Here is a 63,252-nt window from a genome sequence, read left to right as displayed (position 1 = left end):
TAGCGTAAGTTATGAGAGGAAAAACGCGCAACATTGATGAAGATGTCAGATATATAACTGAAAGAAATTGGTTTTGTAATTGAAATTAAGTAACCAACTTTGTTGAAGAACTTAGTTTTGGTTCGAAGGGCGTCTAATAAATGGAGAATGTGTGTGGACTTTATTGATTTGAATCTGGCGTGCCCTAAAGACCCCTACCCTTTGCCAAACATTGTTAGGTTGATTGATGGGTTGTCGATTACAAGACGTTGACCTTCATGGACGTCTACTCTGGCTACAACCAAATTAAAATGAATCTCGTTGATGCGCCCAAAACTGCATTCATGTCCAACAAATGCAACAATTTTATGAGGTTATGCATTTCAGCCTCAAAAACGCGGGCTCCGCGCACCAGAGGGTGATGGATTTCGTTTTCTTAAGGAAAATAAGATGCAACTTTGAAGTCTATCTAAACGATATGGTTGTGAAGACCTCAGAGGAAGGAAATTATTGTAATGACCTAGAAGACATTTTGAAATCAGTCAAAAAGTATAGCATGCGGCTGAATCCCTCTAAATTCTCCTTCAGACTTTAGGCGAGAAAGTTTCTATGTTTCGTATTAACTAGGAGAGGGATAGAGGTCAACCTCAATAAATGTCAGACTATCATTAGCACGAGAAGTTCTAACACAATAAAGGAGGTTAAATAGTTAATATGATGTTCGGTTGCCCTCTCTAAATTTATTTCATGTGAATGAGGACAAGGTTTTTCATTTCTTTGTCACCCTATAAAAAAATGAGAATTTGAGTGAACGGACTAGTGCGAAAAAGAATTCATGAGGTTGAAGACCGACTAAGATGACACCATTATTCCTTTATTTTCATGTAATAGAGAAATAAATGGGTTTTTTTTCTCGTCCAAGAAAAAGGATAACAATGAGCAACTAGATATTTTGTCAAGGTGAAAAGGTACAAGAAAAAGTACTAGAAAATAGAGTAATATCTTAATCCACCCCTTGATATTCTTAGGCACATGACGCAATTACATTAATGCCCCTACTTCCGGAGATACATATTAGAAAGCACTTTTTTGTTCATAATTTGATTTTTCTGGAGCTACATCTAAGGAAGTAGTTTAAAATGGTAAACATTGTGAAAAATTCAACTTAATTCAGTTCAGGAAAACTTCCATAGATGTAGCTCTGGAACGCCTTAACGTCGGATTGTTCCGTAGACTTACCTACGAAATATTCTGCTATATTTTAAACCAACTATATTTCACTCCAAAACTCTAATTTTTGTGCATCAGAATAATACATAAAAAATATAGTACATCAAAATAGTGATATGTTTACTCAATATTATATAGTACATCAAAATAATACATCATATACATCATCCAAATAGTCATATGTCATATACATAATCAAAAAATATTACATCAATGTAATCAAAACACAAACATCAAAATAATCAACACGGTCACTATTGTGTGTATCAGACAACATCTGCATACCTCTGCGTCCACCACCTCCTATATCAACTCATTTACCTCTACCGCCTATTATCCCATTCGTCCTGGCGCGATGTCTGTGGTACATCAGTGTCCCCTATTCCACCTCCATAATGTCATATGGTATACACCTGGCACCAGACCCCTCAGGGAAGAAACATCCCTCAATGCTTGTCCGCCCTATCTCAGTTATCTGACGATAGCGAGGCAACACATCCTAAATATGGTTCAACTGAGACTGTTGCTCCTGTAATATCTTCTTATCAGCTGGTATGGGTGGTGATCCCTCTGTATTGGGGACTATATAGGGGTGTGAGACAATGAAGAACCACATGATATACCAATCATCGCAGCTACAGCCTCTCTCTGCTCTGGTCGTCTGAGCCTTATCCGGAACCAGGTGGTTCTAATAGCCAGCAAATATATCATCTATCTGTCTATGGGTCAAGCCAAGAGGAGCAGAGACAGAAGGGTGGCGGGGTATCGTCTGACCGTAGTTGAACTGCCGCATGACGCACTCCGCAAGATATGGAATAGTGATGGTTGAACAACATGCCAACCATCTAGAGAATAGTACAATATTGTCAAATGGGCGCGTCTCGTAGTGAGCGGTGTAGATGTCGTAGCGGATGTCCTCAACAACCATGTGATCCAAATAGACTCTATAGAGGCCCACCTCCTGGTTCTCTCTCATGGAGACGAAGACACGAGCACGTGGTCAGGCCTCGATGTACTCCTGCACAGATCCCCATCTAATTATCATCAAGAAGTGTTGTAATATCCATCCCTGAAATGAAAATAAAAAACACCAGGATCAAGCATTATCACGAATATATAATGAAAAGTAGTGAAAAAAAGTAGAAGGATATAAGATTGTTACCACTAATAGTGAATAGTTGCCTATGACGTCCTGATCTTCCACAAACATCCCTCTCCTAGTCTCAAATAGGTGTACCCCAGCGTTGTCGCCCCTAGTTGTACTCATGGATCCGTGCGGGATCCAAAAAGTATCTGATGTAATCGACATTCGTATATGTAGAACTCGTGTCCATAAACAGCCGAGTGTCGATCAAAAATAGAAAGAAACACCTCATCACACGCTCTCTATGTATCTCCACCTCAGATGGATCACCATCAGCCTGCCGTGCCTCAGCTAGCGCATTAGTAAATTTCTGCATCAGGAAGGAAAACCTCACGTGAGTGCTGTGGGTCTTATCCACCTCCTAAAGCGCATCTAGTAGATCATCCCCAAGCTCCTCAACCAGAAGCTCTCTCGCTTCCTCCTTCGTCATTCTACCGTGACGGAGAAGGGCACCCTTTATAAGTATATGCAATAGACATGAAACATCGTCCAATGTAATAGTGATATCATCATGAGGTAGATGGAAGCAGGACGTTTCAAGGTGTCATCTTTCTACAAATGCCATGAGCATCCCGTTGTGGATCACGATGTATCCGATCTCACAAAGGTCCTTCAGACAGAGGCTGTGAGGACATCCTGGAACCACGCCTCATATAACTGTTGTAGAGATAATATCTTCCTCCCATGGTAATAGAACCTCTGGGTCGGCCTCTCCTGAAAATTTCAAATGAAAACAATGTCAATAACAATCAATGTTACAAATAATACATTTCCAATGAAAAAAAGAATTAATCTAAGCAATGTTACCTCTTCATTCCAGACATGTCTGGCGGTATGATTGGCGTACCCTGTCAGCAGGGACAAATCAAAGGGACTCGCAGGTAACCCTCAGGCGCATCAGCATCCTCACGTAGTGGTTCAACACCCTCTAGAGGTGGCACAAGAGAACCATCATCGGCTGGAGGTAGCACAAGAGAAGCATCATAGGATGGTGGTGGCACAGACATATCCCAACGAGGTATGCGGGAGGATGACGCCTGTAATGTATCCTCACCATCATCTTCACGCCTCCGGGATGAAGAAGTGGAAGTGGACAGGGCATGTGCACTAGGTTGTGGGGTAGGCTGTGGTATAGCCTCAATTGTGGCCTTTGCTGGAACAGAGGCGTCAGCTTCCTCTAGCATTATCCGGCTCTGTGCACGTTGAACGAATGCATGTTGTGCAACCCTCTCATGTATGAGTCGGTCCTTGCCATCAGCTATATTGTTTGCAAGGTATAACAAATAAATTTGAATTAGATACAATTAAGTTATAAAAACAAAAGAAAAAAAACAATTTTTAACTCCGGATATGTACATGTGGGAAGATTTCATAGATACATCTACGGAGGCACCTAGCATTCATAACAACTGGGTTTTTTCCAGAGTTACATCTATGGAACTACCCTAACGTTAACTTGTTCCGTAGATGCATCTACGGAACGTTCTGCAACTCTTCAAACGCAACAATGGCAACTATAACTCTTCAAACACTTGAAAAACATATTTTTGAGGCCCTGATCGTCCATTTTACACAACAAACAATACCTACATCATCTTTAAATTATGTTTCAAAAACTATCTAATGATTTATACACATAAAAGTATATTCTAACTCTTTTACGGGAAATACTCAAAAATACCTCGAAAACTTACCAATTATATTGAGCTTTGAACGAGTTGGAGTGTATTGATCATTGATGTTGATGTTTCCTGTCGATTTCGAGAGAGAGAAAATAAGTTTGGTGGAAAAATGATTTTTGAAGTTGAGAGAGTTTGGAAGATGAAAAGTGAAGAATGAGAGAGAAGAAGAGACTCTGACGTGAATTTATCAAAGATAGTTCCGGAGATACATAACAGGAGTTCGGAGATACACCTCCAAAATCAGGAGATATTTTTTAAAAACACACATGGTGTCTAATAACATCAAGGGATGAGGTAAAAAAATTCCCGAAAATAAAAAGGTTAATGATGGCACTAGTTATAACACAGAGAAAAATGAGGTACTATTTTTAGGGAGGGCATGGTGGTGGTAAAAAAGAAGTATCTCATTTGCCAAATATTAAAGAAACATGACTTTGCGGGTAGGATGGTGTCGTGGTTTGTCGAATTAACATAATACAACATCCACTTCCTAAAAAAAACATGAGCCAGAGGCAATATAAGATCTAAGGTACTACCAAACTTTTTAGTGGAATTCAACTCCCCGATTTGCAAAAAGTTCCCCGGATATAGACATTATCGTTTAATGGCACAATGAATTTGAAAGGAAGTTGTGGTTGGAATGGTGCTAGAGGGTCCAGCCAACATTGTCATAAAACAATACTTGAGGTTTGAGTTGAAAGTAACATAACCAAACTGAATACAAAGGCCATATTTATGTAATGAACTTTGCCAAAATTCAGGTGCATCAAACCTCAAATTTCACAATTATGATTAATAAGGGAAAGTGTTTACGAAAGAAATTAAGGAATAATATTTTCATCTGGATTTAAAAGAGTTTTTTTTTAGTAAAACAAACAAATTTTTATTCACAAATTTATAACACAAAATGTGTATAAAATAGATCGAAAAGACAAGCGACAATTATAATAAGACCAATTTATAACACAGTACCAAAACCAAGTTGAGAAGAAAAAAGTGGCAAAACTTACACTTGGCTTTATAAAAATTTAAGAGAACTAATTTGCCATAAGTTGTTACACTTTATTCACTTCACTGTCAATGTAGAAAGTTGCTTCTGCTTGTAATATCAATAAGAAACCCAAAAGCAACAACAAACACTATTGCCAAGTAATAACAAGTGCACTTTGGCATCAATTAATACAACTTATTAGCATTACCACCAACATTCTCTCCAACATAAAAGATGGCCAAATTATTTTGCTAAATATAAAAAAATTGATTCTTCTATGGAATGTGTTTAAGAAAACAGGTGCTTCTGTGCAATTGGACAGAAGCTACACTTTGAAGAGTTTGTTAACCCTGCAGAAGTAAACATGCTCCAAGGTTTTACCAAAGAATGGCATGCAAATATATTTCTTATTAACAACAGCTTTGTACATTTTCATCCTTCTTCACGGAAAGATTAAAAATCTGAGAATCCACACTAGTCAGCTTGTTTAGAAGTGATAAGTAAGGTCCAGAAGAAGTTCCAAATGTCCGGCTTAATGCAACGGATAAAGCGACAATACCTGCATTAAGATTGAGAAAAAAAATATGATCAGTGCAATGTACTAAATGAGAATTACATTCCAAGTTGTAAAGAATGTAAGATAACATACCATGGTTTGGAGCTCAAGTTATCAAATTGCTCCAAGATAAAGAGTATGCATGAATATTTTAACGTTGTAGCATTATAAGTGTCTGACATCACATACATTAGAGAAACATTTTCCACAGAAATATCCTGCAAGAATAATTTAATATTAAACCATTAGAAGTTCAACAAAAATAAATGAAATAAAAGCAACTGTGAAAAAACTCAAGTCAAGGCCTACCTTAGAAATAACAGATTCACAAATACGCTTAAGACCGTCGAGCAGATATTGATCTGCAGCTTTAAGGAGGTCCGGGGCAACTTCCAAATCAACTTCTACTGTTCCAGTGTATATAAATCTAAATATCCAACAGAAAATTAGTTCATATAGAGAGCCTATTATAAAAACATCAATATTTAAGAAAAGGGGCAGTACTAACATACCTCATCATCAACTCAAAGACATTCCATTTAATATTTGGAATCTCTATATCCTTGGCTTCCTTTTCCTGCATTGAACATTGTAAGACATTATGAAGGATATTTATACTTCAACTCCACATATCTATTAATCCTAATTCAACTGCAAAGTGCAAATGTGGCTTTCAAAATGCTTGTGGATCTAGATAACTAGCACCCTTTACCTATTAAAGATGCCAAGCAATGAACAGCCACCTTGATCAAGTTTCTATGTGAATACTTGCAAAAGAATAATAGTTGCTACTTACAGGTAATGAACTAAAAGAAGACTTGAAAATAAGTTGAATGATTAGTTAATACTTACCCTGTAACCCCCATCAAACATTGCACGAAATATAATAGATGAAACTAAACAAACTTTATGAGCATAAAAGATTTTGCCTGAAGAAAGGAGAATGGAGTAAATTAGTACATATATCATAATCAATATGCATTCATGTGGAAAATTAATAGAAAACAACAAAAATCGACAGCAGTTTTTTTACCTTCAACTAAGAATGTGACATCAGAAAGTAGTGGATTGTTTACATATTGCTCACCCAAGTAAACCTACATACAACACAAACAAAAATCTCATTTTCCATTCTCATGTTCATCGTCATAATATATACAGTAGAATATGAACAAAATATCTCAATTTCAAAGGCAATAAGTTCAAACTGCAGTTGAATTATACAACTATGATAATACAGAACATATGTTTCAACACGTGCAGAGCAAAAAAACCAAAATAAATGTGATGAGCCCAATGAGACAAAATGCAAAATACCTGGGAAGTTGGTGATGTAGGCGCAAGATCAACAATAGAGGCACCTATTCCTTTGGTAGCCATTGCGTGAAGCGCTGCAGAGGCTTCACGCTTCTGCTTTTTGTTTGAAGATTCAAGATGTTCCAACAGCAATTCTAATCCTGAAGATTTAGCAGCATATTGATTGAGAATACTTTCAAAGTACATCCAGAGAAAGGGGACAAAAGTATATATTAAAGTTTGTTACCATTATTGTCAATGAAAATAGTTTTACGATCATCGGCAGAACATAAATGTGCTAGAGCAAGAGCTACACGTTTTTGAACAACCTTTTCCCCAGATCGCATAAGATGCAACATTTGCTTCAGTACCTGCAAAAGAGAAATTTATAAAACAATAAAAATCAATAATGTAAACAACAGTAACAGGAATGTTTGAATTGATTGGATTATCATCTTATGACTAAACAAATAAATCATTGGTCATAGTAACCGATAACTTGGAAGAAAACTTACTCGCCCTTCCATCTTCTCTTCCAATCTTTTTAACATCTTTGCTACACACTCTCGAGTAGGCTGCAGGTCAAACAATAACCATAAAGAAACTAAATTTGTAATAAACTAGTAAGAGGTTCCAATGGTTATCTTGATAAACAAGATTAAAATATCATTCGCAAAGAGTAAACAAACATACTAGAACACTGAAATGTCCATCCTGCAGTTTTTGTAAACCATCGGCTTTAATAATAAGAGGAACATTGTCCTGTCAAACAAAGAAGTTATCAGAGGCAGCATATAACAAGCATCAATGATTAATAAAGGGCCACGGGCAATGCAGGCCAAGTAAACAACAAGGAAATTATCTTCACCTCATTATCAGCAAGAGCATAAAGAGCAAAAGCTGCATTGTGTTGGACAGAAGCGTTCTTAGTAGCAAGAAGATTAAGGAGGGGCTCTATACCTCCATTGTAAGCAATGCCAGCTTGATTGTGTGAGTCCTAACATGATTATATAAACAGTTAGAGTTGATCTCAATAAGCTAATTCCCACATACTGCTAAATTTCAGTTGCTAGTGATAATCACCTGTGCCAACCTCCCAAGTGCAAAAGTTGACATTTCCCTAAGTTGTAAATCTGGAGACTTAAGCATTTTGATTAAAGGGTTTATAGCACCTCTTTGGGCAATGTGAATCTGCATGAACCAATTACAGGGATTAGTAGGAGAATTTAACATGTGACCAAGCTATCACATTGTAGGTTAGCAAAACACAAAACTTAACCAACCTTGCAATCTGAATCTGTTGTGGCAAATTGACCGATTAAAAGAGCTGCTTCTCTTTGGGTCTCCAAACAGGGGGAACTATTAATAAAAACATATATTAGTTAAAATTGAAGTAATAGCTTACTACCACAGAACACTGCAATGTTTGGCAATTACATCACATTCTCCTTAGCTTTATGAAAATAAAAGACAAGATGTGTTACCTTAGCAGGCAAATAACTGGTTGTAAAGCCTCGGCTAGAAGAACTTCTTTCTTAATTTCAGGCGAAGAATGGACAAGATTTCCAATCACACCAACCTACAAAATTTAGTTTCATTTAGCTTGTTCTAGCAGCAAAGAGTAAAAGATTATGCCAATTCATTTGTGTCTTACCGCCTCATAATGTATTGCAGGATCCTCTGATCCAAGCATTAGTACAAGAGTGGGCAATGCATCGCATTCAACAATCTGCAATTTTATATTCTTGTAAGCAACTATTACAAAAGAATCCACCATAGTAAGTTGTTGTGCCAAATCAACTACCTGGTCTTTATTCTCAGCATTTTGAAATGCAAGAGTTCTTAAAGCCCCTGCAGCAGCTCTCTGTACCTTTTTATCATTGGATTCAAGCAAATCAACAAGAGGAGGGATGCCACCTTCCAACCTGAACATAGTATCTATTAGTGAGCATGGACTATAATATATTTAAGGCAATGTTGTCAATTGCAGATAACAGATTGTTGACATTCCAATATGTATTAATGACATAGAATCTACTGGACAACATTTTGTATTAAATAGTGTAGCACAGACAAAAATAGTCTTTGAGGGCGTGCAAGGCAAACTACTGCACAAGACCCACAATTTGTCAAAGCTAAATTATATCTAAATAGGGTATAATAACAACACAATGGTTCAAATTCTGCTATGCTATAGTTGTACAATGCTAACGCAGACTACTTGACATTCTAAGGTATTGAAATTTGGACAATGAAAAAAACCTGACAAGGGTCTTGATGTTGATATTTTCATGGGCAAGATTGGTTATTGCATCAGCTACTCTCCCAAGAAGACGAGAAAAAAGTGCTTGAGAAACACCAGGGGCTTTAGGTCTCATCAACAATTCCACAAGACAAGGCAAAGCTCCAGCATCAACAATGAGTTGCTGATTCTCCGGCTGTTTGAACATGAAGATCAGCATAAGTAAAACAATAGTTATTATACTATAATTTTTTAAAGATAGAGACTCGGTATAAACTAAAATGTATTGACTTGTTGAATTAAGCTAAGACCTATCACAAGTGTAGTTTCACTGACACTAATATAGACACACTTTTTTCAGAAGTATCGGTGCTACAGTGAAATTACCTTGACAGCAAGATGACCAAGGATAGAGACACAATCTTTTTCCACATCGTAAGTATTAGCATCTAATTCACCTCTATTAGACACCATATCCAAAACCTTCACCATAGTGGGAACAACACCACAAACTACCATAAGATCCACAATGTCCTCTGCAAAAGAGAAATTGAACACAACAGATCGATTAAAAAACGCTCAAAATCAATCAAAACAAAGAAATTGAAACGAAATGAAGAAATGGAATTGCAGGCAAACATACCATCTTTAGCGTATCCGGAAAGAAAACAGAGATCATTTTGAGCAGCACCGATATCTTGATCGGACGACAAAGAAACCGAGTTTATCCGATCTACGCGTTTAGTAATATCGTCGGCGAGGCTAGAGGTTTCATGAAGAACGTCGACGGTTGATTCATCGTCTTCAGTGAAATCAAATTTCCTCTTCAAAGTTAACTTGCGATCCATTATAGATTAGAAGTGATGGTTTTTCTGAGAATGAAAATCGGTGTTGAACTTCAATTTTGAATGGGTAAGAGATTGAAATACGATTTTGAAAGTAAAATTACTCTTCTGCTTTTCAAGATTTTGAGCCAGGAAATTTTGGTATAAAAATTTATTTTCATCCATTTGGCGGAAAAAAATTTTGAAGCAATTGAAATAGCGCTAACTTTTGGCGCCGAATATTTTGGAGTAAAAACATTTTTGATATATGTGTTTAGCGCCCTTTTTATTCCTCGTATCATTAAAAAAATATATTGATAGATGTTGAATGCAACATTCTATAAATAAAAAATGGATTGAAAGAATGGACTATATATTATGGTAATGTATGATGAAAAATTTTGCTTTTCATTTATAAAAATATGGTTTCAAACCAAAATAATGTGTTTTTTTTTTCTTCTTCTTTATTCGAATGTAGTAAATTTTGTATAATAATATAATAATAGATAAATACAATAAAATATAGTTTAATGGCGTTAACAAATAATTTTATTATTATTATTATTAGGCTAAATAACACTTTTGGTCCTCGTGTTTTCATCAACTCACGAATTTGGTCCTTCAATTTTAAAACAGAACAAAGAATGTTGTTGATTGCAATGTTGGTCTTATTCTCCATTTCCCCTCTAAAAATATTGATGTGTCCAGATTTTAGGTGATGTGGCAAATGAATCCCTCAACGAGTACATGACATATCATTAAAATTAAAATATGATATTAAATAAACATAAAGATCAAAATTCAAAATAATAAAATAAATAAAAGAAATGAGAGAAAAAATAGGAACTCTACGTCCCAACCTCCCTCTAAATTTTCTTATAAATTGATTTTTTTTTTATTTGATTCATAACAACCAACTAGCATATGCCAAATATTGAGTTTTATTTAAAATAAATAAAAAATGAGAACAAAAACACAAGAAACGTGATATTTCACAGAAGAACAAATTTCTCTCCCTCTGTATTGTCTCCTTCTTCATACGAGAAAAATGGCCATGGAAACCAGAAAAAAATCAAACACCATACAATAACATAAAAAACCTCACCAAATATTGATTTCAAAAATGAATCTATTACCAATTTCAAAAGAAAAAAATCCAGAATCGCAAATCCAACAACAACAAAACATAACATCAACCAACATAGAGTGAGATTCACATAGAAGAAATTTCAATCCCTAAGCAATCAGAGTCAAGGAGAAGTTGAAAGAATTAAACAAGAGAATAGAATCACTAATACATCAACAATTCGACGGCAATCAAGTATAAACAGAAATTGAATAATACCGATTGAAAAAAGCTCTAACAGAAATCACGTGTGTTTGATTTTTGATTGTGTGGTCTCACTAACATCTAAATCTGAAGATTAGAGTTTTGTTTTAATTGTTTGTTTCGAGAATTTAAAGGTTGAATTAGCAATAAGAGGGGTCAGATCTATGTGTTGGTGGAGGTTTGGAACAGTGTTTTAAAAACCGGACCGGTCATCGAACCGGTAAGGGTACTGGGTCACTAGTTTATCGGTCGAACCACTGGGTCACTGGTCGAACCGCACGACCAAACCGGATTAAACTGGATAACTCGGTTGAATAGACCTGTCATTATATAGGTATAAAACCGGTCGAACCGGATGATTCAGTCTCTAAAAAAATATAACTAGCTTTTAAATTTTTTAAAAATATCATATCATAAATTCACAATTTCATAACTTAAATTCAAATTTTAAATAAAGGTATCACACATAACAAAATAGTAAAAAATTACAAAGTCTAATTGCAAACAAAGTCTAATTACAACATAATCTAATTGAATAGTTTATAACAAAATAACTCCAATGTGTACCAAATTTAATTCAAAATAGGATCCTCCTAAAAAGAAAATCAAATAAAATTCAATATGTTTATGCTATTTAAGAAAATTTATTAGCAAAAATAACAAATAGACAATAAAGTTTTTAATTTGTCACTAACGAAAAAAACTATGTGAGAATGCTATTTAAGTAATACACTACTAAATATAATAAAAAAAAAGTTTAAAAGAAATTTTTTAAAAAAAAAATTTACAAAAGTTTAAAAAAAAAACAAAAAAAAGCAATTAAACCGCCGGTTTTTCGGTTTTCCCGGTTTTCACCGGTTCCCACCGGTTTGATGGCATACCCGATCTGACTATTGAACCAGACCGGTTACCTGGCCGATTCCCGATCCGACCGGCCGGTCCGGTCCGGTTTTTAAAACACTGGTTTGGAAGTGTTTAGGTTAGGTTTAGGGTGATTTTGAATTTCCAAAGGTTATAGGTGGTTGGAGGAGATGAAGATTCATCTTCTAGTTAAATATCAATTATATTTTTAACTTTATTTGTTTTAATTTCTTAATTTTAATTTTTGTGTTTATTTAATACCATATTCTGATTTTAATGACATGTCAGGTATTTGTGGAGGGGTTCATTTGCCACATCACCTAAAATTTGGACACATCAGCATTTTTGGAGGGAAAATGGGAAATGAGACTAACATTGCAACCAACAACATACGTTATGAACTACTTTGTTCTGTTTTAAAATTGAAGGACCAAATTTGTGAGTTGGTCAAAACATAAAGACCAAAACTGTTATTAAGCCTTATTATTATTATTATGAAACTTTTGAATTTATCTATTAAAAATATAAAAGGCTATTAAAATTACAGAAAATCTCTTAAGCTATTAATTATATTGAAATTATCAATAATTTTTTTTACTATTTAAAAAATATAATTATTTTTGATATAATTATTCTTATATATAATAAAAAATATTTATTTAAAAATATACCAGTTCAACCCGGATTTAACTTCAATCAAACTTTAAAACCCTAAAACATAAATCCACTGATTCGATGTCCAGCCTGATTTTAATTACTTTAATATTACTAAAATAAATTCAACAAGATGCATTAAAAAAGTGTAACTTTACATTTTTATTCAATAGAAATATATCAATATACTATGACATCTATTAATACATCATTAAATATATCAAAATATATTTTAATAAATATTAAAATATATTTTAATATTTATTAAAATAAAACTTTATAAATACTAAAATATTAATATTATTATTCATTGAAAAGGTAAAATTTAAAATAATAAAAGTATAATTAGATTATTAATATTATTTCATCATTTTTTTTCAAATTTAACATTTTCACTGTTAACTACTCAAAAAATTCATGCAATTAACACACTATAATAACTAAAAGTATAAGAATTTATAATTTCAATTTACTAACCTGGGGATGTAATGCGACAGGTGGGTACTATTTAGTCTGACTTCATTCTTAATAACATAGTAAAGTAAGATCGATATTTTTTACAATCCTGCAAATTTGAAGAAGGGTAAGAAATACTAGAGGAATATAAAACATGAAGATATCATATAAATTATATATAGTTATTGTAATTTGTAAAAATAAAACCTTTAAACTTGAAGAAATTAATATTTCAAAATAAAGAGCGACAACTTACAAACTTGAAGAAACTGCATATGAAAAAATAATATTACCTGCCAAAGATCGATAAGTTAGAAAATTGAAGAAATTGCATAAAAATTATAGTGGCATATCAAACATGAATCTTATATAGATATTGCAATTTGTAAACAAAACATACAAATTTGAAAAAAATTGACACTACTAGGCAAAGGCGAAAGGTTATATAATTCCAATGAAAAAATAAGAGATAAAAAATCATACTTGTTGATAATTAATTTGATAGTGAAGAATGGAGAGTACCTTTGAATGAGAAATTGTAAATGGATAAGAAGAAATACAAATTGTAGGAATTATTCTTTTTCTTATCTATTTAATTTATGGTGAACACTCCGGTACCCTTGAGTTTAGTTGGGTACCGGTACCCTCGTCCAATCAAATAGTTGAATTCAATGCCACATCACTTATTTATTTTATTTTATTTTCAAATAAATTAAAATTAAAATATAATTTACACTAAAGGTACTGGTACCCAACTTAAACTCATGGGTACCAAAGAATTTACCTTAATTTATTTTAGATTTTGACAAAAAGTTATAGTGGGATAACTTTTATAATTTAGTATAATTATATTCAATTTTGGAATAATGACTAATATTTGGCATCTTTTTTTTTACCAAATTATCCCTCTTATTTCTAATTTTATTATTATTATTATTATTATTATTATTATTATTATTATTATTATTATTATTATTATTAAATAAATGTATATTATTTTATATTGTTGTATCATTATTTTTTGACTTAAATGCAGTTTTGACCCTCAAAATTTCTCAATTGTTTGATTTTAGTCTCCCAAGTGTTCTAATTGCTCAATTTCGATCCTATAAGTTTCAATTGTTTAATTTTGACCCCTATAGTTTGTCCTATTTTATATTTGATAGTCCTCTAATGATATGTAGACTAAATTTCTTTTTTTTGTTACTTTTTCTTTTTTACTTTTTTTTTTCTTTTAATTTTCTTCTCTACAATTCTATTTTTCTTTTCTTTTTATTAGTTAAGCTTTGAACGTAATATCCCTTATAAAAAAATTAAAATTCTATGATTAGTAAAATTGCTAGACTTTGGGACTTTATACTTAAATATGAAAGAGTTATTGGCCAAAAGAGTTTGTTATTTTAATTAGGTAGTAGTCTATTTTTTTTTTTGTCAAAATAATTTGTCATTAGGCATAAGTTAAATGAAATATTTAAATTTTTTTAAATATTACATTCAAATAATAACGATTAAAAAGAGAGTAAAAATAGAATTGTAGTGAAGAAAATTAAAAAAAAATAAGTGAAATTTAGTCTAGATGTCAATAGGAGACTATCAGATACAAAAATGAACAAATTTAAGGGGTCCAAATCAAGCAATTAAAACTTGAGGGACAAAAATCAATCAATTAAAAATTTGAAGGATCAAAATCAAACAATTGAAATATGAGGACCATAATAAAGCAATTGAGAAATTTGGAGGACCAAAATTGCATTTAAATCTTATTTTTTACATTATATAATATATCTAAAATCATGTTAACAATTTTTTACTAAGATATAAAAATTATAATTATTATAATAATAATTATTATTATTATTATTATCATTGTTATTATTTAGTTTTAATTTTTCACATATTTAAAAAATAGAAATTCTTTTAAATATATTTTATCTAGTATAAATATAGGGTTTTACTATTTTAGTTCTCATAAATTATTGTTTTTTTAGTAATTGTCTTTTTTTCTATTTTGAGCCTGTTTTTGTTTAACTTTAAAAAAGATTGTATCTTTAAAAATATCTTTTATGAAAATCTTTTTTAAAATAGTAGAATCAGAATTTAATTTATTTTTTATAAATTAAAAGATTAATTTTGACATTCAACAACATAAATTTAAATTATTAAAAATTAAAACATAAAATCAAAATCACATAATTTTTAAAAATAATATATTCAAAAAATTATTTTTGTGAAAATCATTTCTATATAGCTTCGAATTTAAGCAATTTTTTTTTTAAATTTTGATATCCAGAAAAAAGTATATAATAAAAAAATGAATAACCTAAAATTTAATTTTATGAAAAACTATTTAAGTCAATTTTTCCAGTTAAAATTTAAAAAAATAATGTAAATTTTTTTTAACAAGAATATATAACAATATAAAAATTATATTTCAAAAATACTAAAATAAACTGCTTCTTTATTTGGTTGAGTCAAGCTAAGTCATATTTATTTATTTTTAAATAGTTTTAATTTTTCAAATCTTTAAAAAATAGAAATTCTTTTAAATATATTTCATCTAGTATAAATATAGGGTTTTACTATTTTAATTTTCATAAATTATTGTTTTTTTGGTAATTATCTTTTTTTTTTTTCTATTTTGGGCCTGTTTTTGTTTAACTTTAAAAAAGATTGTATCTTTAAAAATATCTTTTATGAAAATCTTTTTTAAAATAGTAGAATCAGAGTTTAATTTATTTTTTATAAATTAAAAGACTAATTTTGACATTAAACAACATAAATCTACATTATTAAAAATTAAATCATAAAATCAAAATCACATAATTTTTAAAAATAATATATTTAAAAAATGATTTTTGTGAAAATATTTTCTATATAGCTTCGAATTTAAGCAATTATTTTTTTAAATTATGATATCAAAAAAAGTATATAATAAAAAAAATGAAAAACATAAAATCCAATTTTATGAAAAACTATTTAAGTCAATTTTTCCATTTAAAATTTTAAATAAAATGTAAATTTTTTAACAAGAATATTTGGTTGAGTCAAGCTAAGTCATATTTATTTATTTTTAAATAGTTTAAAAAAATAAATTTATTTATCATCTTTATCATCTAGAACTAAACATTAAACCTATCCATAAAACATCAAAGTCGTGTATATCTCGTTTAGTTGCATCATCTCATTTTTATAAACTCTTCTCTATCTTAAGGATTTTACACCATTAACACATTAAAACTAATTTTAATAAAAATTTAAAATAATATATAAGCTAAAAAAAATCCATATAGTGACATCCTTCAATCATCAACATCTTGCATGAATAATCAGATTTCTTCTTAAGTTTGACTTTCAGTCATCGTGTTAAGAGCATGCATGACTCTCCCAACTCAAATTTTACGTCTACATTTATATGCATCAACACTTATATTCATATCTTTATTCCACAATGCCCTACTCTTTATTTTATTTTTTATATTAATTAGTAACAAATTTGTGTATACTTACGGATTCTGATTTGGTATGCACATTTGTCTACATATTATATTTATTTTAAATAGAAGGTTAAAAAAGAAAAAAAAATGTTTAAATAAATAATAGATTTTTTCGCAATAGAATATTTATATAAATAATTTTTTTTCGTATATCATTTTTAGATCATAAATACTATTTTTTGTATATAAAAATATTTAAATTAATAATAGATGTTTTTCCGTATACAAATATTATTTATGTTTAGGTATCATTTAGAAAAATATTTGAATCAATAGTAAATTTTCGTATATAAAAATATTTAAATAAATAATAGATTTTTTTCCCGTATACAATTTTTGAATCAATTTTTTTTCAATAATAGATTTTCGTATATAAAATTATTATTATTTTATTCAAAAATATTGTATCTTAAAATAAAAATTATTTCAAATTATATTTCTTCGTTATTAATATTCAATTACTAAAGTTAATTTTTAAAAATTAAATATTAATTTAAATGTAAATTAACAATCATTTAAAATGATCATAATAAACTTTTTATTAAAAAATAATTTATTAAAATATTTTGATTAATTATTTATTAGAAATAATAATAATAAAGTTATAAAATGTGAAAAGTGAAAAGTGATAAGTGAGTTGGAAAGTGAAAAATGAAAAATGAAAAATAAAAAATAAAAAGTGAGTTGAAATCTGAAAAGTGAGTTGGAAAAAACAAAAAAAAACAAAAAAGATATTTTTTACCCCCAAATTATTTATTTAGACTAAGCTAACAAAATGGTATTTTTGGTATTTCCAGAACAATAATTATAGATAATAATAATAAAGTAATAAAAAGTGAAAAGTGAAAAATGAAAAGAAAAAAAAAATTGAAAATTGAAAAGTGAGTTGGAAAGTGAAAAATGAGTTGGAAAAAATCAACAAAAGACATTTTTTGCCCCCAAATTATTAATTTAGACTAAAATAACAAAAGGGTATTTTTGTGATTTCCAGAACAACAACTTTTCTTATATTATAGATAGATAGATTTTAAAAACATTCCTATTAAACTAGATGAAATTTATATTATATTTCAAAACAAGGCACTCTGTATTATAAGCATGAGGAGTGCTAGCAACACTCTCTTTTCAACTCTCTCTCTAACATTCACTTTATTATTGGTTAAAACATGTATGGGTCCCTCACTTTGGAAATGGATCCCACATAAAGTTGTAACCAATAAAAAAGTGAGTGTTAGAGAGAGTGTTGAATGTTTTGCAAAGTAATATATGTGGGCCCACATTTTCTCATTCAACATGTTGAATGTTTTCCACACATATTAATCCACATCACTATCAACTCTTTATTCAACACCTCATTGCACATATTCAACTACTCCCTCCGTTCCATAATGAGTGACCCATTTGGAATAAATAGGTGTCCCAAAATAAGTGACCCTTTTCAAATTTCAATATTTTTTTCCAATTTTAACCCTACATACACTTAATGACAATCCCAAGCAAAAATAGGTTGCACTTGTTCATGATGAAAACTTTTTTTTAGAAGCACGTGAATTGCACCTTATTGTAGTTTTCTAGGTTCACATTTCTACATTTTTTTATGGCATACGTAAAACAAATAGTACTTCCATTTTTAATTTAAGGTCATTTAACATTACACTACTTACTCCATATTTATTCACTAATCTTGCATTGGAATTAACATAACTAATGTTGCAGTAGAATTAATAACAGAAGTAAACTTTGGATTAATATCGAAATTAGCATTACATTTCATAAAATTACATTAAATATTGAAGTACATTTTGAACTAATGTTGCATCACATTTTAATTGAGTGGGAAGTTGTTCTCGCCGTTCCAAACTTTCTTTATTCAAATGTGGAATTTTGTATTTATGACAACCTCTTGTTTTCATGATTTCAATCATACACATCTGCAAAGTTAAAAAAAATTGATTTGACTTTATAGTTGAAAATGCTTCAAATGACTTTTCAATTGCTTTCACAAGTTCATCAATAGAATTAGGAGACTCCTTATGTTGTAAGGATTGAATAGCATTAAAAAATCTAAGATCTAAAACATTTAAATCTGGAGAGTTTGTTGGTTGACACATCAAGCGAATATCAAATCCATCACTTGAAGCTACTCGACAAACTCATCATCATTTATATCAATGTGTGTTCTTGCATTATCTTGTTGAATAAATATTGGAGAACCTATTTCTTCTCTTGGCCATTTTTTCTTTATGGCAGGTAAAGCCTTCTCAATCAAGTATGACTGTATGACTTGTTTATTAACCGAAGTGATTGGTTTTGTTTCTAGTGTTCCCGCAACTCTATTAATACAACTCCTTTTAGCGGGCTCATGTGTGACCAAAGGAAATACATCAATTTTTCTAGCAAATAGTTCATGCCCCTCTGCATCAAATCTTGGACGAGCTATAGCAACTAGGAACATAACTTTTTCAATAAAATTTTTACTTTTACAAATGCGTATTGGTTCTTCTTCATCTCGTAGCAAATAATAATTCTCAGAACTTTTTGTCATATAAAACCACTTCTCATCTATATGAACAATGTTATACATTGTTGAAAAAGTTGGTCCATGTGGCAAACTTGTACCATCAAGCATTGATATACAAAATTGTAATCTAGCTCTTTTGTTTTCTTCCTTCAAAAAAGGTTTTATAGCATTTGAATGCTTTCGTATAACTCCCAACTTTAAATATCTATGCAAAGTGCTCTTACTCATATTCATTGCAGAAGAAATAGATCTAATAGATGTCCTTTGACGCAAAGAAATATCATGAATTCGATTAAAACCAACTTGAATTCTCTTACGACCACAATTTTTTGTTAACTTATGGGACACATCAACATGGCTACCACTATTTTTTCCTTGCCTCCAAATGCGCTTAATTGTGCTTCTTGAAACTGAAAATTGTGATCCCACCATATCAATCACCCCTCTCATAAGTTTTCCTTCAACACTCTTACTCAATAGAACATTATATATTGCCATTCTATTTGCATTACACAATTATTTCTTTCTTGTTGGTGCTTCTAGAATTCGCGAACTTATCACGTCATTGACACTATTTCCTTCTAAAAATAATAAAACATTTATAATATGAAATTATTTCATACCAATTAATTTCTTAAAAGTAAATAACTCAATGAACATAGATGAATTAGACTAATATAATCATATTTATACATACCTAAATGTGAACTAGACACAAATAATATCTCTTCCATCTCATTGTTGAAGTCTTGAGAAAATGAATAAGATGAAGAATTGTGAGAAAATAGACCATCAACTGCTATAAAATAAATATATAAAACATGTTAGTGTAACTATAATAAAAATTTAAAAAATATAAGTGTATATATAAAAATTCATAATATAATTATACTTACAGTTATTTAAATTTGATTGTTGCAATATTTCTCCAACTTGTATATCATTTTCCATGAATGGTTCATCATTTAAGTCAAAAGATAAAGGACTTCTTGAAGAAGAAAATTGATTAGATTCAACATCTAATTCTTCTACATCAGCATTCAGATCGGGTATGCAATATTGTCGTCTTTCTTCGTTGCCTTCTTCGTTGCCTTCATTTGAGTTGATACTATTTTCATTTAAATCGATTTCTCTTATAGACATTTTCAGAATTTAGTTTGCATATGATATGTGTTCTACAGCCACTCATATTTATAGAATTATTTTAGAGGGAAGTTTAAATTGAAAATTAAAAATAATGGCGCACATTGAAAGGAAAAAATTGGCGGCTGTAGTTACAAAAGATGGCGCTAATTTTATAAAAATCAAGTGCTGATGCATATTTGGCTACGATAGAGAGAAAAAAGATTTTCATTAGTAGTGCTAGTAGTAGCTTTAATATGAAGATACGAAGATGAGTGGTTAATAATCATTGTAGTGCTAGTATATATAAAATGATGGAGTATGGTAAAGAGAAAGTTCAACTCAGCACGACACACACAGCAGTGATATTGGAATTTGAGAAACAATTGTACTCCTATAAAATTAATTATATAAAAATATTAATAAGGGTAATTTGGGAAAATTAGTAGTATCTCTCCTTCAATTATTCCTCTTTCTTAGTGTGAAATGGTGGACTGAGTCACTCATTGTGGGACGGAGGGAGTATTGAATAATTTTTTCAACACCTCCATTGTAAATGGTCTTATAAGCATTGATGTTAGCTTTCTTTACTACGCGGTGCATATAGATTTAATGATCCTGAGAATAAAAAGGCTCAATAATTATATTTATAGACCCGTCTTTATCATGTTTTAATATCGACTTCATATGAATGTGGATTAGGAACTATTAACAAATTTAATAATTAAATTTGTTAATAGTTCACAAAATATTTTCAACTATTAAATAAAACATTTAACTAACTCTGTTAAAAAAGAAACTTTGCTTTTGTATTTGTTTTAACTTTATGTAGGAGAAAATCAAATGCAGCTTAATTGTTTACATCTTTAAATAATTTTTATAGACCACCTTGTTTGATAGAAGAATTAAAGCAGAGTGTGAAGCGCTATATGTTTTGAATTTACAATTCTACCAATTACTCAATGGAATTAAATGGATGTCTATCTAGTGAGAATTATGGGGGGTGATTACTTTATCTTTAGGTTTGCCTAATCATCTTTAAAACTTATTAGATTATGCATATATGGATGATGGTGTGGTTAAAAAATCATGGATGATGGTGTGGTTAAAAAATCATGACAATATAGTGAATCAATAAATGATATTTTTGTTAGACATATGACAAAGTAAATAAATGAATTTATGTCAAACCCTAACTCGTTTTGTTCAAACTCCATCCTGCTTTGTTCAAAACTTCAATGCTAGATTTTTTTTTTTTATATGTTTGATTTGATACATTTGACATATTATTGGTGTTGCATCCAACCAAATGGGTCCAAGATAATCACCAAATAAATTAGAATCATGATCGGTGTTATGACTAGATAGTGAAAATCTATGTTTGTATTTTATTTTGTTATTGTTGCCCTTTCTTTTTTGGGTAAGGATATTTGTTTAGGAACATCAATGAATGCATTTTGACTAATAGATACACTAAATATATTTCCAGGAAAGTTCATAGATATAAACGAGAGTCTAATACTTATCAAATTTATAAGTTTATAACATGTCATAAAGTTAAATTTGGACAAGAAAACTACATATTATGCTTATAACAATGGAAAAATAATATATAATATTGAAATTAAATGCAATCTACAAAATAAATGATATATTATATTTTTGTTGCTAGTGTGAGAAATTATTTTTTGTTTATTTTATCAAAAGTTAATATCAAACCCCTTACTTCTAAACTTTAGTAAATTCTTCTAATTTTTTGATTTTTACGTGTAATTTTTAGTATATATTATTTGATTACAAATTATATTTTTTGAAGTTTATCTTGTCTACTATCTAAATAAGAAAGAAATACATTATTAACGAATCTTTTTGTCATAAATAACATCGCCAATCATCTTATTTTAACAGGGGAGAAAACATTCATACTTATCCTTTTACATCAATTACGAAACATGTCTAGGGTTATAAAACACTTTCAAACAAAAGTATGTTTTTCATTTTTTTTATATTATATTTAAATTAATAGGGAAAATTTGCTCACACATCAGTTAAAATTTAATGAGATATTATTAATAAATTCTATCTACAATGTGTTTGTAAAATTGTTTGATTATATTTTGTGCTAGTAAAAGGTGTTTGTATTTTGGTTGAATCTTTTATGCCTATTCGCAATGTTGTTTTTGGATATTTTTGGCCCATTTATATTACATTGATATGTTACAATAGAATTGTAAAGTTGCAATATAAACTTATCCATTTATATGTAACTTTTTCAGTTTTTTATTTTATTCTTAGGATTCAAGATAATGAGTTCAAGAAAGTTGTTTCGAATGAGGCGTTGAAATCATGATATATGGTTATTTGGTCTATTTTAAGAGTTATCCGTTTTTAAACCATGAAATCATATAGTAGCTAGAGTACTTGAATTCAAGGTTCTTTTATCGTAATATAGGGTATAATTTTTTTAGATTGATATGCATCACGAAGTTAAAGTAAGAGGTTGAAGAGCACATGATAGAAATTAAAATTCAGTACATCTTTTAATTATTCATGTAATAATTTTTTAAGTAAGGCCATCGAAATATCTTTATTAGCTGAATTCAGTACATCTTTAATTATTCATCTAATAATTTTCTAAGTAAGGCCATCGAAATATCTTTATTAGCTTATATGTTATGATTATATTCATCTTTTATGAATTCATTTTTATTCCCCTTTTACTTTTCTTTTTCTTTTAATTTTCTTCTCTAAAATTCTATTTTTCTTTTCTTTTTATTAGTTAAGCTTTGAATGTAATATCCCTTATAAAAAAAAATTAAAATTCTTTATGATTAGGAAAATTGCTAGACTTTGGGACTTTATGCTTAAATATGAAAGAGTTATTGGCCAAAAGAGTTTGTTATTTTAATTAGGTAGTGGTCTATTTTTTTTGTTAAAATAATTTGCCATAGGCATAAGTTAAATGAAATATTTAAATTTTTTTAAATATTACATTCAAGATATAACGATTAAAAAGAGAATAAAAATATAATTGTAGAGAAGAAAATTTTTTAAAAAAATAGGTGAAATTTAGTCTAGATGTCAATATGAGACTATCATATACAAAAATGGACAAATTTAAGGGGTTCAAATCAAGCAATTAAAACCTGAGGGACCAAAATCAATCAATTAAAACACTTGGAGGATCAAAATCAAACAATTGAAATATGGGGACCAAAATAAAGCAATTGAAAAATTTGGAGGACCAAAACTGCATTTAAATCTTATTTTTTACATTATATAATTTTTTTTTTGAATAAAGGATATTTTATTACCAAAACAATCAATACAAACCGATCCGAAGATCCAGGTGATGCATTATGCATCTAGAAAAACTACTCTCTCCACTTAAGGTGAGATACTCATTGTTTCTAAATTAACATGATATCTAATTCTCTTATGCAAAGTACTTCTAATACAGATATCTTGAACAATTGATTTCCAAAGGTGAGGGTCACTGGGAGTGTGATTGAAAACCATGTCATTGCGTTGCCTCCAAACTCCATACACACATTTAGCCAGTGCTATTTTCAGTAAGTCTCTTCGCCACCCCTTCCTTTTTGTCTCAGCTATAGCCCATGTCATCTCTTGGTTCCAGCCCAGGGGAGCTCGATGATAGCCAATGAAGTGTAACACTTTGCTCCAGGTCTGCCTTGTATCACAGCACTTAAAAAATAAGTGGTTTAATGTTTCCTCCTTGTTACAGAACACGCATTTTTCATCAATGTCACTGCCATGCTTCAGCAGTCTATCCTTGGTGCTTAATCTGCCCAGCAAACTCAACCACAACACGAATCTTGCTCGAGGCTTTGCAAAGTTCCTGTACAACAAAAAATTCCAGTCCACCTGTCCTCTATCTCCTCGGATCTCATCATAAAAGGATGCAGTTTTGTATCTGCCTGTTTGAGTGCAGTTGCTCCATGCTTCAGTCATCTTTATTTTATCCCTGCATTTAAATACATTAGCCAAGATCCAAGAACAATTCTTGTGCTGCCAATCCAATGCATTAGCATGTTTCAAGTAATATGTATTGACCCACTTCACCCACAATTTGTTTGCTTTAGCTTGAATATTCCAGAAAAGTTTGCCCATGGTTGCAATGTTCCATTCCTTTAATGATGTGATATTCAGGCCCCCAGCTCTACTTAGGTTACACACACTGTCCCAAGCTACTGGTGCTTTCCTTGTGGCATCAGCATTGCCTTTCTAAAGAAAGTTTCTATAGATAGCCTATATGCTTGAGTACTCCTTTTGGCATTGGGAAGACATTCATCCAGTAGGATGTGACTCCAAACAAAACACTTCTAATGAGTTGATATCTGCCAGCATAACTGAGCAACTTGGCAGTCCAGTGATGGATCTTGGCTAAAATTCTGTCCACAAGGGGCCTGCAGTGGTGAATGGTAAGTCTTCTACTAGAGAGTGGAACCCCTAGGTATTTGAAGGGGATGGTTCCAGCAGAGAAATCAGTGATTTGCAGGATCTTTTGCTGGTCATCCTCCTTGATGCCTCCACAGTATACCTTGCATTTGGCTTGACTTGCCCACAATCCTGTAGCCTCTGAAAACTTTTGAAATTCTTGCGTCATGGTATAGACAGAAGTTGGGTCTCCTCTAGAAAACATCATTAGATCATCTGCAAAACATAGATTAGTGATGCCTAGTTTCTTACATTTCGGGTGAAAATGGAAGCTATGTGTGTATTGCAGATTCTTTAAGCTTCTATGCAAGTACTCCATAATTAGCACAAAAAGAAGAGGAGAGATGGGACCCCCTTGTCTTAATCCACGTTTTGCTTGTATGCTAGGGCTAGGCTTACCATTAATCACATACCTATACGAGACTGTTCTGACACAGATCATAATCCAATCAACAAAAGTAGGTGGAAAACTCATTTCTCTCATAATGCTCTCCAAGGCTTGCCACTCCACAGTGTCATATGCCTTCTGGATGTCCATTTGTATGGAACATCTAGGGGAAATGTGCTTTATACTATATCCTCTTAAAAGTTCATGGGCCAACATGATGTTATCCTGAATAACTTTGCCTGGGATAAACGCAGACTGACTATCATGTACTACCTTATTAATGCATTTGCTGAGCCTTTTGGTAAGAATCTTTGAAATAATTTTATACACAGTTGTGCAGCAGGCAATAGGTCGAAGATTCTTCACAGTCTTTGCCTCAGGTGACTTAGGTATCAAGGTAACTAATGCACAGTTGAGTGCAGGATGCAATATTTTCTTCTCAAAGAAGTCTCTAATAGCTGAGCACACATCCTGTTTAATAGTATTCCATGTTGCTTTGAAAAATTTGGTAGTGTAACCATCTCCCCCAGGAGCTTTATTATCTCCAGTTCCTTGCAAACCCTCCCAGATTTCATGATCAGTAACTGGCTTTACCAGATCCAGTCTATCCTCTTTAGCCAATTGATTTCCAATCCTCAAGGCTACAATATCTACATGCTTCAGTCTATGGGATGCAGTGCCAATTAAACCTTTGTAGAAGTTCAGAATTTCAAGCTCTATATCCTTGTGCTCAGTCAGGATCTGGCCAGTACTGTCCTCTAACTTTTGTATGCCAGTTTGCTTGTTTTTCCCCTTCACAATTGCATGGAAATATGAGGTATTTCCATCTCCAAGTTGCATCCAAGTGATCTTGGATTTCTGTTTCAGCATTTGCTCTTCAAAGTCAGTCTTTTGTATCACCTCCTTGGACCAATACTGAACCTCCTACAGATAGTTTTTATTGAAAAGATCCCGTGCCAATCTATTTTCAGCTTGTTCCAGTTGTTGTCTTGCAATCTGAATGTCTTTCACACCCTCACTCACCTTATGAATCAGCCTTTTGAGCTCAGGTTTGAGTCTCATAAGCTTATTCCATAGTTGATGTTGAGGTTGCCCTGTGCTTCTGTTAGTCCAGCTATTAATAACAATGTCACCAAATTGTGGTTGCTCAGCTATACAATTAAGGAATTTAAATTGCCTGTGGGTCACTTGTCTTATCTCTCTCCCTGTAATTTGAACTATTATAGGGGTGTGATCTGAGAGATGGGCTTGACAAAATTCAACTTCACACTTAGGATAGCTCAGAAACCAATTTGCATTACAGATAACATGGTCAATTTTTGAGTAAAATAATCCATGGCTATGCTTGTTAAACCATGTAAATTTACTACCTGTGCTGTCATGTTCAAACAGAACACTGGTGGACATCATATCTTCCAAGTCATTAAATTCATGACTCTGCACAGGGTGCCCTCCAACTCTATCTCCAGCTCGCATCACATTGTTAAAATCTCCAAGGATTATCCAAGGTTCTTGAGGATTATAACTTTGAAGCTTATTCCATAGGATCTTTCTTTGGGCCAACTGATTATGAGCATATATAAGAGTAAGCCAATACTGGAAATTCCCTAGAGAATCAAGCACTTTACAATGTATATGTTGAGTAGAATCTTCAATAGGCTCTACAGCCATTGCAGCAGGGTCCCAGCCAAACCAAATCCTCCCATTGGTGTGTTCCTTATAATTATCAATCCACTGCCAATTAGTAGAAAACGTTTTCCTAATTTTATTAGCATTGGCCTCTTTGACTCTAGTTTCCAACAGGCCAACACAAGACACCTTATACTTCCGGAGATGGGCTTCAATCTCCACATGTCTTGCCCTCTTATTCAAGCCCCTCACATTCCAAACTATCATAAGGACACTCGATCTGAATCTCCTAGGCCATGTCCACAACCTAGGATATCAAATCCATTCTGACAATCCACATTAGAGCTACCAGTGACTATCTTTTTTCCCTTGCCTTTGTTTGAGGATTTAACCTATATCCATTCCTTAGGGTCTTCATTTGCATTTACTGCTGCTATTGCTTGCTCAGTGCTATTTTTCTCAATTGGCTGTTGTATTGGCTTTGGTTCCCATCTCTGTTCCCCCTTAACAGGCTCTTTGGTAGTGTTTTCTTTGCATTCATGCCCGACCTTGTTGCATTTAGTACAGAATTGTGGCCTCCACTCATATTCCACATCCTGTCTAAGGAGTTCCCCAGATGGCCCTCGAATGTTGATGTATTGCTGCAATTCCTTTGTTACATCTATCTCAATAAGCACCCTGGCATACGAGACTCTCAGTTTCTTGGCAGTACACTCATCAGTCATAAGAGGCTTTCCCAGTGCACTAGATATCTTCCCTATGCTCTTTTCACCCCAATACATCAATGCTAACTGTGGAAACATAGCCCATAGGGGTAAGGTTCTAATCATGTCATCCTGCATCTTGAAATCAGGTTTCCATTCATGAAGGAACATAGGTTTCCTATGAATGGTATATGGTCCCCTCACTAAAACCATATCCCTATCACTCTTCGAGTTGAAACGAATGATAAAATAACCTTCATTGTTGTAGTATAGCTCTGGCAGGGAGATGAAATTCCACATATTAAGCATAAATTTCCTAACAGCATTCATGGAAAGATCTTCCCCTATAACATACATCACGAGAGAATTTTCCCAATATTGAAGTTCAGAAGCAATGTCCTGAGTTTCAATACTAACTTCGATTTCCCCATTCACTACATTAGGAGCTGTGTAAGATATTTCTATACCATTGGAAGGAACACGGTTACCTTTGATTATCTCCACCCATGGTAGAGGCTTCTCTGGTATCTCTGCATCCTTCTTCAGATTTGGAACAATAGGTACACTTTCCTCACCAATTGCTACAAGACTTGGTCTCTCTTCAGTCACCTTCAATGTCGTGTCCAACTTCATGTGCGTGTTGCTACTGCTGCCTGTAAGTGATGAAGACGATGGTGTGAATACATGAACCACCGCCGGTGGTGTGCGTGCCGCCGTTTTGCGTGGCCGGCCACGTCCCATTCGCCCTAATCGTCAGAGCGTTCTCTGTTTCAATTTTTTATATAATATATTTAAAATCATTGTCATACCCCAATTTTTGCCCTACAAATTTCATTCATTCTTGGTCATGTCGCATCTGTATATCTTTTAATTCAGTTGTCGCATTTTTTTGCATATTTTTGAAAAAAATTGGCTTTTTATTAAAGTCAACAAAAACAACATGCATTTCGCATTTTTACACATTTTTATTCAAATTACCATTTGTTTAATTTTTTATTTTTAGACAATTTATAGATGTTTTATTTTTATCATTTTAAAAAAATATGTATTTTATTTTTAGTTTAATTTCATTAATAAAATGCTTAGTTTTAAATATATAGTTTTATGTTAATTAGGATAGATATTTTTGTTTAGTTTAGTATTTTTATTATGATGTACAAAAAGGAAAAAATATTTGATTCTTAAGCTCATTGATCATTTTGGTTGGAGCCCATTTAATCATTTTTGTTATTACACCAAACAAGTCAAGAAATGTGAAGAAAAAAAAGCAACGAAACAGCACCCTATGCTGCTGCCCAACCCTGTGTTCTCTGCTCCAAAACTACCAACACAAGGGTCCAAATACTCTGCATTTTGCTGCATACACAGTCCAAGACCTGCTTATAAGATGCCAAAAATTTCATTAAAATGGTAAAGCAAAGCCTACATCAAAAAAACAATACAACAGCTTATCACAAATGTTCAAAAGACTCTTCAATTCCCCCCCCCCCAATTTCAATTCAAAACCCTAATCTCAGCCTATATAAAAAGAGACACAACACACAAGAGGGAGGAGGAGGAAAAAACGGAAAAAAGACTCTGCAAAAATAAAACTCATGGATTCCTCCAATATTCTGAAAACCACCTTCAAGCTCAACTCACCATAACAAAAACTCTATCCAATCTCACCATCATTGTCGAACAACCCGACACCACTCAGTTTTTACGCCATAACTCACTTCACGGCAACAACCTTCATTCATCTCAGTAAACAACAACTTCCCTATAGCCTCACCAACAACATCATTATACAAACCTCTAAAAAAAAAACTAAACAACCAAATACATCAAACATCTCACTCCACGATTCAACTGTCAACACCTTCAACTCAACATTCAACTTTGACGCATCAGGGACGACAATAAAACGTTTTAGCCATAAACACAACACACCGAGGCGACATCACGATTCCTCGTCCAACTTCATGACACTTAACTTAACTCAACATGCGACAACAGCAAATCTGTGAGCCAACACATCTACAAGGTACAAATCGTTCACACTTCGGATTCACGCAATAACAACCAAGGAATTTCGTGCGAGTTGAGACGAGGAGATTCAAAGCGGAAAGTGAAATTATACTCGATAAGCATCGCCAACGAACCTAGGGATTCACCTCCGAGAACATTCGGAGTCGGTAATTTTTTGATTCATTCTACTTAACATCTATATCTTGGATGATGAGCTTTTGTTGATTGTTGCTCTGCCATGTTTGACTGGGTATCTTATCTCATTTGAGTATTGATTGCTTTGTTGATTGTTAGTTGTTGTTCTCGCGATTAGATTTGAAATAAGTTATTGGTTGTTGTTGTTTAGAGAGAGACAGAAGCGAACTGAGAGAAAAATCGAGCGCGAGAGAAAAGTGATCGGGAGAGAAACCGAATGAGAGCATGCGAGATCGAGTTCTGTGAGAGAGAGGATAAGTTTTGTTGTTTTTTATGAGAAACAGGGATGAGAGCAAGAGAGAATGCAGAGAGAAACGAGTGAGTGAGGGAGAGGGAGCCGCTGGCTTTTTCTTTTCTAGTTTAGGTTTCTTCAAACAAATTCACTTGGGTGTTTAATGGCCGGATCCGGGTTCCATCTGACCCGGCCCGGTCCGGCCCAACTAATTTTTTTTTCTTTCTTTCTTCTTACTGATAGTTTTTTTATTATTCAATTTCTTTGCGCCTTTAACCAACAAGCCCACACGATTTCCCTTCAGCACACCCCTATTTTGCCTTTTTTTTAAGCCCATTCTTATTGTTGTTTGTTTTAATTGTTTTATTATTGTTATGATTATAATTTAGTTAGTTTAAAATCCAATATATATATATATATATATATTAATATTGTATAGTTTAATTTTATTTTTACGATATGTTCTGGACTGGGCCAAGGGCAGGCCCAACTTAGTTTCGGCCCAATAGACCTCACAGGCCCAAGCTCCTCGGTGGCTCACCTCTGGGTCTAAAAGCACCCATCTTAGATGTTCTCGGCAAGACCATCTTCGCGGACCAAGGAGCTCCCGGTCGGACTGGACCCCGAGTCAGTCAACCCTCGGCATCACGCTCCCGCGAGCTGGCTTGTGCCCGGCACATGCGCTCCCCGCGAGCACCTTCATCGCCGAGGACCCTGCTCCTCGCAGGGCTCCTTCATATCCAACCCTCCGAATAGTACGGAGCCAACGTGGCCCCTAAAAGACCGCGTCTCCCTTAAACTTCGGAGCGGTTAACCAGGACAGAGGGCACTCACGCACCTCCGATATTTCCGCTCAGGAAACCTGACAGTCTCCTAGTTGGGCTTGGAGGTCCAACCCAGTAGCGAGATCATGGCCCAGCGCTGGGGGCTATAAATACCCTCTTTCACTAGAGGGTCAGGTATTCACTTCTTTCTAACCTTTAGCTCGTACTTGCACTCCTTTGCTCGTCTACTCACTTTGACATCGGAGTACCTTGCAGGTACACCCCCCTCCTCCTTCCTAGAAGATCCAGTCCGAGCAGCCAGCGACGATTCTTCTGATCAGGTACGATCACGATATAACAAAACACAAAAAAATATTTTTATTATGTAGGTTTGTTAGATTTTACCTCTTATATTAAAAAACCAAAAAAATATTATATTAATTTCAATCCAAAATCAATAAACCTTGGTCCAATGCCAAGTCGTCGCAAATGATTCCTCGATCCAACGTCGAGTTTCTTCTTTACAAAATTCTTTTCTTTAAACCATACCGAAAGATCGAGTGACAAGGGGTGTACACCTCTTGAATACCTTGATCTTTTGAATCAAAACACATTAATCAAACTAAGAGATTAAGTGACAAGGGGTGAACACCTCTTGAATACCTTGATCTTTTGAATCAAAACACATTAATCAAACCAAGATATTAAGTGACAAGGGGTAAACACCTCTTGAATACCTTGCTCTTTTGAACTAAAACACTTTAATCAAACCAAGAGGTTAAGTGACAAGGGGTGAACACCTATTGAATACCTTGATCTTTTGAATTAAAACACTTTAATCAAACCAAGAGGTTAAGTGACAAGGGGTGAACGCCTCTTGAATACCTTGATCTTTTGAATTAAAACAAATTAATTAACAAGGACAACAAGTGACAACGGGGCTCGCTCCTGTTGAATACCTTGGGTAAAGACGCGCTAGGTGAAAACCTATGCTCAATCCTTTACTAAAAGTCCGTCAATATCCCCTTTTAATCAACGAATGCGAACATACTTCCACATGTGAAGATCGAATATCTTCCACTTGAATGCGATGATGGCCAAAATCTCATCTTACTCTTGATTTAGTCATCCATTCTTGTAGTGATCTAATATCCACGTGTGCGTAGTATTTCCATTTGAAAGCGATCGAGTACCTCTCGCTAAAATCAACCAATAAACTTCCGTGGTTCTTTAGCCCGAACTACGATTGCTCTGACTTTCCCATTGCACTAGGTAATACGTAGGCACAAGATACAAACGCCTTGGCGAGCATAATAATAAAAAATATTTTCTTTTCTTCACAATAATAAAAAACCTAAAAATCATTTCTTTCATCTTTTCTCGATTAATAAGCTAAAGAACACAAACATCACGCTAACACTCAAACACGAAGCTAACTAAATGGGTCCCATCGAGTACGATGGAGGTGAGGGGTGCTAATACCTTCCCCTTGCTTAACCGACTCCCGAACCCTAATTTGGTTGCGATGACCATCTTATCATTTTCTTTTCTCTTCGTGGGTTTTATCGATATTTTCCCTTTCCTTCTTGGAATAAATAAATTTCGGTGGCGACTCTGTTGTACTTCGAGCGCGCGAAAACGCTCGAGTCACATTTTTACCGCTACAATCATGTTAACAATTTTTTATCAAGATATAAAAATTATATTATTATTATTATCATTATTATCATTGTCATTCTTTAGTTTTAATTTTTCAAATCTTTAAAAAATAGAAATTCTTTTAAATATATTTCATCTAGTATAAATATAGGGTTTTACTATTTTAATTTTCATAAATTATTGTTTTTTTGGTAATTATCTTTTTTTTTTTTCTATTTTGGGCCTGTTTTTGTTTAACTTTAAAAAAGATTGTATCTTTAAAAATATCTTTTATGAATATCTTTTTTAAAATAGTAGAATCAGAATTTAATTTATTTTTTATAAATTAAAAGACTAATTTTGACATTAAACAACATAAATCTACATTATTAAAAATTAAATCATAAAATCAAAATCACATAATTTTTAAAAATAATATATTTAAAAAATGATTTTTGTGAAAATATTTTCTGTATAGCTTCGAATTTAAGCAAATTTTTTTTTAAATTTTGATATCAAAAAAAGTATATAATAAAAAAAATGAAAAACCTAAAATCCAATTTTATGAAAAACTATTTAAGTCAATTTTTCCATTTAAAATTTTAAATAAAATGTAAATTTTTTAACAAGAATATTTGGTTGAGTCAAGCTAAGTCATATATTTATTTATTTTTAAATAGTTTAAAAAAATAAATTTATTTATCATCTTTATCATCTAGAACTAAACATTAAACCTATCCATAAAACATCAAAGTCGTGTATATCTCGTTTAGTTGCATCATCTCATTTTTATAAACTCTTCTCTACCTTAAGGATTTTACACCATTAACACATTAAAACTAATTTTAATAAAAATTTAAAATAATATATAAGCTAAAAAAAATCCATATAGTGACATCCTTCAATCATCAACATCTTGCATGAATAATCAGATTTCTTCTTAAGTTTGACTTTCAGTCATCGTGTTAAGAGCATGCATGACTCTCCCAACTCAAATTTTACGTCTACATTTATATGCATCTACACTTATATTCATATCTTTATTCCACAATGCCCTACTCTTTATTTCATTTTTTATATTAACTAGTAACAAATCCGTGCATACTTACGGATTTTGATTTGGTATGCACATTTGTCTACATATTATATTTATTTTAAATAGAAGGTTAAAAAAGAAAAAAAATTAAATAAATAATAGATTTTTTCGCAATAGAATATTTAAATAAATAACTTTTTTCCGTATATCATTTTTCGATCAAAAATACTATCTTTTGTATATAAAAATATTTAAATTAATAATAGATGTTTTTGAGTATACAAATATTATTTATGTTTAGGTATCATTTAGAAAAATATTTGAATCAATAGTAAATTTTCGTATATAAAAATATTTAAATCAATAATAGATTTTTTTCCCGTATACAATTTTTGAATCAATTTTTTTTCATTAATAAATTTTTGTATATAAAATTATTATTATTTTCTTCAAAAATATTGTATCTTAAAATAAAAATTATTTCAAATTATATTTCTTCGTTATTAATATTCAATTACTAAAGTTAATTTTTAAAAATTAAATATTATTTTAAATATAAATTAACAATCATTTAAAATGATCATAATAATTTTTTTATTAAAAAATAATTTATTAAAATATTTTGATTAATTATTTATTAGAAATAATAATAATAAAGTTATAAAATGTGAAAAGTGAAAAGTGATAAGTGAGTTGGAAAGTGAAAAGTGAAAAATAAAAAGTGAGTTGGAAAAAAAAAATAGTTTTTGCCCTCAAATTATTAATTTAGACTAAGCTAACAAAAGGGTATTTTTGGTATTTCTAGAACAACAATTTTTCTTATATTATATATAATAATAATAATAATAATAAAGTAATAAAAAGTGAAAAGTAAAAAAAAATTAAAAATTGAAAAGTGAGTTGGAAAGTGAAAAGTGAGTACGAAAAAATCAACAAAAGACATTTTTTGCCCCCAAATTATTAATTTAGACTAAAATAACAAAAGGGTATTTTTGTGATTTTCAGAACAACAACTTTTCTTATATTATAGATTTTAAAAACATTTCTATTAAACTAGATGAAATTTATATTATAGTTCAAAACAAGGCACTCCGTATTATAAGCATGAGGAGTGCTAGCAACACTCTCTTTTCAATACTCTCTCTAACACTCACTTTATTATTGGTTAAAACATGTGTGAGTCCCTCACTTTGGAAATGAATCCCATATAAAGTAGTATGACCCACACATGTTTCAACCAATAAAAAAGTGAATGTTAGAGAGAATGTTGCTAACATTTCTCTTATAAGCTTAGCTTTCTTTACTACGTGATGCATATAGATTTAATGATCCCGAGAATAAAAAGGCTCAATAATTATGTTTATAGACTCGTCTTTATCATGTTTTAATATCGACTTCATATGAATGAGGATTAGGAACTATTAACAAATTTAATAATTAAATTTGTTAATAGTTCACAAAATATTTAGCTTAGTATTATATGATGATATGTTTTATTTTCAACTATTAAATAAAACATATAACTAGCCCTTTTAAAAAAGAAACTTTGCTTTTGTATTTGTTTTAACTTTATGTAGGAGAAAATCAAATGCAGCTTGATTATTTACATCTTTAAATGATTTTTATAGACCACCTTGATTGATAGAAGAATTAAAGCAGAGTGTGAAGCGCTATATGTCTTGAATTTACAATTCTAACAATAGCTCAATAATTGTTAGTTGGTTTAGTGGTGATTGACACTGAATTTAGTAGGGAGAACAACGGTTCGATCCCCGCATCTGCGATCGAGGTGAAGAGCTATATGTTAGACATATGAATCAATAAATGATTTTTTTGTTAGACATATGACAAAGTAAATGATAACTAAATGAATTTATGTCAAACTCTAACTCGTTTTGTTCAAACTCCATCATACTTTGTTTAAAACTTCAATGCTAGATTTTTTTCTTTGTTATCTCAAATATTTTACATGCTTGACTTGATAAATTTTAATTTTATTGGTGTTGCATCCAACCAAATGGGCCGGCCCAACATAATCACCAAATAAATTAGAATCATGGTTGGTGTTATGAGAAAATTTTACTTTGTACCCCTACAACTATGCTCATACCCTTACATGAAAAAAATTTGGACCGAAATACCCTTGTATAAATAATACATATTTTAAAAATATTCATTTTTTCCTCACATTTCAGAAAAAAATTTGAAACACCCAAAAATATATAAACCGGAACACTTTTTCAAAGTCTTTCGGTTTAGAAAAAAACATACCGGAACACTTAGAAAAAGAGTTCCGGTAGTTTTCAAGTTGCATACCGGAACACTTATTTAAAGTGTTCCGGTGGTTTTTTTTTATAAATAATTCTAGACTTTACGCAACGGTTTAAAACCGTTGCCTAAAATGAATGGAAAATAAGTAAAACCGTTGCCTAAAGTATAGTTTTTAAAAAGTGTAGAGTCAGGATTTAAAAATCACTTTAGGCAACATTTTCTCTCTGTTGGCAAATAGCTTTAGGCAACACTTTATAACCGTGGTCTAAAGACCAGAATTTTTTTAAAAAAAATTAAACCACCGAAACACTTTAAATAAGTGTTCCGGAATGTAGCTACAACCACCATTTTAAACAACTACCGGAACTCTTTTTCTAAGTGTTCTGGTATGTTTTTTTTTAAACCGGAAGACTTTGAAAAAGTGTTCCGGTTTATATATTTTTGGATGTTTTGAATTTTTTTTTAAATGTAAGAAAAAAGTGAAATTTTTTAAAATATGTATTATTTATAAGAGGGTATTTTGGTCCAAATTTTTTTCGTGTAGGGGTATTGGTATAATTATAGGGGTATAAAGTAAAATTTTCGTGTTATGACTAGACAGTGAAAATCTATGTTTTTATTTATTTTTGTTATTGTTGCCCTTTCTTTTTTGGGTAGGGATATTTGTTTAGGAACATCAATGAATGCATTTTGACTAATAGATACACTAAATATATTTCCAGGAAAGTTCATAGATATAAACGAGAGTCTAATACTTATCAAATTTATAAGTTTATAACATGTCATAAAGTTAAATTTGAACAATAAAACTACATATTATGCTTATAACAATGGAAAAATAATATATAATGTTGAAATTAAATGCAATCTACAAAACAAATGATATATTACATAATTGTTGCTAGTTTGAGAAATTATTTTTTGTTTATTTTATCTGAAGTTAATATCAAAGTCCTTACTTCTAAACTTCTAGTAAATTCTTCTATTTTTTTTTTTACGTGTAGTCTTTAGTATATACTACTCTCTCCGTTTCTTTTTAAGTGTTGTTTTAACAAAAAGCTCTTCAACCAAGATAGTGGATTATTAGAGTTACTTTTTCTATTATACCCTTATTTATTTTTCTCTTTTCAAATAAATTCAATCATACAAACTCTTTTTCCAATAACTAATTGAAAAATTTGAGGTGGAGTTATTGAAAAAATAATGGTATAAATGACAAATTATAACATTAAATTATAAAACGACACTTAAATAGAAACAAAAAAATTCTTCTAAAACGACACTTAAAAAGGAACGGAGGGAGTATTTGATTACAAATTATATTTTTTGAAGTTTATCTTATCTACTATCTAAATAAGAAAGAAATACATTATTAACGAATCTCTTTGTCATAAATAACATTGCCAATCATCTTATTTTAACAAGGGAGAAAACATTCATACTTATCCTTTTACATCAATTATGAAACATGTCTAGGGTTATAAAACACTAATCAAACAAAAGTATGTTTTTCATTTTCTTTATATTATATTTAAATTGATAGGGAAAATTTGCTCACACATAGTTAAAATTTAATGAGATATTGTTAATAAATTATATCCACAATGTGTTTGTAAAATTGTTTGATTATATTTTGTGCTAGTAAAAGGTGTTTGTATTTTGGTTGAATCTTTTATGCCTATTTGCAATGTTGTTTTTGGATATTTTTGGCCCATTTATATATATTACATTGATATGTTACAATAGAATTGTAAAGTTGCAATATAAACTTATCCATTTATATGTAACTTTTTCAGTTTTTTATTATATTTTTAGGATTCAAGATAATGAGTTCAAGAAAGTTGATTTGAATGAGGCGTTGGAATCATGATATGTGGTTATTTGGTCTATTTTAAGAGTTATCCGTTTTGAAATCATAGAGTAGCTAGAGTACTTGAATTCAAGGTTCTTTTATCGTAATATAGGGTATAATTTTTTTAGATTGATATGCATCACGAAGTTAAAGTAAGAGGTTAAAGAGCACATGATAGAAATTCAAATTCAGTACATCTTTTAATTATTCATGTAATAATTTTTTAAGTAAGGCCATCGAAATATCTTTATTAGCTGAATTCAGTACATCTTTAATTATTCATCTAATAATTTTCTAAGTAAGGCCATCGAAATGTCTTTATTAGCTTATATGGTATGATTATATTTCTCTTTTATGAAATCATTTTTATTCCCCTTTTTACTGTGAATTGAATGGTGTTTGATTAATTGTAAATTGAATTATGTTTGATTAATTGTGAAGTAAAGTGAATGGATAATGATGTGTATGTGTGACTAAATACATGAAGGATGAGGGGACACACACACACACACACACACACACACACATATATATATATATATATATATATATATATATATATATATATATATATATATATATATATATATATATATATATATATATATATATATATATATATGATAGTTGATAATTTTGTCCAACTACCATATTTATCCCTTATGTCTTTTATAATAATTATGAAATACTCACCCTTTCTGTTTGAATGTTGCCTACACGTGGGTAACGTGCTGGAAATCAAGAATAATTCGTTCAAGCTTAGAGGATAACTTCATGGAGTCCTTTAGCATTTTATTTTGAGTAAAGGGAGTCTTGCTCTGATACGTAACATCGGAGTTGGGAACGTTGAATTTGAACTATATGTTCTTTGTTAGCATGTTGTATTGCGATGCTTTGCTTTGTTTTGAGATTTTCTAAGCATGGCTTATGCGTTATGAAGTGTGATGGCACTTTATTTGAAGTATTAAATAAAGATGTTTTTGAGACTGTAATTTATGTTGTGACGTTTGAAGTTATTTATGATATTTTCAATGAGATAAAGGTTTCAATTTTTTAGGACCCGTGTTACGGAGCATGATTAATTGTTATGTGAAGTTCTATGGCGATGTGACACCCTTATTGGTGATTCTTATTTGATTTTAATTCGTATTATATTGTGAATATTCCTTGTGGGTTAGAAATGTGTTACATTAGTGGTATCTGAGTAGGTCGGCCCGTCCGACTAAGTTGTCTAATGTTGTTTGTTCCTTGGTACACGACATGTGTGAGAAACACTGTCGATGCTTGTTAATTTTTCTAACTGTTTGTTTTCAAGACTTGATTTGAACTAAGTGGGGGGAGAGGCATTTGTTTATCTGAGATATTTCTATGGTGGAGTGTTGGTCCGGTGTGCCGTTGATGGCAAGAATGCAAGCGTTGTTGAACCGATGTTGTTTCCGAATCCGAAGAGAGTACATATTTGTGATTCTTGTCTGTTAATCAAATTAGGATTAGGGGTGTTCAAAACCAAACTGGCCCAACAGAAAATCGCAAAAAACCGCATTTGGTTTGGATTTGTTTGGTCTGTTTTATAACGAAACCGCACGGTTCAGTTTGGTTTGCGGTTTGTATTTTACAAACCGAACCAAACCGAACTAAACCGCATTATGTTACAACTCAAACTTCACTTATCCCACATCCAACTCAAACTCAAATCTATTATGTCTTAGCCTTCGAAATTACAAATTATTTTCTCTTCCTTGCACTTAAGGTTTCAATTTAAGTCTTCTTAAATCTCTCTTATCGGTATCGCGCCTTCTACTCATCTTCTTTTCCATGTACATCTCACATATTCTTCTATAGTCTCTCATATCTTCTGTTCTTTATTTTTCATTTTCTTATTTTTATTCAACTGTTTTCTCTTCCAATTACGTTTTTAATGCACCTCTTCCTCTCTGATCTCTCTTCTCTTCTGCTCTTTCTTTTTCTTCTTCTCTAATCTCCTCTATTTTTCTGTTTCATTATAATGTTTTTGATATTGTTTTATGCTACTATATTTTGTTTTTTATTCCACTTTTCTCCAATCTTATTTTTGTATATTAAATGAAAAGTTTTTGTCCAAATATGATGAATTTTGTTGTTATTTGATAAGCATAAATGACTAAAGACAAAGCTATATTGTCATCTATATGTATATGTATGGCTCAATATTTTTTTTTGTAAGAAACCAAACCAACCAAAGCAATCCAAACCGCATTTGTTTGGTTTGGTTTGGTTTAGTTCGGTTTTATTTCCAAAAGCCAACCGAACCAAACCGAACCGCACACTTTTTTCTCTTGTGGTTCGGACGATTTTTTAAGTCAAAACCGCCCAAACCGCACCGCGAACACCCCTAGTTGGGATGTATTTGAGGGAGGACGATCATGTATTGTTGATGTTTGATTCTTGAAGGATAGAGAGCAAAGTAATTGCTAGTGATTTGCCAGTGATATGTATTCCCTGATGTTTTTCCTGAAGATATTTATGGCTTACCTCGAGAGAGTGGATTTGAGTTTTGTGACAGTGGAGGACTAATGTTTTTATCGGCTAAGGAAGCAGATGAATTTGTGACTGACGGAGTGATGGTGTTGCTTAGTTGGATGCTAAGAGTAAAGGAGTAGTTAGTGAGTTGCATGGTGTATGTGAATTTCTAAGATGTGCTTACAGATGACATACATGATGTACCTCTAGAGCGTGAGGTAGAGTTGTCATAAAGTTAGTTCTAGGTATGAAACTGATGTCGATGGCTCCTTATAAGACGTCAGCATCGATATTGGTTGAGTAAGGAAACAAGTGAAAGGATTGCTGGAGAAGAAGTTTGTTTGACCGAGTGTTTCTCTGTAGGGTGCTCTTGTGTTGTCGTTAAGAAGAAAAATGGATGTATGAGACTATGTGTGGACTCCAGGCAGTTGGATGAGGCGACTATTGAGATTGAGTATCTACTTCGAGGGATTGATGATTTGACGGACCAACTAGTTGACGAGTATGTCTTCAGTGTAATTAAATTGGGGTTAGGCTACTTTCAGAGTCGGGTGAAAAGTCAAGATAGTTAAGTGGAAGTTTGAAGAATGAGGTGTAGGCATTACAAATACTTGGGATAGTTTGTTGCAGTGTTTATTGAGAATATTATGAATGATTTAAATCAGAATATAGACGTGTTAGACTTGGAGATTTGAATTACGGTGTCGAAAGGGAGGAAACCTTAAGATGATTTGTCAGAGTGTAAATTATGATTTGAGGAGGTGAGTTTGCTCGAGCATGCTATTTTGAGTGATGGTATCTGTGAATCCACCTAAGGTAGATGCTTTGAAATTGATTACGAAGACTAGAAGATTTTTGGGCTTAATTGGTTATTATCGCAGTTTGTTTAAGACGATGTCAAATGTGATATGTTGTTAACGAATGAGTTGGAGAAATGAGATATTTAGTATTATGAGGAATGTGAAGATATTGGAGGAAGCGCATGGAGATGCAACTTACATCGGTTAATAATGATTAGAGTGGTGATAGCTTTTGAGGAAAAGAGAGGTAATGGGAAGATAAAAATAAACTCAAAGATGAGTGGAATCATGTTTCTAGCGACAAAGTATTAACAAGTGTCAGGGAGAACTTGGGGAGAATTAAAGACTGAAGAATTATGAATGTTATGAAAGTCCTCTGCATGTATAGCAACTTCAATTGGAGCGAAATATTAATAACGTAATTAGTATATTATCATTTGTTGAGTTAGGAGGAACTTAACATTTGCACGATGCTGGATGAGTCTGAAGTAGAACATATGATGTGTTTAGGCGATGGTGTTTCATCGACAAGATCGAATGAGAAGAAATTGTGGAAGCATTTGTAAACCTCGAACGAAAATTTATTAGACCATGGTGCTTTAGGTGACTTGGAGTGCAAGTTCTAAGGAACGCTATTGTAGTTTAGTAAGGATGGTTTATACCCCATCAGATTATCGTCTACCTATTGACAATTTGAGGAACTGATCACCTTTGATCTCTTGTTGATAGTAGACGGGACTGTGTTGGATGTAATAAATTGTCTTGCCAGTTAGAAAGTGCGTGAGGTGAATTGACTTTTTATCGAGAGGATATTTGTTCACCATTTTGTGTGAACTTATTGAGAAAGTGGCTATGAGATAATTGAGACTTATTGAACAGTTCAGAGACTTAAGTTTGTATGCAAGCTAGCGCCGCAGTGTAAAAGGATGAGTATACCATGGGTGAACAATGAGGGTCTGGTGGATGTTGAAGATAATTAGAAGCTAAATGTGAAAATTGTAGATTTGATAGTTGATGGGAATCAAAAGGAGGACCATGACTTGTGATAGATGTTTAGAGTGGTGCAACTGAAGAGTGATGTGACATAGTTCATTAGGTAATGCGATTTGTTAAATATTGGAAGTCTGCGGACTGATGCAAGCCATTAGACATTCCAGAGTGGAAGTGATGAGTGAGAGGTTTATGTATTGTTTGTGTTACTGCCACGTCAAGATATGTATTAATCTACATGTTCGATTGACGGATTGTTGATGTCATGATATTATGTTATTATGAGTTTGTGTGGTATGATATCCAACTTTAAAAGTGTTCGTTGTGAATTGTTGTAATTGCATAAAATATGTTGGTAATGAATTGATGCTATGTGACGTTATGATGATTTGATTGTCGTTGTTGTGATGTCGTTGCTGTTTTGTGATGATAGACATATATAAATACGAGAGTACCACTGTGTATGTGTTTTGTTGTTGATGATATTGTGATGATGTATATATGATGTTGCATGTCTAGCTATAACCATGCTATGTTGATAAAGAATATATTATTAAGAACACCCTCGACTAGCTGAGTTCGAATCTAAGTGTGTAGATATTGTAGTTGTTGCCTGCTGAGAGTAGGATGCGAGGGCGTTATCTAGAGTTGTTTACATCAGGTAAATTTTTTGGGACGAAAATATTATAAGTGGGGGAGAGTTGTAACACCCAAAATTTAGAATTTGTATTGTTTTGATGAATTATGGCGAGTAATTGTGAATTTAAATGTTTTGATGATGTTTGTTGAGAGTTAGAGGTATATGTCCTTGGGTTAAGAGAGTAGTACCTTGGATTAAATGGTATGTTGAGTTGATTAATTAAATAGAGTTTAATTAGTAATATTATTGTTGGGTTAGATAATTATTTAGCTATTTTTACTAATTAATGGAGTATTCTATTATTAGGGAATAATAATAATAATAATAATAATAATAATAGTGTGACTTGGAGTTATTGTAATTCTTATAATCGACCTTAGGTTTAGATAATTGTAGGTTGGGTTTGTGTTTGGAATTTTATGATGAATTTTATGATATTGATGAACTACCATAATGGATTGTTTAGTTTATATGATTGATGTGATGTATGATATTGTTTATTGTTGTATTGGTGAATGATAACATGAATTAGGGTCAAATCCACCGTGTTTATGAGTTTGAATGTCTAGGGTTTGATGAAGATTGTTGGGAGTATGATGAACATTTGTATTTTTGTGTCTAAAATAATTAATTTATGTTAGAACTAAGTTAATAGACCTTAAATCACAGAAAAATAATGATTAAAATCAGTTTTTAGGCAAATAACTATTAACCTAAAATTTTATTCACAACATGTTTAAAATATAGAACGAGCTCGTAATTATTATTAGACCAATTTAAAACACACATTACCAAAACCAAATTTAAAAAAGGCAAGTGACTAAAGAATGAATTAGCTACCTTTTAGTGTATTTAAAAGATAGATGAATAAATAAAATATGTTAGGGAGCACTGGAAGTGTCAATGAGTTAAACATTCAAAATGTAAGAGACTTTAACACTACATATTGATCAAAAATTGTAAGGTAATGGGTGTGTGAGTCATTTCTCTTGTATACCCGACATTTCTTTCATTTCTAATCAATGTGAGACTTAACCAATCATACTTGAATTCAACAATCTCCTCCACAAATATAAGTCACTCACATCACTAATATTGATCTATACTAAGATCTCACTTTCACTCTCCCTACTGACCCTAACTTTACTTTAATATCACTTGTTCTTACATCAACGAGCATAGAGGATTTTAACGATTATACTATTAAGTCATTTGTATAATATATTTAACTTAGGTTTTATTTAGCCATTTTGGTCTAGTTTGCCATAAGTTGTTGCAATCGATTCATGCCAAATGCAGAAAGTTGTTTCTTAACTTACAAGTAACATAGTAGCAAGTAGCAACTTGTTATAAATAAGGAACCCAAAAGCAACAACACTATTGTCAAGAAACGAAAATGCTGCAAATAAATTTTACATAAATTATTATAACTTATAAGCATAACCACCAACAATTTCATACCAAAACCAGTATTCACCAGCTTAAAAAAGGCCAAATTATCTTGCTAAATGTATAAAATATGTTTCTTTCACTGTGAAATGTGTCACGAAAAATACAAAATCAGGGTGCTTCTGTGCAATTGGATAGAAGCTAAACTTTGAAGAGTTTGTTAACCCTGTAGAAGCAAACATGCTCTAAGGTTGTTGCCAAAAAATGGCATGCAAATATATTTATTAACAACTTTGTACATTTTCATTCTTCTCGAAAGGATTAAAAATCTGAGAATCAGCACTAGCTAGCGTGTTTAGGCATGGTAAGTAAAGTCGAGAAGAAGTTCCGAATGTCCGGCTTAATGCAACGGATAAAGCGAGAATACCTGCATATTAAGATTGAGAAAGAAAATATGATCAGTGCAATATACTATAAGAGAACTACATTTCAAGTTGTAAAGAGAATGTAAGATAACATACCACGGTTTGGCGCTCACATTATCAAAATGCTTCAAGATAAAGAGTATGCATGAATATTTTAACGATGTAGCATTATAGGTGTCTGACATCACATACATTACTGAAACATTTTCCACAGAAATGTCCTGCAAGAATTATTTAACAATATTAAATTAAACCATTAAAAATTCAAAAAAAAAAAGAAGAAGAAATAAAAGCAACTGTGAAACTCAAGTCATTGCCTACCTCATAAATAACAGATTCACAAATACGCTTAAGGCCGTCGAGAAGATATTGATCTGCAGCTTTAAGGAGGTCCAGGGCAATATCTAAATCAACAGCTACTGTTCCGGTGTATATAAATCTAAATTTCCAACATAAAATTAGTTCATAAATAGAGCCTATTATAAAAACATCAATATATAAGAAAAGGGGCAGTCAGTATCAACCTACCTCATCATCAACTCAAAGACATTCCATTTGATGTTGGGAATCTCTATTTCCTTGGATTCCTTTTCCTGCATTGAACATTGTAAAACATTATGGAGGTTATTTACACTCCAGCTCCGCATATCCATTAATCATAATTCAATTGCAAAGTGATTATGGAACTAGATAACTTGCACCCTTAACCTATTAAAGATACCTCGTAATTTCTATTTGAATATTTGCAAAAGAATAATAGTTGCTACTTACAGGTAATGAATTAAAAGAAGACTTGAAAGTTGAAACTAAGTTGAATGATTAGTTAATGCTTACCTTGTAACCACCATCAAACATTGCGCGAAATATATCAGATGAAAGTAAACAAGCTCTATGAGCATGAAAGCGTTTGCCTGAAGAAAGGAGAATTTAGTAAATTAGTTCATACATCATATTCAATATGCATACAAGCAGAAAATTAATAGGAAAAAGCAGCAAAAATTGGAGCAGCATTTAGACCTTCAACTATGAATGTGACATCAGAAAGTACTGGATTGTTTACATATTGCTCACCCATGTAAACCTACAATACATACAAGAGAAAAACAATATCTCATTTTCCATTCTCATGATCATCACCATAATATATACAGTAGAATATGAATCAAACAACTAAGTTGCAAAGGCAATAAGTTCAAATTGCAGTTGAATTATGCAACTATGATAATACAGAACATGTGCAGAGCAAAAAACCAAAATAAATGTGATGAATCCAATGAGACATAAAATGAAAAATACCAGGGGAGTTGGGGATGCAGGCGCAAGATCAACAATAGAGACACTCATTCCTTTGGTAGCCATTGTGTGAAGCGCTTCAGCGGCTTCACGCTTCTCCTTTTTGGTTGTAGATCCAAGAAGATTCAACAACAATTCTAATCCTGAAGATTTAACAGCATATTGATTGAAAAATACTTTCCAAGTACAGCCAGAGAAAGGGGACAAAAGTATATATTAAAGTTTGTTACCATTATTGTCTATGAAAATAGCTTTACGGTCATCGGCGGAACATAGATGTGCAAGAGCAAGAGCTACACGTTTCTGAACAGCCTTTTCCCCGAAGCGCATAAGATATAACATTTGCTCCAGCACCTGCAAAAGAGGAATTAATGAAACATTCAAAATCAATAATGTAAACAACATTAAAAGGAATGTTGTTCCAAAAGTGGGCAACGCATCGCACTCAACAATATGCAATTTTATATTCTTGTAAGCAACTATAACAAAAGAATCCACCATAGTAAGTTGTTGTGCCAAATCAACTACCTGGTCTTTATTCTCAGCATTTTGAAATGCAAGAGTTCTTAAAGCCTCTGTAGCAGCTCTATGTACCTCTGTATCATCGGATTCAAGCAAATCAACAAGAGGAGGGATGCCACCTTCCAACCTGATCATGGAATCTATTAGAGAGCATGGACTATGATATATTTAAGGCATTGTTGTCAATTGCAGATAACAGACTGTTAACATTCCAATATGTATTAATGCTATAACAGATACTGGACAACATTTTGTATTAAATTGTGTATCACAAAGAGAGTCATCTTTGAGGGCGTGCAAGGCACACTACCGCACAAGACCCACAGTTTATCACAGTTAAATTGTATCTAAATAGGGTCTCATAAAATATTTTTCACAATTAAATTATAGTGAAATGGGACTTTTAATTATTTTGTCATGGTTGAATTAATGCTTATCTAAGGGCCTCCAAAAACATAAGACAACTTTGATCATAGAACAATGGTGGTATCCAAATCCAGCTATGCTATAGTTGTTAAAGCAGACTATTTAACAACATTCTAAAATATTGGAATTTGGACAATAACAAATACCTGACAAGGGTCTTGATGCTGTTATTATCATGAGCAAGATCGGTTATTACATCGGCTACTCTCCCAAGAAGATGAGAAAAATGTATTTGAGAAATATCAGGGGCCTTAGGTCTCATCAACAAGTCTACAAGACAGGGCAAGGCTCCAGCATCAACAATAAGTTGTTGATACTCAGGCTGTTTGAACATGAAGATCAGCACAAGTAAAACAAGAGTTATTATATATGAAACACAAACTCTCCAAACACGACATTGCCACTAACATAGTGACACGAGTAATAATTTGAAAAAATGAATGAATTAAACATAAACACAAAAACATTACCATCTTCTGATTATATTAAAGAGTACATTGAAATTACCTTGACAACAATAAGACCGAGGATAAAGACACAGTCTCTATTAATATCGTAAGTATCAACATCGAATTCACCCCCATTAGACACCATATGCAAAACCTTCACCAGAGATGGAATGACATCACAAATTACCAAAAGATTCACAGTATCCTCTGCGAAAGAGAAATTGAACACAACAAATCAAACATAAAACGTTCCAAATCAATAATAACAAAAAAATTAAATCAAAGCAAAGAAATGGAATTGACAACAGACCATCATTGGCGAGGTCGGAAAGAAAACATAGAACATCTTGAGCATGACCAATATCCGGATCATACGACGAAGAGACTGAGTTTAACATATCGATGTGTTGAACAATATCCTCGATAAGATATAGACGGCGAGAGTTTTCACGAAGAACATCTTCTTCGGTAACTTTCCTCTTCAAATTTTGCTTGCGGTCCATTATAGATTAGAAGTGATGGTTTTTCTGAGAATGAAAATCGCTTATGATTATATTGCTTTTGCAGATTTTAAGCCAAAAAAAATTAGTATAAAAGAACATTACTTACACCGTTTGGCGAAAAAGTTTGAAGCAATTGAAATAGTGGTAACGTTTGGCGCGAATATTTTGGAGAAAAAATATTTTTGAATATGTGGTTAGCACGTTTCGCTCTTGTTGTTTTATACATTTTATTTCATAATTATATTGTTTAAATAAATTATTTCACTAACGTTCTTATTATTTAAATATTATAGTAAGACATTTTAAGATTACTAAATATTAAGATTTCAAACAATTGCCATCATATCTTGTAGTTAATATATAAAACTAATAACAATAAATGGGTACATAAAATAACTAAATGATAAACATTATTTATAAATAGTAGTTTTGTAAGATTTTGAAATTTGATATTGCTAGAGTAATATTTATAAATGCTTTAAGTAAAAATATTATGAGAAAGTAAGGATAATATATTTTATGTTTAATTTTCTTTCTAGTGAACTTTTAAGAAAATTTAAATTGTTTTAAACTTAAAATATCATTATCTATTATCTTTAAAAATAGGATATCATTAAAAAAATATTGATAGGTGTTGAATACATTAATCTATAAATATAAAATGAGTTGAAAGAAGGTGTTCAAAACTGAACCTTAACCGGATCAAAATAAATTGAAAATCACCAAAATTTAAGTTGCTATATATTTATAAAATATATATTGTTAACCAATCCAATATTTAAATTTACATATTAATAAAATATTTTTTATTATTTATTTATAAATATTATCATTTTTATTTGAAATTAAATTGTTATATATTTATTTTTTTATTTTTAAGTTGTTAATGTTGATAAGAATAAGATTAAAATTTTAATTTATACTACTTTTATATTTTTATATATAAAATATTAATTGTATTATAAGTTTATTTAAAAATGCAATTTCATACATAATTTACATTTACATTTATGCATCAAATTATAAATTTATTTTGAAAATTATAAAATTATTTTATGGCAATGTATGAATGACTAAACATAAAATTATGGTAGCCTTTAAATATGTAGGTATGGCTTAATCATTTTTTTTTAAAAAAACTTAATCAACCGAACCAACTCATACCGCATGTTTAGTTTGGTTTGATTTTATTTCTAGAAGTCAACCGAATCAAACCGAACTGTGTGTTTTTTCTCTTGTGATTCGAATAATTTTTAGTTTTAAAGCCGTCCAAAACACACTTCAAACACTCCTTGAAAGAATCGACTGTACTATCAAAATTTATCATCCCAACATTACTTACATCTTTAAATATTAAAATAAAAATGTATAAATATTAAAATATTAATATCATTATTCCTTTAAAAAGTGAAATTTAAAATAATAAAAGTATATAAATAAATTTTTTAATAAAAATGTATAATAATATAAAAATTATTTTTCAAATATACTGAAACAAATCAGTTTTTTATTTGGTTGAGTCAAGTTAAATCATATTTAATTTTTAAAAAAAAAGTTAAATCTGCTCACTATTTTTGCATCTAAATCTAGACATTAATCATACCCAATACCCATTAAATGTTAAAGTAAAGAATATCTCATTTAGTTGTCTTATCTCATTCTCAGAAGAAAAATATTATATTTACACTTAAAACATACATTATACTGTTCATCAATACAATAAACGAATGATGTTTTATTAAAAGAAATTATGAATTAAGGAGTACCGATATAAAATTGCGTGATTAATCAATTTCATTATTTTATTAACAAATATTTTATATTTTATTGACCAACTTTATTTTATTACTAAAACTTATTTTTAATATTTGGGCGTTTATTAACCAACTTAATTATTACATTAACCAATATTTTACACTTCATTAACCAAATTTTTATTAAAATTTATTTTTAATATCTGAGCGTTTATAAACCAACTTTACCATTTTATTAACTAATATTTTAGACTTCATTATCCAATTTTCTTTTACTACTAAAAATTATTTTTAATATTTAGACGTTTATTAACCAAACTATACACTATATCAACCAATTTTTTATATTCAATTAACCAATTTTGTACTACTAGTGTTTATGTTACTATTCACAGACAACGTTCACGATTCGCAATTACTGTTCACTATTTATGTCACTGTTCACAGTATTAATGAATAGTGACTAGGGTGTAAGTGTAAGCTTTAGTGTTCTCATAAACTCTTCTCTACCTAAATGACTCTATACTATTGTTTACTCGTATTTTTGATAAACAATTGCTAGTCGTTAAAAATATTTTTTGCATGATCAACTAGTAAATCTTACGACATATTGAGCGTAAATTCTTAGAAAAGTGTTTAATTGTTGTTGTAAAAGTAGAAATCGACTCTAACTTTATAAGGAACAAAGACTATAAGTTGTAAAGAAAAAACAAGGAATTTCAACTGTGTCGAGCTCCTTATAAAATGCAGTGTAAAGAGAAAAATGAATTGATGGAAAAGACAAGTGAAAAGTAAACGAAAAGTCTTTGCTTAAATATGTAAAGACTAGTGTGTTGGATTATACTACTCCGCCCTGATTTATAAGTAAAAAAAAAGACAATTTTCACGCTTTTTAAGTGCATTTAATTTTCTTAATTTCATGTAAAAGAGATAATACAATTACTAATATACTCTTAATTAAATTGTCATTCACTAACACTATTACATAATTAATACATGGATAATTTTGAAATAAAAACATTAAATGCACCTAAATTTGTTAACTTTTGCTTCTATTTAAGGTCAAAATAAATAAGACCGAAGGGAGTACATGTTTGCTCACTGACTTGTTTCTCACTTTTGTTTGGGTACTTTGATTTTTGTTGTTGTAGTTTTTGTAATGATATTGTCACCTTGAATCTTAACACTAGAATCCATATATATACTAATATATAAATAATTGACTGCAACAACTCTATTCCCAGCAATTGACACGTATCTTACTGCATGGTCTTCCTTTCTCTAAATTGCTTCCACATGTCTTCAATGCATGTATAAGGCCAACAACAATTATTCAATCTAATCTCGTCATTTTTGCTCCAACTGATGCTGTTGACCATCAATCTTGTCGAATCCCCGATAATATTATCTTTCATAGTTTGAGAGACTATGCTAAGTCCCTAGTCTCAGGTTTAACATAGCATTTTTGATGCCCAAGTCTAAAATCATTCACGTCGAAATATTATCAAACATTATTATTTCATTAAGTATTTTCTTAACTCATTTTCTATTGTGTCGAGTTCATTATTTCATTAATGACAACATTATTTGTAACAAAAAAAAAATAGAAAATTGTTGGTACTAGAATTCGAACTCTATCACTCAATGTACATTTAACTACAATTGCTTATCAAAACCGTAATGAAACGTCTTTTGCTAAACATAAAATAGCAACTGTAACACCCCGTACATATACGTCTAGAATAATATGCAGCGATGCTATAAATGGTACATAAAAACATACAAAAGTTGGAAAAGACAAGAAATTAAAATCGTATACAAATCAACTCCTGTTCAAAATGTATACAATACACTTGTCCATAACACTGCATAGCGGAAAGACATCGTTTAATGAGGTCATCCCGCAGTTTGCTCGTCCACCGTTTTCAATAAGGATCATCTAGCAATTCTTCTACTTTTAACCTGTTCCTGAAAAATAAGAGGATTTAGATGAGATTACTAAATCTCAGTGAGTTTCCATAAACACGTCCAAAAATATGGTATTACCACGTTTGACTAGACGATCGTTGTAATATAGTGTTACCAGAGGTATATTTTGTTATAGTAATTATCAAGTATTTTGGTATCATTTTACAGTGCTATAGTTCAAAGTGAAAAAAATTTAGCATCAAATGAGGAGTTTTTTTAAAAACTTTATATTTGTATTTTTTTTTCTTTTAATAGTTGCATTATGAAAAGAATGCTAGTTTTTCTTGTAAGATATTTCTATTAAACTATGTGAAGTGTATACCATAGTTCAAAACAAGGCACTCCATATTATATTATATGAATTGGTGTTAGTTTGTTTTAATTATGTGGTGCTTATAGACCCAATGATCTAAGAAGAAAAAGGCTCAATATTGACTTCATATAAATGTAGGTCATGAGCTATTAATAAATTTAATTGAGGAAAAAATTGATTATCTTAGTATTGGACGATCTTATAGATATCTTTGTTAAAAAGGAAATTTTGTTTTTGTTTTTGTTTTAACTGTATGCATGAGAAAGCCAAATGCTCCTTGATTATCTACATCTTTGAATAAATTTTATACCGCATTTTGATTGGTAAAAGAATTAGAGAAGAGTGTACAGTGCTATATGTTTTGAATTTACAATTCTACCAATTGCTCAATGAAATCGAATGGATATCTAGTCAGGAAAAATTATGGAGGATTATTTACTTTATCTCTAGATTTTCCTAATTATATTTAAAGCTTATTTGATTATGTTCCGTATATAGACGAACTAGGGTTTAGTTGAAAAATCCTAGTATGGCAAATTAATAAATGATTTTTTTATCATACATCTCGTAAAGTAAATGATAACTAAATGAGCTTCAATCAAATCCAATCTCATTTTGTTCAAACTTCATCTTGCTTTATTCAAAAATTCAATGATAGATTTTCTTCTTCATTATCTCTAATATTTTGTATGTTAGACTTGATAATTTTTAATGTTATTAGTGTCGTATCTAATCAAATGGACTCAACATAATCTTCAAATGAATTAGAATTATAGTTGGTGGTATAATTAGACAAGGAAATTTATGTTTGTATTTATTTTTGTTTTTGTTACCCTTTCTTTTTGGGGAGGATAATTGTTTAGAAACCTTGATGAATGTAATTTGACTAATAGTTACACTAAATTTTAGTATTTCCTAGTTAGTGTGATTAAGGTTAGGCAAATTCCTAGATATAAATTGGAATCTACTCATGGCCAAATTTATAAGTTTATAAATACAATTTGGACAAGGAAAACTGCATATTTTGCTGGTCTCTGACGTTAAACTTTCCCTCTAGCTCATTGCTTTCTTGCCTTTCTACTAAATTTTGATGTCATAATGTTAAGTGTTGTCAATATACACATGGAACGACACCACAACATCATTTCCTCTGCACGAGATGTATATGCAAGCACATGTGTAATCCTCAGTATACAGAGGGTCACTCCTAAACCTGTGAATACAATGATAGTGGGCAATGATTCATCCCTAAAAACGAATAAAAAAATAGTAACAAGAGTGAAAAAAAGTTGTTTTTAACTTAATAATGGAATTTGGAAATTACCGTAAGCAGGGTGCATGAACCTGTCATTTGTTGTGTCATCCAACAGGAACCTTCGTTCAGCTTGGAGTACAAGTATACCAAGCATGCGGCTTCATAGTTCCAATTGTGAATGAACTCCAAGTCGATGAAATACTTATGGTAAGTCACATCCACGTAGATTGCAATTTTGCCCACAAACATAGACATGCCAACCAAGAATAGGAAGAAGCACACCAGTGCACACTCCTTGTGGTAGCCAACCCAAAGATCACTGACATCCGGGTTTTCGATTATCTCTAAGTTGTTATACAACTTTGCCAACCAAGAAAACTTGGCACGTGCACCCCTTGTGTTCTTGCAATACTGAAAGGCTTCCTCAAGGCCAGCTCCCAAATAAACCACCATCATCTCCACTACATCAGCCTTGGTAATCTTAGAATGATCAAGCAACCTTCCTATGATGGGAATGTGTAAAAGGCAAGCTACATCATCTAATATAATCATCATCTCATTGATGGGCAAGTGGAAAGATGAGATTTTGCTATGCCATCTCTCAGCAAATGCAACCTACATGCCATAGCTGATGGTGTTGTACCCGAAAGCACAAAGACCTGCAACACCGGAGTTCTGGAGTACACTTTGGAACCACTTATCCTGTGGCTGAAAAAGACTGTGAATCTTTCTAGCATGGTTTACAGATTTCAGACACTCACATTCCTGTTGAAAATAAAATATAACAGTCTATGTCTAGTTGAATTTCGTTATAGTATTAAAAAATAGGATTGTTAAAAAATATATCTCTCCGTCCCAGATATGCGAAGCCACACGATCTCCAAATTATATTAGTAATAAAGTGTTTATGGGCCCTCCTCAGCAACTAGGACATGTTGTGCAATTGGGGCATCCTCATCATGGTGCACACGACTCTGGGATCTCAATCCCCATGATAGTTAACTCCTAGAGGTCGACTCCTCTCTGTCGTGAGGCATAGGGACGGGTCTAGACTGGTCATGCTGATAAACCCCCTTGTGGTGAGCAAATGCGGTTAGTGGGGGCGGCCAAGTCTCCTTCTTGCGTTGTTTTCAGTAATCTTCCTTGACAAAAACATAAGAAAAGATAATAGTGCATCAGGAAGGAAAGAGTTCAGAGATGTATCTCCAAACACCTGAAATAACACACTTCAGAGATACATCTCCGGGAAAAGCTTCGTTTTTTAGCTTCCATGGCAGAAACATTTATGTCACTGTCCTAGCCTTCCAAAAGTCATCCAAATTCACCCAAATCATAGAAACAGATCCTACACATAATCTATTTCAAATGTTAATGCTATCTAATGCATTAAAAATAACATATTTGAGCTAATACATTTATCAAAACTCAAAATAAGCTAAATGAGAAACTTACTCAAAAATGTGTTGAGGAGCGTGTGAAGTATTTAATACAGTAGTTAGAGGGAGTTGGGAATGGCAAGATACAAGCAAATGATCCAATGTTGCTTCAAATCTTGAGATTGAGTATGAACTGGAAAATGGATAGAGGGAGGGAGATAGCAATTGTTTTCTGAAAAATGAATAAGGAAAAGAGGGAGAGTGTGGCGTGGGCTTTAAATAGGTTTGCCTAGTTCTGAGATGCATCTTCGATTTTTTTTTTTATTTTAAAAAAAAGGTTAATTCAAAGATGTATCTCTGAACATACCCTACAATTCTCTTTGCAAAAACATCTCTGAATTTACCTTTACCTAAAATGAAGAATTGGTGCATTTAGAAATATATATCTCTGAAAAAAGGAGAAGTTTTAGAAATTTTGGACATGGTCTAGAAAAATTTATTAAGGTGCGGTGAGAAATTGGCTAATAATTTTTATAATAAATCATACTCAACAAATCCACCTTGACGAATATCAAACCTCAACAAGAACTATTTCCAACCATTTTCATAACTCAGTCTATACTTTTTTTAAGGAGACTCTAAACTAAGTCTAATTTCTATTAACTCATTTGCATAATTTATTTAACTAAGGTTTTATTTAGCCATTTTGGCTTTATAAATGTAGAAATGTAGAAGTTTGCCATATGTTTTTGCAATTGTAGAAAGTTGTTTCTTAACTTACAAGTAACATAGTAGCAACTTCTTATATATAAGGAACCCAAAAGCAACAACATTCTTGTCAAGAAAATTAAAATGCTGCAAATAAAGTGCACTTTAACATCGGTTATTATAACTTATAAGCATAACCATCAACAATTTCAGACTAAATGTAAAAATATATGAATCTTTCACTGTGAAATGTGTGAAGAAAAATACAAAATCAAGGTGCTTCTGTGCAATTGGACAGAAGCTACACTTTGAAGAGTTTGTTAACTATGTATAGCCAAACATGCTCTAAGGTTTTACCAAAGAATGGCATGCAAATTTATTTATTAACAGCTTTGTACATTTTCATCCGTCTCGAAAAGATTAAAAATCGGAGAATCAGCACTAGCCAGTGTGTTTAGTCATGGTAAGTAAAGTCGAGAAGAATTTCCGTATATCCGGCTTAATGCAACGCATAAAGTGAGAATACCTGCATATTAAGATTGAGAAAGAAAATATGATCAGTGCAATATCCTATAAGAGAACTAAATTTCAAGTTGTAAAGAATGTAAGATAACATACCATGGTTTGGAGCTCAAGTTATCAAATTGTTCCAAGATAAAGAGTATGCATGAATATTTTAACGATGTAGCATTATAAGTGTCTGACATCACATACATTACTGAAACATTTTCCACAGAAATATCCTGCAAGAATTATTTAACAATATTAAATTAAACCACTAAAAATTCAAAAAAAAAAAAAAAAAAAAACAGATTCATGGCCTACCTTAGAAATAACAGATTCACAAATACGCTTAAGACCGTCGAGAAGATATTGATCTGCAGCTTTAAGGAGGTCTGGGGCAACATCCAAATCAACATCTACTGTTCCGCCGTATATAAATCTATAGTTCCAACAGAAAATTAGTTCATAAATAGAGCCTATTATAAAAACATCAATATATAAGTAAAGGGGCAGCAGGTATGTACCTCATCATCAACTCAAAGACATTCCATTTAATATCTGGAATCTCTATATCCTTGGCTTTCATTTCCTGCATTGCACATTGTAAGGACATTATGAAGGATATTTACATTTCAACTCCACATATCCTTTATTTCTAATTCAATTGTGAAGTGATTATGTGGCTTTCAAAATTTTCAAAATGTTTGTGGAGCTAGATAACTAGTACCAGCGTCATATTAAAAATTCAATTGGCAAATAATAGTTGCTACTTACAGGTAATGAATTAAAAGAAGAATTGAAACTAGGTTGAATGATTAGTTAATGCTTACCTTGTAACCACCATCAAACATTGCGCGAAATATATCAGATGAAAGTAAACAAGCTTTATGAGCATGAAAGCGTTTGCCTGAAGAAAGGAGAATTAAGTAGATTAGTAAATATATCATATTCAATATGCATACAAGCAGAAAATTAATAGAAAAAAAGCAGCAAAAATTGACAGTGGCTCTTTTACCTTCAACTATGAATGTGACATCAGAAAGCGCTGGATTGTTTACATATTGCTCATCCAAGTAAATCTACAAAATACATACAACACAAAAACAAATATCTTATTTTCATTCTCATGATCATCACCATAATATATATACAGTAGAATATGAACAAGACAACTAAGGTGTAAAGGCAATAAGTTTAAACTGCAGTTGAATTATGCAACTATGATAATACAGAACATGTGCAGAGCAAAAAACCAAAATAAATCCTATGAGACATAAAATGAAAAATACCCGGGGAGTTGGTGATACAGGCACAAGATCAACAATAGAGCCACTTATTCCTTTGGTAGCCATTGTGTGAAGCGCTATAGAGGCTTCACGCTTCTCCTTTTCGATTGTAGATCCAAGAAAATACAACAGCAATTCTAATCCTGAAGATTTAGCAGCATTTTGATTGAAAATACTTTCTAAGTACAACCAGAGAAAGGGGACAAAAGTATATATTAAAGTTTGTTACCATTATTGTCAATGAAAATAGTTTTACGATCATCGGCGGAACATAACTGTGCAAGAGCAAGAACTACACGTTTCTGAACAGCCCTTTTCCCGGAGCGCATAAGATATAACATTTGCTTCAGTACCTGCAAAAGAGGAATAAATAAAACAATCAAAATCAATAATGTAAACAACAGTAAAAGGAATGTTTAAATTGATTGTGATTATCATATGACTAAACAAATAAATCATTGGTCATAGATAACTTGGAAGAAAACTTACTCGCCCTTCCATCTTCTCTTCCAATCTTTTTAACATCCTAGCTACACACTCTTGAGTAGGCTGCAAGTCAAACAAAAATCATAAGGAAACTAAATTTGTACTAAACTAGTAAGAGGTTCTAATAGTTATCTTGATAAACAAAACTAAATTATTATTTGCAAAGAGTAAATGAACATACTAGCACAGTGAAATGTCCAGCCTGCAGTTTTCGTAAACCGTCAGCTTTAATAATAAGAGGAACATTGTCCTGTCAAACAAAGCTGTTATGTCAGAGGCAGCATATCACAAGCATCAATGAATAATAAAGGGCCATGTACAATGTAGACCAAGTAAAAAACAAGAAAATTAATTTCACCTCATTATCAGCAAGAGCATAAAGAGCAAAAGCTGCATTGTGTTGGACAGAAGGATTCCTTGCAGCTAGAAGATTGAGGAGAGGCTCTATACCTCCATTGTAAGCAATGCCAGCTTGATTGTCTGAGTCCTAACATGGATTATATAAACAGTTAGAGTTGATCTCAAGACCCTAATTCCCAAATACTGCTAAATATCAGTTGCTAGTGATAATTACCTGTGCCAACCTCCCAAGTGCAAAAGTTGACATTTCCCTAAGTTGTAAATCTGGAGACTTAAGCATTTTGATTAAAGGGTTTATAGCACCTCTTTGGGCAATTTGAATCTGAGTGAACCAGTTATGAGGATTAGTAAGAGAATTTAACTTGTGACCAAGCTATCGCATTGTAGGTTAGCAAAACACAACTTAACCAACCGTGCAATCTGTATCCGTTGTGGCAAATTGACCGATTAAAAGAGCTGCTTCTCTTTGGGTCTCCAAACAGGGGGAACTATCAATGAAAACATTGACTAGTTAAGATAGAAGTAATAGCTTACTACCACAGACCCCAACAATGTTTGACAAATACATCACAAGTTCCTAGTCCTATGGATAGCTTAAAGAAAATAAAAGGCAAGATGTGTCACCTTAGTAGATAAATAACTGGTTGTAAAGCCTCTTCTAGAAGAACTTCTCTCTTAATTTCAGGCGAAGAATGGACAAGATTTCCAATCACACCAACCTACAACATTAAATTTCATTCTGCTTGTTCTCGTACATTCGAAAACTGTAAAAAGCAAATTATAATGTTAAAGATTATGTGAATTCATTTGTGTCTTACCGCCTCAGAATGTATTGCAGGATCCTCTGATCCAAGCATTAGTACAAGAGTGGGCAACGCATCGCATTCAACAATCTGCATTTTTTAATTCTTGTAAGCAACTATAACAAAAGAATCCTCCAGTGTAAGTCATAGTGCTAAATCAACTACCTGGTCTTTATTCTCAGCATTTTGAAATGCAAGAGTTCTCAAGGCCCCTGCAGCAGCTCTCTGTGCCTTTCTATCAATGGAATCAAGCAAATCAACAAGAGGAGGGATGCAACCTTCATGCCTGAACAAAGCATCTATTAGTGCTATCAATTGCAAATAACAGATTGTTTATATTCTGCTATGCAATAGTGCAATAGCAGCTAATGGACAACATTTTGAATTAAAAAGGACGTGCAAGGAGGACTAATGCATAAGACCTAAAATTTGTCACAGTTAAAGTGTATATCTAAATAGGGTCTCATAAAATATTTTTCATAATTAAACCATAGTTAAATAGAACCTCTAAGAATTAAGGCGTAAACTACACAGGGCCTCCGAAAATTTAAGACAACTTTGATAACAAAACAATGGTGGTATCCCGATTCTGCTATGCTATAGTTGTATACTGCTAAAGCAGACTACTTAACAAAATTCTAAAGTATTTGAATTTGGGAGAATAAAACCTGACAAGGTTCTTGTTGCCCATATTTTCATGGGCAAGATTGGTTATTGCATCAGCTACTGTCCCAAGAAGACCAGAATAAATTGCTTGAGAAACACCAGGGGCTTTAGGTCTCAACAACAATTCCTCAAAACAAGGCACGGCTCCAGTATTAACAATGAGGCTTTGATACTCAGGCTGTTTGAACATGAAGATCAGCATAAGTAAAACAAGAATTATTATCTACAAAGCACAGGTACCCTTAACATAACACTGACACTAACATATCATAGCGACACAAATAATAATTTGAAAATAAATAACCTTGACCGCGAGATGACAAAGGATAGAGACACAGTCTTTTTCCACGTCGTAAGTATCAGCATCAAATTCACCTCCATTAGACACCATATGCAAAACCTTGATCACAGTGGGAATAGCACCACAAACTACCATAAGATCCACATTATCATCTGCAAAGATGAAATTGAACACAACAAACCAGATCAAAAAAACACTCAAAATCAATAAAAACAAAATGAAGAAATGCAATTGCAGACAAACATACCGTCGTTGGCGAATTCAGAAAGAACACGGAGATCATTTTGAGCAGAAGCAATATCTGGATCGGGCAGTGTAATAATTGTGTCAATCCGATCAAGGCGTTGATTAATATCGTCGGCGAGAGTTAAACGCCGAGAGTTTTCGTGAACAACATCGGTGGCTGATTCATTTTCTTCGGTGAAATCCATTTTCCTCTTCAAAGTTTCCTTGTGGTCCATTATAGATTAAAAGTGATGGTTTTTTGAGAATCGAAATCGGTGTTGAACTTCGATTTTAAATACGCAAGAGATTGAAATTCGATTGAGAAATGAAAGTAAAATTACTCTTCCGCTTTTCCAGATTTTAAGCCAAAAAGTTGAGTCTAGAAGAGTGTTCATTCATTTGGCGTAAAACAAAAGTTTGAAGCAATTGAAATAGCGGTAATATTTGGCGCTGAATATTTTGGAGAAAAAACATTTTTGAAATAATGTATTTAAAGCGCCCTTTTTCTTCCCCATTTCACTCTTGTTTAAATACATTATTTCAATAACATTCTTATTATTTAAATATTATAGTAAAACATTTTAAGATTAAATATTAAGATTTCAAACAATTGCCATCATATCTCGTAATAACTCGTTTAGAAAAACCAATCCTATAGGTAGGGTTTTGTTCAATAAAACTCTGAGCCGGACCGAATCGTCGAATCGAACTCATTATATTTGATTAGTGAACCGAATTATATTTTACAAATATTTTTAAAATTGAGTCATATGAAAAATAAATAAAATCGAAATTGAAAATTACTAAAAACAAGTTTTAAATTTTAAATAATAAAAATAAAGAAATATGTAACGGTTTAGTTCTTTACTAAATTGTTCGATTTAAGATAAATTGTCTTCTAACAATTTGATCTGTTTTAGAATTTTAAAATGATATACTAAGTCAATAAATTAAATTTGTTTTGGTTCTGAGTAAATTAAAACAGTTCGATTTGATTGAATATTTATTATAATTTGATTAAGTTTAAATTTTCTCAAATCTTCTCACTAAAATACCATGAACACCCATAGCCATATATTCTACTAATGTAAATCAATTTTTATTTAATAAATTAGCAAAATGAATTATGTGTAAAACTCAATACCTAAAAAAACATATTAAAAAATTAGAAATATTAGAAAAATAAAATAAGATATAATGAATTGGGTGTTTATTTTCTCTAATTAATATATAAAAAATAATAACAATGAATAGGTACATAAAATAACTATATAATAAAACATTATATATAAATAGCAATTGAAAAAAAAAGAAATTTGAGATTGCTAGAGTAATATTTATAAATGCTTTACATTAAAAAATTATGAGAAATTAAGAATAATGTATTTTATGTTTATTTTTCTTAACTTTTAAGAAAATTTATATATTGTTTTAAACTTAAAAACTATTATCTATTATCTATAAAAATAGGATATCATTAAAAAATATTGATAGGGGTTGAATAATACATCATCTTATAAAAAAAATGGGTTGAAAGAATGGACTATATTACCAAAATTTGTCATCTCAACATTACTTATATCATTAAATATATTAAAATATGTTTTCATAAATATTAAAATAAAACTTTATAAATATTAAAATATTAATATTATTATTTCTTTAAAAGAGAAAATCTGTGTGGCCTAATGGTGAAAGCATGAGTATTGAAAGTATGATTTTCTCAAGGTCTTATATTCAAATTTTGTTAGATACAAATCTATAACTATATATTCTAATCTATAACTAATGTATAAATTGTAGAGGCTGAAGAGGAGAAGGTCGAAGTCCAAAGAGAAAAGATTACATAACAACCAACTAAGGAGAAGATTCTCCAATACAATTAGCTAATAAAAGAAGTGAAATTTGAGCAGGAATTAGCTTGTAAAACATCAAATTAGAACCTAGATCATACCCCATATTGACAAGTGCATTTGCATAACTATTCTACTCACGGTAAACATGACAAACCCAAACCCCCCAATCCAGTTTGAGCAACTATTAAATTTGTTGTACCAATCGCATTCCAACTTTACTACTAGGTTCTAAATCTAAAATGTTTTGAGCAACCACATTAAAATATATATGAAACTCAACAACTTGAAACCAAAGCTCTTGCTAATATTAATCTTTCTAGCACACCCAAAGTCCAACAATATATGTACTGCAAGAACCCAAATATATGAAGATTGAGAAAAACACAAGAAATGGGGGTTTAAATTGGGTTTTCAAAAAAAAACTTTTATAAATCATATTCAATCAAACAATTGAGATAGACAAGATATAGAAAGGAGGAAGAATGACACTTCCGGTATATACAAGTTCACCTTAAACAAGGTTAATTTTGTCCATCCGTCAAGATGATTTCGCCTTAAAAAAGGACTTAATCCACTAATATTGAAAGATTACAAACAACCTCTAAGAGCCCCGCGATTGATCGTCTCATTGAGCGGCAAGGGTCTCGGTTAAGGATCCAGCGATATTGTTCGCCTTATTGAGAAATCTTCCCATGAACTCTTAAGTTTCCTTCAAAGAAATAGATCGCCAAACATAGACTTTAACATAATGAAAAGTGAGGTGCCTCATTAAAAATCCTCGCTTCTTGTAAGAATGCAAAAAGTGAAAAAAAGTGTACCCCATAAAGTAACTTGTTCTTTTACAATTGGAAAAGATACAATACTCGCCAATAAAAACAAAAAAAAAATCAAACAATATTAAAGAAAAACAAATGAAAGTTATGGTGACGTCTTCAGTGGGTATATCTCCTAAATATTTAGCGTTCAGTATCCTTAGAGGTTGGGGAGGAGATTTCCTCGCCTTTGTGGAATTTCTCTAGTGGATTTATTCCTGAGCTTATCTTTCTGGTCTTCCCACCTTGAGGATTGATTCTCTTCACCATGAGGCTTTCTGCATATCATTTTCTGGAGATTTTATGATCTCCTTGGATAACCTCTACTCACCCATTGAGGAGAAGGTACTTCATGCATAAATAAATAGTAGACAAGGCGACACTCAGCCGATTAAAGGCGACCTGTTGGTTGCCTTATAAATTTATAATCATATTATATGTAGAAGGGGCATCGATAACCAGACACCTAAACTTTATTTCCTTAGCTTGATCTTCTTCTTCAAAGTAGATCCTCAAGGTGATATATCCATTTATATATACTTGTTCTCCTAAGAATCCAACTAGTGATCCTCTAAAGGGCTTTGGGTCTTTTGGGTCGAGCCGAAGTCTTTCAAACACCTCCCAATACAGTATGTATGTGGAACTCCCTTGGTCAATGATAACTCCTTTAGGGTGCATTTGATTTGTAAAATATGAAGTATTGGACAGAACAGTACTAGACAGTACATAACAGTACAAATTAAAACAACTTTTTGTATTGTACTGTGTTTGATGGTTACTGGACTGGACAACTATTTTCTCGATTTTGCTTGATATGTCTATGTACCAGACAAAATAATATAATTTCTAATATAATATTATTTATTGATATGTAAAATATAATATTTATGAATCAAAATATTAAATAACAAGGAGGAAAAAAGACGAAGAAATAATTTTTTTACTCTACTTTGTTTAATATGTTTATGCAACAGACAAAATAATATAATTTCTTATATAATATTTTTGTATTAATATTTTTGAATCAAAATATTAAATAATGAGAAAAAATAATTAATTGAGATTTTTTTCTCTACTTTATTTG

General features: G+C 31.6%; 6 protein-coding genes across 7 annotated transcripts; all 6 read right to left on the bottom strand.

Annotated features, from left to right (window-relative positions):
• Nucleotides 1-5,021: 5,021 nt before the first annotated feature.
• Nucleotides 5,022-10,094, bottom strand: LOC131621606 (ARM REPEAT PROTEIN INTERACTING WITH ABF2-like). Of its 2 annotated transcripts, XM_058892644.1 has the most exons (19): nucleotides 9,764-10,094; nucleotides 9,508-9,656; nucleotides 9,141-9,316; nucleotides 8,683-8,803; nucleotides 8,533-8,607; nucleotides 8,363-8,457; nucleotides 8,162-8,237; nucleotides 7,962-8,069; nucleotides 7,747-7,875; nucleotides 7,572-7,640; nucleotides 7,394-7,453; nucleotides 7,126-7,249; nucleotides 6,900-7,039; nucleotides 6,616-6,679; nucleotides 6,435-6,511; nucleotides 6,095-6,159; nucleotides 5,892-6,009; nucleotides 5,676-5,800; nucleotides 5,024-5,585 (listed from the first exon to the last, which is right to left on the bottom strand). In XM_058892644.1, exons 1-19 carry the CDS (start codon nucleotides 9,966-9,968, stop codon nucleotides 5,501-5,503), a joined length of 2,061 nt encoding a protein of 686 aa, XP_058748627.1. In that variant the 5' UTR covers nucleotides 9,969-10,094; the 3' UTR covers nucleotides 5,024-5,500. The 2 variants fall into 2 exon arrangements, with proteins under 2 accessions (XP_058748626.1, XP_058748627.1); XM_058892643.1 differs by having other exon boundaries at nucleotides 5,022-5,585; nucleotides 8,533-8,803.
• An 8,785-nt stretch (nucleotides 10,095-18,879) lies between these two features.
• LOC131621663 (uncharacterized) lies at nucleotides 18,880-19,758 on the bottom strand. Its single transcript, XM_058892690.1, has one exon. It carries the CDS (start codon nucleotides 19,756-19,758, stop codon nucleotides 18,880-18,882), a length of 879 nt encoding a protein of 292 aa, XP_058748673.1.
• Nucleotides 19,759-27,249: 7,491 nt separating this feature from the next.
• LOC131621662 (uncharacterized) lies at nucleotides 27,250-28,302 on the bottom strand. The gene has a single exon (XM_058892689.1). It carries the CDS (start codon nucleotides 28,300-28,302, stop codon nucleotides 27,250-27,252), a length of 1,053 nt encoding a protein of 350 aa, XP_058748672.1.
• Nucleotides 28,303-44,103: 15,801 nt separating this feature from the next.
• On the bottom strand, nucleotides 44,104-47,506 carry LOC131621605 (ARMADILLO BTB ARABIDOPSIS PROTEIN 1-like). The gene is made up of 12 exons (XM_058892642.1): nucleotides 47,303-47,506; nucleotides 47,051-47,199; nucleotides 46,690-46,865; nucleotides 46,124-46,244; nucleotides 45,826-45,949; nucleotides 45,599-45,738; nucleotides 45,320-45,383; nucleotides 45,137-45,213; nucleotides 44,831-44,895; nucleotides 44,624-44,741; nucleotides 44,399-44,523; nucleotides 44,104-44,304 (listed from the first exon to the last, which is right to left on the bottom strand). The coding sequence occupies exons 1-12, from the start codon at nucleotides 47,493-47,495 to the stop codon at nucleotides 44,220-44,222; spliced, it is 1,437 nt and encodes a 478-aa protein (XP_058748625.1). The 5' UTR covers nucleotides 47,496-47,506; the 3' UTR covers nucleotides 44,104-44,219.
• Nucleotides 47,507-52,772: 5,266 nt separating this feature from the next.
• Nucleotides 52,773-53,340, bottom strand: LOC131621661 (uncharacterized). Its single transcript, XM_058892688.1, has 2 exons — nucleotides 52,855-53,340; nucleotides 52,773-52,778 (listed from the first exon to the last, which is right to left on the bottom strand). Exons 1-2 carry the CDS (start codon nucleotides 53,338-53,340, stop codon nucleotides 52,773-52,775), a joined length of 492 nt encoding a protein of 163 aa, XP_058748671.1.
• Nucleotides 53,341-55,044: 1,704 nt separating this feature from the next.
• Nucleotides 55,045-59,887, bottom strand: LOC131621604 (ARM REPEAT PROTEIN INTERACTING WITH ABF2-like). Its single transcript, XM_058892641.1, has 19 exons — nucleotides 59,523-59,887; nucleotides 59,279-59,427; nucleotides 58,977-59,152; nucleotides 58,474-58,594; nucleotides 58,324-58,398; nucleotides 58,130-58,224; nucleotides 57,918-57,993; nucleotides 57,720-57,827; nucleotides 57,504-57,632; nucleotides 57,327-57,395; nucleotides 57,149-57,208; nucleotides 56,889-57,012; nucleotides 56,663-56,802; nucleotides 56,389-56,452; nucleotides 56,204-56,280; nucleotides 55,898-55,962; nucleotides 55,695-55,812; nucleotides 55,488-55,612; nucleotides 55,045-55,395 (listed from the first exon to the last, which is right to left on the bottom strand). The coding sequence occupies exons 1-19, from the start codon at nucleotides 59,734-59,736 to the stop codon at nucleotides 55,311-55,313; spliced, it is 2,070 nt and encodes a 689-aa protein (XP_058748624.1). The 5' UTR covers nucleotides 59,737-59,887; the 3' UTR covers nucleotides 55,045-55,310.
• Nucleotides 59,888-63,252: the final 3,365 nt, after the last annotated feature.

The sequence above is a fragment of the Vicia villosa genome, unplaced genomic scaffold (genome assembly GCF_029867415.1).
Source record: "Vicia villosa cultivar HV-30 ecotype Madison, WI unplaced genomic scaffold, Vvil1.0 ctg.000010F_1_1, whole genome shotgun sequence".
Classification (NCBI taxonomy): domain Eukaryota; kingdom Viridiplantae; phylum Streptophyta; class Magnoliopsida; order Fabales; family Fabaceae; genus Vicia; species Vicia villosa.
Note: the sequence above shows the minus strand (reverse complement) of the source record. Positions and strands in the feature narration are given on the sequence as shown.

What these genes read in the sequence shown, in the direction of transcription:
- LOC131621663 (XM_058892690.1), bottom strand. Translation starts at nt 19,758, where the DNA reads ATGGCAATATATAATGTTCTATTGAGTAAGAGTGTTGAAGGAAAACTT.
- LOC131621606 (XM_058892643.1), bottom strand. Translation starts at nt 9,968, where the DNA reads ATGGATCGCAAGTTAACTTTGAAGAGGAAATTTGATTTCACTGAAGAC. An exon ending in CACTTGGGAGGTTGGCACAG is followed by an intron (nt 7,876 to 7,961) that starts GTGATTATCACT and finishes TAATCATGTTAG; the next exon opens with GACTCACACAATCAAGCTGG. An exon ending in GTCTTTGAGTTGATGATGAG is followed by an intron (nt 6,010 to 6,094) that starts GTATGTTAGTAC and finishes TTGGATATTTAG; the next exon opens with ATTTATATACACTGGAACAG.
- LOC131621604 (XM_058892641.1), bottom strand. Translation starts at nt 59,736, where the DNA reads ATGGACCACAAGGAAACTTTGAAGAGGAAAATGGATTTCACCGAAGAA. An exon ending in TATTTTCATTGACAATAATG is followed by an intron (nt 56,803 to 56,888) that starts GTAACAAACTTT and finishes CTAAATCTTCAG; the next exon opens with GATTAGAATTGCTGTTGTAT. An exon ending in CTGTATCACCAACTCCCCGG is followed by an intron (nt 56,453 to 56,662) that starts GTATTTTTCATT and finishes TGTATTTTGTAG; the next exon opens with ATTTACTTGGATGAGCAATA.
- LOC131621605 (XM_058892642.1), bottom strand. Translation starts at nt 47,495, where the DNA reads ATGGACCGCAAGCAAAATTTGAAGAGGAAAGTTACCGAAGAAGATGTT. An exon ending in GTGAATCTGTTATTTATGAG is followed by an intron (nt 44,524 to 44,623) that starts GTAGGCAATGAC and finishes TAATTCTTGCAG; the next exon opens with GACATTTCTGTGGAAAATGT. An exon ending in AATGTGAGCGCCAAACCGTG is followed by an intron (nt 44,305 to 44,398) that starts GTATGTTATCTT and finishes CTTAATATGCAG; the next exon opens with GTATTCTCGCTTTATCCGTT.
- LOC131621662 (XM_058892689.1), bottom strand. Translation starts at nt 28,302, where the DNA reads ATGGGACGTGGCCGGCCACGCAAAACGGCGGCACGCACACCACCGGCG.
- LOC131621661 (XM_058892688.1), bottom strand. Translation starts at nt 53,340, where the DNA reads ATGATGATTATATTAGATGATGTAGCTTGCCTTTTACACATTCCCATC.